Source organism: Athene noctua, chromosome 22 (assembly GCF_965140245.1).
Source record: "Athene noctua chromosome 22, bAthNoc1.hap1.1, whole genome shotgun sequence".
In the NCBI taxonomy this organism is placed as follows: domain Eukaryota; kingdom Metazoa; phylum Chordata; class Aves; order Strigiformes; family Strigidae; genus Athene; species Athene noctua.
Window position 1 is genome coordinate 3456802 of NC_134058.1, and position 72089 is coordinate 3528890.

Here is a 72089-nt window from a genome sequence, read left to right on the forward strand (position 1 = left end):
ATACCCACTGATATTTTACTGGCCAAATGGATTAATCTTATCAGGAGAAAGGCTTGAAGAAGGTTTGAAGACTCCCTACTCGGGTGAAAAGGAGAAGCTGGGAGCATGATACATTTTAGATGGGTCTATGGCTGGGAAAATCCCAGGCTTGAAAAGAGAGATTGCTGCAGTAAAGTTCTCTGAAAAATACCTTCTGTAGGTAGAAGAGGCATTTTTCATAATCCTCTGCCGTGGAGCAGGTGATAAGGATTGGTTCTGTCAGGCTTCCTGCAAGACATCAGCAGGGAACAGTTTGGGGATGGAAAAGTGTGCAGGGTTTGCCATGACACAGTTTATTCACCTATAGCAAGGAAAGTCACGGGGACTGGCCCTTGTGGGAAGATGATTTCACCAGGCAACCCATCCCCAAGGGAGCCCGAGCACTGGTGTTGCTCAGTTTCTCATTAGACTCCCAGAATGGTTGAGGCTGGAAGGTCCAGCCCTCCAGAGCTGGTTGCCCAAGGCCACATCCAGATGGTTTTTGACTATCCCCAAGGCTGGAGACCCCCCGACCTCTTTGAGCAACCTGTCCCTGTGCTCAGTCACCCACCCAGTAAAAAACTGGTTCCCTATATTCAGACAGAACCTCCTGTGTTTGAGAACTCTCATCTTTCTTTTTCAATTACATACCTGTAATTTCAAACTGTAACCTCCCCAGCATAGCGGATTTCTCCTTTGCCTGGATTCCAGTTAGGGGGAGTTTTCCCTTCAAAGCAGAAAAAAAAAAAAAAAAAAAGGATGCTTTTCCTGCAGCTGCTCACTTTTCTCCATGCTATTCAGACATTTTCATCACCCAGTGCTGCTCACTAGCTCCAGCTCCTTTTAATTCTTCGGTTATCTCACCATTTATTTCCCATATTTCCTCTGTTACCTTGTATGTGATTGCAGTTCTGTCCTTATCCACGGAGAGGAAAAGCAGATCTTCTGGAAACAGGATCAGCAGTCTTTCCTCAGAGTCCTGTGGAAAAGAGGCATCTCAGAGACAGCAGAAACATTCAGTAACTTCCACTCAGTGGATCCGTCTCAGTCAAAGGCAGAAAATGAAGTTCCATGACTATGACAATACACCAAAACTCAGAACTGGCTGCAGTGCCCAGTTGTTGCTGTGCCAGCCATGGATACTGTTCCTTGTATTTCTTATTCAGGGTGGTTATTCATTGTTTAGAAAGCTGATAGGATATCACAAAGGGGTTTTTTTTTAGAATGTCAGGCACACATCTGCAAGGAAATGTTTAGAAAACCTTGATCTTGCTGTGTGATTAGGAAGGGGTGGGCTATCCCTCCTGGCTCTACTCCCTTGGAAGTTGAGGGCAACAAGTGTTGGAAGTGTTTGGACACACTGCCAGAAGCAGCTGTCAGAAATACAACTGAATTTCCTTTTGTCTCTTTAATACAGTGGGACTTTGACACCATTAGCTTTTTTTTTCCTCTTTAAGCATCACTTCCATATGAACCTAAACTTTCACTGGTTGCATTCTTCTTAAAGCCCCCCAAAGGTCAGAGTGGTACACAGTGTACGTTACCCCCATGCAGCCACTAGCCACTTGCACCATGGTCAAATACTGTATCCTTCCCAGATGCTGAATAGGTTTTCCTTCCCACTTCAGGATGGCGTTACACATCAGATGTCTCGTCAGCTCCCTCTTCTTCCACTGTTCATCACACGGCACCTTTTTTTTTTTTTTTTTTTTTAAACAGAGCAAATTCAGGTAAAACTACAAGTATGATGTTCTTCAGGGTTGTAAAAGAAAGGTATTTAGGATTTGCTATAGGTTTGCTACCTACTGGAACAAACCCCTGTGTACTGTGATTTCACAAGCAGCGGCCAAGACAACCAAACAGCTTTTGCTATTTGAAGGGAAAAGTCTCATTTCCCTTCTCCCTCTCAGAAGAGGACACTGCTTTGATTTGAATTTGAATTTCATCTTAGTTCAAAACACTTTGGGCTTGGCAAAAAAGCAAAATATCCCCCCTTTATTGAGGGATATTTTCCTTTTCCCTCAAAGTAGTGCTGTCCAGCTAACAGGGGAGTGGGGTCTGATGGGGGCTCACGCTGTGCATGGCTACGCCGAGTCCTGGACGGGTTTCTGCAGTCTATACTGAATCCTTAGAGCAGGGCCACCTGGGCTAACTACTGTAAAATTAGCTTGTGTCCATTAGCTACCAACCGTTACATGAATTGTAGGGAGCAGCAGAAATCCACAGCTCTTAAGGGGGGGTGGTGTGGGTTGCCCTTTCTCCCCCCAGGCTGAGGACAAGCATGCTGTTAGACACAACCGAGCTATGGTTCTTGTCAAAGGGTCTGTGTCATGCTAGACATCAAAGACAGCAGGGTGGATGTATAAAAAAGGAGAAACCGTAGCAGAAATGTTAGTAAATAACACTAAGGAGGGGGAAAAGACAAGCTGACTTTCCAATTGACTCTTACCCTTCAGAAACCAGAGTGTAGGACGGTGTGGGCAGCGCTTTGGGAGACTCCTGGCATTGCTGTGTGTGGATTCCCCAGGGCAGAGCTGGGGGGGTGTTTTCAGTGGCAGTGTAATCCTGCCATCTTGTGACCCTTGGGGATGCTGCAGTGTGTCGCTTGTGCGACAGTCAGCATGTATCGAAGAGCAAGTCTTTATTTTGAGGATTTTATTTTTTTTTTTTTTTTTAACCAGTGTAGTAGTTACATCCCAGGAACAAAAACGATCAATAATTTTTCTAAAATCTCTTATGAGCGTAGAGTAGCAGTTGCAAATTTGTGTGTAGCAAGTTTACTTCCATAGCCTAGAACATCTTCCTCAAGTGACACTGTTCCTTTCCAGCCTGCATGCTAAAAATCCCTGAAAAACCCCCATCCACTTTCAAAGCTGCCACTGTTCCCTCTTTTCATCCCATTCTCTTTACAGCTCTTCTGCACTGACTTACCAGAAAAGAGATATTATTGTTGGGGCTGACTGGGCAGTGAGTGTTTGCCATCTTGATTTGGTGCTGGAGGTGTCGAACCCACATGTCGAAGTCGGCTGAATTCTGGCAGTGGATGAGCCTGGATTCTATCATGGAGCCTGTGCAAAGAAACAGAGAGCCCCTGGGTCTGAGGAAGGACGGCTGGGATCTGCTCTGAGCCTAGAGGGCGAGTCCTGTGTGCTGCTCCTCCACTCTGTCGTTCATTAGCTCTACAGCCACATTCCACTTGTGCCTTGATATCTCATGATGAAACTAGCTCGTGTCTGTCTTGCATTATTCTTGATGGCAGATACTGGGTTGGCACCTGGACAGTTAGGGAGCTTCCTTGTTCTACATACAGACGCCAGCATTTGCCTCCTGTTTAGTTTAAGATTAGAATAAAGGGGAACCTATCATTATATTGCCTTGTACGTGAGGAATTCTAGTTAAACTCTAAGGCATTCTAGGTTCAAGACTGTGCAGCAGTTGTGTCCACCTGTAAAAATTAAGATTCTGAATTCCTTCCATCTAGTGATGTCTCATCCCTCTACACAATTACAGCATATGCTGCATGTGAGAGTCCAGTCCGGAAAGGCACAGCGTGTTCTGCAGAGTGGCTGAATGTCGGAGGCATGTCCCTTCTTCAGGCCTCCTCCCCGTGGCTGCATTACCCTCTCATCTTCTGGCCATGCAGGCCAGTCCTTGAAGGCTAGAGCATGGGCATCACTGCTTTGTGACTACCACAGGTCCCTCAGGAACTGCGGAACAGGCTTACCCGAGATTTCAAATGTGTGGCCGATTGCACTCACAATCACTCTCAGACGCATCCCAGCAAGAGGAAGGAGACCCTGGTATGGCAGGGAATTATGTTAGAAAGTGGTTGGCAACAACTTCTCTGTCCCACTGCAAGTCCCTCTCTGATGTACAACGGAATGCTTTTTGCAAGCCAGGCTAAAGAATTTCCCATCCTTTGAACCTCTGACTTTAAGGAAGTCTGTGTGGTATGGCATTCAGCTCTTTGTCTGAAGACACAAGAAATCAGGGGCTTAGTCGTGTTTCCCTACCTGTAAAATTACTGTCCTCCTTCATAAAGTGCTCTGAGGCAGAGGGGTGAGCTCCCCCAATAGACCGAGGCTGGTATTTATTGAAAAGCGCTTTGTATGAACTAGATGGAATTTTATCTGCCTTGCAGCTTCCCCCTCCTTAGTTCCCGCCCCATGCCCCAAACCGTGCTACAAGACTACACTGACATTCAGGACAAAGAAGCCCTGGTTTGCATTTTAGATCCTGTATTTCATAAACTGATGAAGTTTCTTCTGTGTCCTCTTCCACCACCGATCTTAACTCATGCAGGGACTTAGATTTTTATCAACTCCGACGTTACATGGATCAAGGACCATCTCCCTGTAGTTACGACATTTCCTACTTTGGCTCCTTTTCCCCCTCGCATTTAGGATGCACATACCCCAAGGACCATCAGGAGACACTGCTGTGCTGACAGCAGCTCCTCTGAGTGTGTCTGCCCTTGGTACACCACGTCTGCCCCCAGTACACCTTTCTAACTCACTCTCCTGTAATCTCCTGTTCTCATGACCTTCTCCCGATACCTCCTGGTTGATGGCTTGGTCACTTAGCTCACTCGTACAGAGTTGCAGTCCCTCTCCCTGGGTAAATAAGTGGTGAGGCCAGCTAATGTTATCGATCCTAGAAGCAGGCATATAAATAGAAATTGGCACTTACTCTTCAATCCCTGGAGCAGACTCGCTTCCCTGTTCAAAGCAAGCTGAAAAATGGAGCTACTGTGCTAGAAAAACGTGCCAAAGCTCCACTGAACCCTGTCAAGTGTCTCAGCCTTGGCTGATGGGACCTGCTCCATCCTGAGCCTTCCCCTTGGCAGGGCACCCAGCGTGGGTACTCTTATTGCCGTGTACATGCTAGAGCTATGAGCAGAGGTGTTTAGGAAATCTTGAATATGAGCACGGATACATCAGACACAGAAAGATTCTTGTGCTTTACCTCATAAACAAATGCCTTCCTTGTACGATCCACTGAAAGAATCAGCAAGTGAAAGGAGGACAGCACAATGTAGCATTCACACATCTCCTGTGGAAATAAGATCAATTATATCTTTCCTCCAAATTGTTTCCACTTCTTTTTTTTTTTTTTTTTTTAATATTTTCTCGAAGCTCTTCACCTTCCCTTCCTCTGTGGTGATGCAGTACTTTGTGCATCTTTATGTGCAGACAGTGCTGATGATGCTTAGTGACTAGGAGCTGTGTCTGACTGCTGGACTGTCCTGCACTGGGTCAGTCTGACTGCAGCTTTATGTCAGTACTTCATAATTTTATATCATTTTTCTTTAAACGGTGTCTGTGCGCTCTCTGAGCACTGTTAAGCCAGACCATGGCATTCCTGTGAGACAGGGAGGTTTTGCTCCTGTGTATACAGCCAGATAAACAGTGATGTGCAGAGAGACGTGAATCCATGACCAAATTAGAATAGCTCTCAGTTCTTTCTTCTGACTTCATCAAAACCAGGGTAATGGCAACCACACTGCTTTAGTTTTATCAGTCATCTCCAGTACCTGTGGACTTTTACACATACAAATTCACAACCGTAATAACCAGTCCTTATCTCTCAGGGGAAAAGCATACAAGAGACTTCTGACAAAAAGGACATTTCGTTTCTCCAGGGAACGAATGCAAAGATTCACGCTGCTCAGATCCCTTCAGCTTTTACAGCACTGGTGAAAAGTTAAACATATTAGCATTAACTCTTGAAAACAAAGGTCAGGACAAATTGTAGCTTTAGGCAAGCACTGAGATTTGACAGTCATTCAGACAGGATGTATGAAATCCAAATGTACCCCCACCTTATCCCTTGCATATTACTCAGTGGTTGTAGTAAAAGGATGATTACCTCCATGCAATAACTTCTCAGAAAAACCAGGGAGGACCAAATAATTTCCCCAAGAGAGTGGATGTTCATCCCTTCCCAGCCACTGACAGGCTGTGTGATCAACAAGTTTGCTAGTTCCTCCCGTGTTCTTCCCCACAGTGCTTGTGTCTGAAACAAATAAACATTAGTATGCATTTCTTGTAATCTTAGCAGGAATATCTTGTAAGGTGAGACAATTAGAGGTGGAAAAATGGAAATGGGAGCCAAGCAATAGTGATTTGTAACACTAGCTAAAAAGAGAGAAGGGATAGTTTTGCAGCCCTGACAGTGGGAGGTTTGGATGTTGACCTTATTATGTGAATTTGCATAAATCACTTCCCCTCTCTCTGAGCATCTTCTCTCAACAATGGTGATAAAACATGGTCCCAGGAAAAAATCCAAAACTGACTTGTGATGACAAACTTTCTTGCATGTGAATTTGTAGAACAAAAGCTGAAATCCTATACCTGGGCCTCAAAACAGGGAGAACTGTTGGTTACTTGCTTTCAAAACAAAGGGTATGTCATAGCCTCTGGCACTTCACTGTAATGGGATACAGCATCAGGATAATGCCTTGGCGGGTGAGATAAATAGGCCTATGATTTCTTCCTTGATTCTGCATACAAATCTTTGCTTGCATGACCCTGCTCATACTCACATCTTCTGTTTCTGCCAGTATTGCAGGGTCCTCAGCATGGAGGGATGCCTCACTCTGGCCTTCTGGGTTGGACCATGTTCTGAAATGGAACAGAATATGGGAAGGCATAGAAAAGCACTTATATGTGTTGCATTCAAAAAAAAAAAAAAAAACACCAAACAACCACAAAACCAGGAGAGAGAGAGAGAGGTGAATGCTCAGCGAGCAGACAAATTTATGAATTCCTGGCATAAATTTGATGTGTTTTAGAATACTCTATTTTTGACAGGAATATTGAGTGGTAACAGCTCAGTGAAATCTAGGGAAAAAAATATGCAGCAGGTGCAGAATCAGAAAGCAGGCTTGTCAAGGAATAGCACACCTGAACTTTTGGGGAACATGCCGCTCAATGTGCCCTTACATTAAGCAGATTGTAAATTCAACAGAGCACTTAGACTCCTAATTTTCCAGACGTTACACAGAAAAGGGTGTAGGGAGGATGAAGGCACTCTCAGCATGTCTGCTGTAACAGACAAGGAAGGAGAAACACTGTTTCTTAGGGTATGATGAAATAATGGAAAGAAAGGTGAAATGTAGCTCAACGCTTGGCCTAAAGTAAAGAATACTGAGGTGGTGTGGTAACAGTTCACGTATGTGAACTAGAAGGAGGAGGGGAACAATTTTTCCTTTTTGTCTGCGGTGCATAAGATAGAGACAACAGCCTTACCTGCACTAAAGGTCAGCTATTAGGAAAAAAACAACAGCTTGCTTGCAAGACTGCAGAACCTTCATCACCTGGAGGTTTTCAAGGACAGGTTAGACAAGCGTCTGTCAAGCAAGATTTAAGAAGAGCTGAGGCTGCTCCAGAGGTGGAAGCATGACTAAAAGCACCTGAGCTTCTTTTCAGGCCTCTGATCTGCCTCTGACCCGTGACAGTCTGATTGAAAACATCCATTTCTGACAAAACATGGGCAGTGCTTGCCAGAGCCCCAGGAGCTGTGATTGCCCGTCCAAACCAGAGTTACATCCATGGCAGGACGGAGTGCTGCCACCTTCAGCTTCTCAGACACTGACCCTCTGTCTTAAAAGACTGAGACACCTGAGGGGACATCTTGAGGAGAAGTAAGCAGGCTGTAGGTAGAAGTTTAGATGATTCTGGTACAGAATGCTGTAATTAATTCTAAATTCTGGCTAGAAAAGGGGAGGAAGAGAAAGCTTTTCCTTTAAGAGAGTGATATTTGGAAAGCAAATACAGCCATTGGGTTTCAGTTTGAGTGGAGCTGATAAGCTTTCTTCACATGCCCCGAAATGGTTACCTACCCCATCCTGCCTGTCTTCAGCAGCTCCACCTCATCCTGGCCGGCTCCTGCAGGCCCAGCCTGCCTGGCACTCAGGCTGCAGCATCCCATGCTTGGCTGGCAGCTCCTCTCTCCACAGATTCTTGCTTCCAACCGATGCTGCAGCCACAGGATCACATGAACGTGCCTCAACTACAGTCCATCAGCGCAAGCACAGGAGGGGAAGGAAACACGCACGTACCCTTCAACTTTCTACTCATTTAAATCCCTCTTGGGTTAGAAGCAGCAGCGTCTTGAGATGTAAAAGCATTTCCTGTTGGTTTTAAACCTCTCTCCCTTCCTCCCCATCTCCTTCATCCCCCCAGCGTCATTGTTTCCTGCGAAGATGGGGGCCTGATGTGGTACGTGTGCGCTGCTGCTGGGCCCTCACCTCAGCCAAATCACAACTGAGAGTCTTAATATAATGAGTGTGCAAGGCACAGATGGTGTAATGAGGGAGGGAGCTGGATATACAGATCTCCTACAAACGACGGGACAAACTGGGGGGTTTCCACTGTTAAGCCGTAGGTTTAGTCTTGGCAGGTTCTTTGCCTGCCTTTTTGTACAAGGGGTTTGTATGTAGGAAGTTCAGCCTGTTTCTGGTTTGCACTGGTCAGATCAACATTGTTTTTAAAAGGGATGGGTGTTAATGTGGTAACTGGTTTTCTGTAGCTTTCCCATAATTTCTGGCTGGCGGGTTGAAGTGTTACTTTCTGCAGAAGAGCTCAGTACTTACAGAAACAGTCACTCGATTTCCAGCTGAGGTTGACACCTCTTTATATAAGGTGAAAATGAGCTGAACATGCACAGCACATACAAGTTTACCTTTTATTTTACGTCTTCTGAGCTTGTGAAAACCCTCTTGCTCTATAATGGTTCTGAGAGTTTTCCCATGATGGTCAAAGACCTGCACGTGTGGTATAGTTAGGACAGTTTGTTTAACAATTCTTTCTGAGCAAGGAAACCTTTTTTCTAGAGCGACCAGGCTTCTTGGGGGACTTCTCCAGCACTTTGGCAGGGCTTTGACTGAAGTGGCTGGTATTGCCTGTGTGTGGCTGCAGATACCAGCCTGTACACAGGCCACTCCTGAGCTTCGAGGGTTGTTTCTGGTCAAGGTCTGCAGCATCCTCATGATAGAGAAGCACAAAATAGTGGAGTGTCTCCAAAGGCAAAACACTCTGGCCTTTGAGGTGCTTGTTGAAAACCTCGAGAAGCAAATCGGGAAGAGAAAAGGCATTTATGAGATGGTCTAAATGCTCTGACGCTAAAATACACCCAAGCTGTCGTGTGTATGCACAGAGCAGCTGTGTGCATAGGAAGGATGCGGGGTCGGGAGGGGAAGTGGTTTTGAACCTGTGATCTGTGGACTATCACTATTAAAAGAATTTAAAAAAAAAAAAAAGAAATCCACCACACTTTTATTGCATTCACTTCAGCCAGCTTCAGCTCCACTGGAAACCTTGTAGGAAATTGTTAGGAAAAATATATAGAGCTGCTTACAGGGCGATACAGGATATGTATATACGCCCAAATAAACATCCATATGCACAGGAAGGTAACTATGAAAGTAAATGTAAGCAGGCTATTGCTAATACCCTTCATGCAGACAGACTCTCACTTTACTACTTCTCCTTACACACACAACGATATCACAGAAAATCGGGGCTGAAAGATTTTTTCAGGCAGGAGCAGTTCGAGTTAATATATATCAGACTGCAATAAGGATTTTTTTCAGTCTTTGCGTAGTTCACGTAACGGTTGCCAGCTATATTTGTGAAGGACGGTGGGGTACACTGGCATTTAAGCACTTCCAATGGGTTGTAAGGCACTTTCAGAACAACAGGTGTGAGAAAAATGTGCGGGTGCAGGGACATGTATTAAGATTTAGCCCTTTGTACATAAATATATAAGAATATTAAAAATAATTACAACTAAGAAAAAAAATGTAGACGCATTTCTTTCTAATGGGTGCATGACTAAAAAGACCATAGCTTTTCTAGGTCTGCATGGATTAGAATTTTCAGTGCCTTCTAAATTGCTTAGTAACTCAGCAGTGAGGTATCTTTATTCAAACTTTATTCCAAGTTTGGTTTGGACCTACAACTGATAGAAACAGGAGTCTCTCCTCTGACAAGCAGTGGAGGGATATGATGACCGTGACTTGTTTGCTCACCAAGACCCTCGCAGACTACAGCTGGGATGATGTCTCTCAGGGCTTTGCAGTTGGTGTGCAGTGCTGGGTTCGCATTCATCTCCAGAAGCCAGACCTGGGAAAGGTGAATGTCAGTCAGGAAACTGGGCTGGGTCTCCTTAGAGTCAGAGCAGTGTCCTGTTACTGCCTTAGTGAACACCTTGGGAGGTAGGACTACTACTAAACCCCAACAAAATCCCATAACACAGAATGCAGGCAGGGCAGAATTTTCATAAGGACTGGATGAATTAAACAAAATCCCTTTTTGCATACATTTACGTACTTGAGACTAGGTGTCTCTGGCTGACGTGCTTTAGATTAACTCCTGCTCTGTAGGTGTGCAAGGGCACTGTGTTTCTTCACATCCCAGTTTCCGTAAGAGTTTCTAGTTGAGTTGTTTGGACACCATGAAATAAAGTTTTAAGGAATCTAGGAATCATTTTGATTTGAGGTAAACGTGGGATCAAAACTAAGCACACATGGTACCGAGTTTTCACTGAACCCTTGGCCTTGATTTCCCAGGTAAGCTTTAGTTTCAGGTCGCAGCCATGTAAGATAATAATTTTACGTATCTGCACTAGTCTCACCTCCATTTCCCTTTGGAATGCCAAGGTCTGAAGCTACAAGCCACCAAACGTGATGGTCCAGTTAGAAATCTGTGTGAAACCAAACAATTAGCTTGTGTGTAATTCTGTTTACTATTTCTTTCCCCTATGGTGAGAGAAAATCATCTGTTCGCTCCCTGCCTCCACCATATGGTGCTGCATCCTGTATATAACACATGTAGGAAATACTCAGTGTTTTGTAAGGAAGGATATTTAATCTTGTAACAGCCCCAGGAGAATTTTACTCCCTTTTAATTGACTTTAAAAAATGATCTTAAAAATTTTTTTTTTTTTTTTTTTTTTTGGAAGCAGCAATGAGTTTGCTTGCAAAGCACCTGTGAAATGGAGTCTGTGCTTGGCAGATTTTGGTGACGTGATAGTCTTTGCTTTGGCACTTTATTTTGCTGAGAATAAAATACAATAATTTTCACTTCTTTGAAATACTTACTAAACAAGTGAAAAGACTGGTAAGTGAAGGTAGCGTAACGTCTTTTTTTTTTTTTTGTCTTCAGAGAACTGGAGCAGCTGCTCAAAAAAAACCTGCTTTGCAGGTGCCAACAGAGGGCACCTAAGTTACATACATTTTTTTCCTGGCAAACTCATCCTTCTTCTCATTAAATGTTCTTTTTCCTCTTGAAAGTTCATAAGATTTTGTGCTGACAGGCAAACTCAATGAACCTTCATAATTGTCTTCATTAGGTTTTGGTTTCCTCTCCTTCAAAACAAATAAAACTGACAAACAGGAGGAAGAAGGTTCTCTGGGATATCTATCATGCTGTTCATCTCCTACATTCCCCATGACTGTGCTGTCTGAATGTCTCACAGTTTTTAAATACTCAACCTCCCAACAACCAGGGCCAGTTAATAAATGCCCTTTGTTCTTTTTCAGGAAGAGCAGAGAGAAGGCGGCCAAGATTCGCCATATCTGCGTGAATATCCCCAACTTCCATGGGAATTTCATCCTACATGTGCTTCTCCCTGCATCTGCTTGAAATTTCCTAGCAAACACATGATAAAGAAAGGGAACCAAAACCCAGAATGTCTGGCCTCAACTTCCTAACCATGGGCCATCCTTTTTCTTTAGGTTTTTCAAGGGAGGAGAACAATAATGAGTGCCCCGAGGCTTTAGCCAGGGGTGCTGCTCTGGATGTTTCTGGGGGATGAGGAGGTTACTGCTCCCTGCAGCCTGCCACTACAACTCCCTGTTCTGTCACATCTTAAACTTCCTCTGTCAAGACACCACAGGTAGGCTTAAAAACTTTAAATAGTGGGACTTGGCTATAGGTTCTTGAACAACATGACAACTGCAGCCGGATCCTGGATTACACCAGGATCTGAGGTCTTGTTCTTTGTATAGTGCTAGATGCAGTGTTAGCATCTGCCAAATACATTTAATTTTCATCGACTTTGATTACTCTTGTGGTGTCATTGCTGCAGAACCACCCTTACAGCAGCACTTTAGTCTTTCAAAGGAGCATTGGAGGGTGAGACTAGGCTCTGTCACGTGTTGACGTGGCAGCTCAGACAGTGTAAGACCTGTCCCAAGGGTCCTTTCCCTGCTCACATGGGCAGAGATAAGACTACCTGGTGTGCGGGAAATGCGTGATTGAGCCAGTTTTGTTCTGTTTCTGATGAAAACACATTTAGTTCATTTAATCGTGTGGATTCTTGCTGGAGCTCACCAGGTGGAAACTAAACATCCTGGCTTGGCTCTCAGGGAGGGAGAGGGCATCAGTTCATGCTCCCAGAAGCTCCAAGTGACTTGACAGCCAAGACTGAATGGGACCGTACACATCTCTCGACATCAGAACTTGTTTTTAGAGAGGATGGCTGTAACATAGTTCAAAGCCCAAAGCTTTCCCCAGCAGGACTGTCTTGTTCTGCGTTTGTGTAGCAGCAGGTGCCCAGGGAGCCTGATTTCTGGCTGGAGCTTTAAGCAGCACTGAAACACCAGTCAGAAATAGGAATAAAATAACTTGTTGTGTATCCTGCGTGGACACAGCTGAAGCCACATGCAGAGTCACAAACCAGGCACTGGAAGGGCTACTCTGATGTTGTTGACCCAGAAAGGGATACATTTAGCAATAATGGAGACCACAGGCTAAGGCAGTAGGGTTCTGTTTTCCACAGCCTTAACAAGCTTTTGTCAGATTTTTTTTTTTTTATCATTGTGACCTGGGGAGGGCACAACCAAGCCTACAGTGTCCATGTGGTACCTCCTGCTCCTGGGGTGACTGAATTATGTCATTCAAATCAAAGGGACCGTCCCTGCTTTAACTAAGGATTTGAGTGTTATCTTCATTTGCCTACATCTATCACAAATTGGCAAACGGCTTATCTGCGTTCACTCTGTTCTCTGGTGGTAGATAGCTGAATTCTTTTATGGCTGATAAAAAATTTACACATCTGTCTTCCCAGCATACCTCTGGAGAGAAGCCCTTTTGCACGGCTGATGCAATGCTTTCTGAAAACAGGTTCCTTGAGCATTTAAATGACGCTGTCCCAAGCCGCGTGGTGACTTGGGCATTTACAAAGCAGCACAAGGAAGCTCCGGAAAAACAATCGGAAAAAAGCCGACAACAACAAAACCACATCCAACAACAAAAACAACAACAAATCCACGTCACTTTTGCTCCCTCTCCTCCTAAAGTACTTCATTCTTTTCTCAGCTTACCTATGAATAGGCAAACCTCCACAGAAAGCTGTGATGTCTCATAGTCCATGCTTCTAAGAACTCCGAGGCAGGAAAAACACCTTCCAAAGACTGAATCAGGATGCTGCAGGGCCTTCAAGAGTGATTAGGAGTGATGCTGGGAGCGTTTGTATCTCAGACAAATAAGGAAGAGGGAAAGGCATGATGAGCTATAGGACTGAACATGTAAGACCGTGTTAAATCAGCATAAAGCAGATCTTACACGTGTCATGAATTAGGATGACAGGAAGAATAAGACTGTTGTGTATTATAGGTGGCAGGACAGGAATTGTACTGTCAGCCCACAGAAAACGGGGATTTTGCTGCGCTTATCAGTGTTAATTTTGGGTCGAAGCTGTCGGACCTGCATCCAGCTGTGGTACCCTGCCTCTGCAGGGAGTCTGCAGGTGTCTCTTGGTGCAGCACTGCACCAGTAAAACCAGTAGCTTTGTTACCCCCCAGCAGGGGCAAGAAAACATGGACAAACCTATGCTAAATAAATGCCTACATTTCCACGCTGGTCTCTCTCAAGGGGGCGTTCCAGGTTCCAACTGACTCTGTCACCACTAAGTGTCCAGAAAGCCTCATCATTCTCATGGATAATACTTGTCAAGAAACGGATTCTGCTTATCTCTCCATATGTAAAATGCACGGGGAGGTAATGGTCGTTAAACACTGAAGTTTTTAACTAGCCAAGTAGGAATTGCCCCAATAGAGTGATACTGGATCTTCTATTCTACTTTAAGTTTACACAGCCAGGGCTTTGCATGCCAACCTTGCAAAAGACAATTCCCACTGAAATTTGAGAAGCCCCAGTTTCTATGTCTTTGCCATTTACTCTCCCTTGCCATTGACTTCCTGTACAAAGGAGTCTATTGTTCGGGTGCCTTACCCACTGCTGCATACATTAATTCCATTCTTTCATAGGGTTTGCTGTTCCCACTGCCCTTTGCTGGAATATGTTTGAGTTCCTTTCTCCTTTAGCAACAGCAAAATCTGCCAGATGGCTTTCTGTTACGTTTAGGCCAGGTGGTTTTGGAGGACTGTGCTGAATTCAAAGCACTTCAGTCACTGTATTTAACATTTCCCTTTCCCTTCTGGCTTTTCTTGTTCTGTGTTTCATTCACTCTTTACAAGTTTGAGCTGTAATTCTAGCAGGTTTCCTAGACTCGGTGGGCTGACCTATTGCTAAATGGCGAACCTACAGTGAACATGGGGGTGCTGATGCTGACATCTGGATCGATATCAGCACAGGGAGGGCGAGTTCTTCCTTGCCTTTGATGGCTACTCAGCTAAATCAGTGCAGTTCATGTGGTGTTAGAGGCATCACACACTGATTTATGCTGGCTGATCATCTGGCATGTTTGGTTTCTGGAGAAAGAAGGAACTGAGTGGGCATTGGAACGTCCATCCTTTTCACTGTGAACTCCACATCCCTGTGAAAACCCTGCACAGAAGAGTGTCACCTGCAGCAGGTACTTTTCTTCCCATCCTGAGCTGTTAATGCCAGAGTTTCTCTGTGCAGCGAATGTGCAGGCAGTGCAGGTGCCATGTCTTGATGCTGAACAAAGGAACTGGAGAAAAAAAAATGAACCCTGCACTTCATAGCTGACTGTCTGAAAGCTCTATTTCATTCCTACCACCAGAGCCTGTGTCAACCGTCCAGCCAATATCACACCAAGTGCTTGACGATATTGTATTCGTACCTTAAAGTTTTCATCAATTAAAAAATCACAGCCGATGAGATCAAAGTAGCCCGGTTTGTGATCCAGTTTGTGCCTGGCTGCCAGGAAGCACTGCAACATGGTCTGCTGCATCCTTTCCTGAAACAGAAGACAGGGAATGGTGGTAACTGATCGTTGTGAATGCTGAGGGCATAGCCGTCACTGTAAGTCAGAGGTGTCCTCTTGCTTTAGGGACATTTTTTCCTTCCCCTGACTCCAGCAGAGCTCCTCTCTAGACTTAGAAGGATGCTGCATTTTGCAGATTATGTGTCTGTCCACTTTGAGTTGAAACCTCCTCTTGAACTTGGTTCTCTTGACTGCTCCTGTGGTGTGTGAAGGAATCTTGGCCCTTGGCCCTTATTCAGAATGAGCTGCCTGCAGAATTTTTAGTGGTTTTCTTTCATTTACTCCTATGGAGGCACCTAGATGTGAGCTGAACACAGCCATTTCTGACAGTGATGATTCACAACCCCCTCACAGCTGCGCTGGACATAGTGTGTTAAAGAAGCCTGCTGAGTTACAGCAACTTACAGAAGGTGATGCTAAGTTTCCTTCTATTTGGAGTTGAAATGCACAGTGGGGAATTTCTGCATGAAGAGAGATACCATAATGTTGGCTGAAGTTTCTGATCCCCTGAGAAACCTGGCATATTCAACTATATTTGCTTTTGAGCTGTTTTTCTAAACAAAAATGTATTTTAACAAAGTTTTTTAGCTTTTTAATTTTCTTTGTATTTGGCTTTAAACTACAGCGTTTCCAAACTTAACCTGAGAAAGCTGTGTCCTCTGCTCTTTTCATTTTCACCCCAGCAAGTCCTGTAGAGAACTGATGCATCATTAGACTCAGGCTGATGAAATGATGTCTCCAGGACTCATTTCTTCACTTTGATTCCTCAGTGAGACAGGAAAGAAAATTTCTTCACTTTGTTTCCTCAGTGAGACAGGGAGATGGTCAGAAATCAAGCCAGTTAAGCCTTCTTATCTTTCCTCCTTGATAAGATCTAAGGCTCTGAGATGATTTTCATATGGCAGACTCAGATGGCAAACGGATGGTGAGACCGAGTCAGACAGCAAAGAGACCACGGAAAGTGTAGTCCCTTTTCCGACTCAGATCTGTCAAGCTGGAGAGCTTTCTAACGTGCACTTTATTTTTTAATGCAGGACCACAGCATCGGGCCAGGAACGTGAAGACAATAATTGCATTTTTATAGCTAGCACTTACATTCACTCTCTTTTTCTCAGCTGTTTGCCCATTTTATTAAAAATAAAACTCTTCGTGTCTTCACTTCTGTGTTTCGCATCTGTAGATAAATGGTTACCATGGGACCGTCAATACCTTCTCACTCAGTGTGTGTGTTTCCTTGGGGACTCCAGTGAACTGACGGGTTTTCTCCGTGTTCCTGTCACCCTAATTAGGCAGACCAGCACACCACACGCTTGCTTGCACTTACAGTAAACACAGTGAAAACCCAGTCTTTGGGGAGGCCGTTGGTTTTTCTCAACTTCTCATTAACGTAGCTGTTGAAGTCCTCCATCCGCCAAACTGTCTCCTCTTTCAACTGGCTGTACAGGGAGTTCTTCTTCTGCACGTGCTGAGGGAACAGAGCGAAGGGAGGATTAGATGTCTGGCAGTGAGAAATCACTGGGAACTGGCTTGCATGATAGACATCCAACTCGCCTGAGTTGTTCCAGACATCTGGAGTTGGGAAGAACCCCAGGATCAAGTTATAGAGGTGGAGGGAATAGAGCTCCTCGCTACCAGAGCAACTGTCCTGGCTCTCACTGTACCACACTGCCACAGGCAGAAATGTGCCTGACCCACATGGATGCTGTAGAGACAATTCCCCAAGGTCTCTGTCAAAGGAGTGTTTTCTCTGTGTGTGTGATGTGCCTGGACCAGCGGCTGGCGGACAGGGAGAGCAGCTTTCAAGTCATGGTCATGATATTCTTCAGACTAAATCCAGTTCCGGTGTCTATCTGCCTGGTACTGCCCTAGAGGAGAGTACATCTGGGAGAGACGTAGGGATGTATCCCCAGCGGAAACATTGAGGGTTTCTCTCTCCCTCTGTCTCATTAATCCCCATGTCCGCTGGAGTTTATCAAAGGCAAGTCCTCTTTCCCTGTGAAGCAGCCGGGCTTGGCTGCAAAGTCCATCTGTGAGATGGTTACTGTGAGGTTGCAAAGCTTCTGATGCTGTCCCTGCTGCCTCTTGTCTTTTGGAAATACAGTAAGAAAATGGCTGATTCCAGGTGGGATGAAAGGGTAGCAAGGGCATGAGGGCAGAATCAACTGTAATTTGAAGAAGCCTGGCCAGCTCCTATAAATTTCCTTTCCCTCCTCCCAGCAGGAACCCAGATAATTTACGTTCTGCTAATAAACACCTGTCCTTTGTTTAATATCACTTGCGCCATGGGATCCTGCCCGAGCACCTGAATTCCCATGTGGATAGCTCTCTAGCTGAGCAAACAAACTATTCCAGGAAAACAAGTAGCACACTGATAATAGCACATATTGCAGGGAGCAGCTATAATCTGCTGTCCTGAGCTGCACTTCTACAGGAACACTGAAACTCCAACCGAAGTGGGTTTGTCTGATACCTCCCTAATGCTGGTTCTCAGAACACAGAGAGTATTTTGCTGGTTCTCAGAACACAGAGTGACGCTGGGAGGAGAAAAGGGCTTTAAAATCAAACTGTTTTCTTCCTTCTGATTTTTTTTTTTTTAATTCTCTTTCATCAGGGCCACTTCTAACTACTGAAGGCCCTCATTTGAAGTAAAAAGCTCAGGTAGATCTGAGCAAGGAAGGCTTCTGTTTTGTATGACAAGAGATTTATGGGGGTACAAGCCAGAGCAGTCTCATTCTGTTATAGCTCTCATTTGAGAAGCAAGATGAGCAAAGATGGAGATTTAAGAATGACGGCTCTTAAAGAACCCATCTGCATCTTACATCATTATGGTTATTGTATTTAAGCACAACAGGATCAGCAAAATCCTTAGCCAAGATTAAGGCTCCTTTGTGCTAGGTAGCTGCAATCAAACGCCTCTTGCCCTAAGAAGCTTATGGTCTAGAGACACACGAGAGAATAATGGCAGGAAAAAGAGGTCCAGGGAGAGAAACTGTGAGGTTAAGCAGGGAACTGGTCCATGGCAGAGAAGGGAACCTGATCTCCTTCTGTTCAGCCTTTCTGCCATGCCTGACATAAGCCCACGCCCATTACCTGGGTGCAGGGATTTTGCATGCAGGAGGCATTTATTTTTAGCCTTTCAAAAGTCTTTTTTGTGCTTCCCACCTCTGTCAACCACACCCTCTCCTTCTTCCGAACTAAGTGACCTTAGTTTACCTGATTGGTCAGATGAACAGTCAGATCATCAGAAGCGGCATCCTAACTGACACAGGCCAACCTGACGAAACCCTGGGCAAAAAATACCACGTATGGTGCCGTGCAGGCGATGAAGAGGTGAGACCGGACATCAGATTTCTTCCCTTCCAGGAGCAGAGGGTGGTGAATATACCTGTGAGAGCAGTTGTTTCAACAGGCAGCCATAATATGTGGCAAAGCTCACACCAACCCCCACAGCCAGTTCCTTCCACAGCACAGAACTAATCATCTCTTTGTCTCTTTTTCAACACCAGTTTTAAGGCGAGTGGCAGCAGAGGGCGCTTGTGGGAGAGGATAGAAATGCAAGAACAGCTCCTCTCAAAAGGAAAAGAAGCCGTGCCGAGGCTCCGTAATTAAAGATTTACTAATATTTACTGGAGAATATACAAAGTTTATGTCTGCAGACAAAGAGCCCTTCATACAGCACCACTGCTTTTATTGCCAGAGTGATGTACTCTGGGAAGTGTTTCCCTTTATCATCAAAGGTCACTGGATGTCTACATAAATAACGAGGATATGCTGTTAAAACAATGATTGCCCACGACAGTTTTCAAAGGAACATGGAGCCTCGCTCTTCAGAGCATAAGCCATTCCTCACTAATAGAAATCAAGATGAGATCTAAGATATGGTCCAACCACTCCTTCCCCTGGCAATGCTGCTTGTCCACGTCAAAGACCACGTGTTGCTCTAACTAAGGCCCTTGGTCTGATCTTGTCAGGCAGAGTTTTGCTCCATATCCTGGCTGCTGCATAAACTCAGTCCAGCCTAATTTGGAAGGGCTGTAAGATCATCGTTCCAGGTTACCATTTCACAAATCTCTCTTTTCAATGAGGCCAACCATTCCTTTGTTATGAGAAGGCATGTTTGGATGAAGACAAGCAGAGAATATTGCTTGCTTTGGCGAGGGAAGCTCTGGGAAAGGTTGCTCTGTTCTCTTGCAAGATAAAGATGCCAAGCCACGATAGCAGAGTGTCAGGGAAGTGGCACAGCATGAGGAATTTGGTATCACCACTTTGCCAGGCCATGCAGTGGTCACCATATGGCAAAACGTGCTTTTGTCGTGGCAATACTACAGAGTTGTCACGAGTATGTTGTCATTGCTGGCATGTCATGACAATGCCAGGCAATGTCATGTGTGTAAGGGCACCAGGGATCTCGGGGTGCCCTGTAAGCCTGGCTCTGCACACTAAAGGCAGCATCAAAAGAATCTGGGAACTGCAGCTCCTGGGATAAAGAATGAAAACATCTTTTTTGCATTTCTCTTTGAAAGTTTTATTCACTCCTCTCAAAGGACTGAGGTGATTTAATTATAATGCATTCCTCAACTGAGGGAGGGACACTGAGGCAAAGGGAAGTTAAGGGAGTTGTGTAACAGTGCATTCAGTAGCTGAAACAGTTCTCATCACTTCTGCTGCCGTATTTTTCCCTTCCTTTTCCTGCTGTTCTGCTCCTCTACAAAATGTTCTAGCAATGGCTGAGAGGGTGTATGTTCTACAAAGAGCTGCCTGCGTGGTTCCTTTATTCGTACAAGGAATAAAAAAATAAAACAACCCCAACCTAAAATTTTAGTGACGGCTAGCCCCTGCCTATTGATTGAGGCCTAGACTTTTGCAGCACTGAGACAGAGTCAAGAAGATATTTGGGAGGCTTTATTAGATTGCACGGAACAAATATTGCAGCCATCCCGCTTGTAAAACACCAGCTTTGTATAAGAAGCTGGGATGATAAATATCTAATTTAAATTCCTTTGCACGAGGCCTTTTGTAGAGAACTCATGTACAGAACTGTAGCATCTGGCCTTTTGGATTCATTCTTAAATTTCCAGACAAAGGAAACTCAAACCTTTCTGATGACAGAGATCTACCTTGAAATGACTGAAGTGTGGATGCAAGACAAACCAGAGAAATCACCTTTCTCCCACAAAATGAAGTCTCACAGGTCGACAAGATGTGTTGTAATCATATTAAATACTTATGGAACAATCCAACTCTCTGAGGCCAGTGTGTTTAATCAAGCACACCACTCATGCATGAATTCCCAGGCTTCAATCTCTACCTTTGCACAATTCTTGCCTGGGGAGCCTTGCACGGTACCCTCCGAGTGAGTAGGTGTTCCTCAGTGCCGTGGAGCTTGGCTTGAAGGGTGTCGACAGCAGCTGGAGTTTTAAGCAGGAAAATTCCTCGACCTTGATTAGAGCAACTCGGTTTGCAGATCTAAATCTGTTCTTCTGCAGAGAGAATGAGTCTGTTATAGTAACGTGTGTGCTGTGAAACACCGACGTGCCCGTTAGTGGCCTCTGAAAACTGCTCACTTGAACGTGTGTGTATGTATATACACACACATGCATATAGATATTATTATTCCTGCGTGTATTTTATGAACATTTCAGAGGATCTCATAGCTATTTAAATCGATTGCCACCATGATTAAGACAATTCACCTTCGCAAAGCTCAAAAAAGGCATTTCTCTCATCTTTTAAGTCCAGGCAAAAAGATTCTGGGAAGAATTCTTTCATCTTCAGTAACCTACGGGCGAATCAAGTACAAGTTGAAAAACCTTATCCAACACATTCATTCCTCTGTTACTTTCAGAAAGGATGGTTGCAGGTAAACTTAAGAAATGGTGCTTTTTTTTCCTGCTTATGGACAATTGTGTGTTTGTTGTATGTTTTTCCTGAGCTACCTCATTCCATAAGCTTTCAAGAATATATATTAGCCTTAAGACATTCTTCATATGCTCAGTTTTTTTGAAAACTAGTTGAGATGGCTGCAGGTAACCATGGTACGGGATTGCCATTTGGTTTTTTGCTAGGTCAAAAATAAAGGAGCAGAAAGGGCCATAACCTCTTACATTTACAGTGTCTATGGCACAAGAAGTTGTGGCCATTCCAGTAGGACAACGTATCCAAAAAAGGGGAATTACTATGACTGTTGTCTTTTGGGGACCTGGCACTACTACAACTCTAGACACAGAGAAAGAAGAAATTCTGTCTCTGATGTATGTACTTCTGGAAAAAAAGTGTTTTTTCTAGAAGATAAGAAAGAAACAAAGCCCCATATATGTTGTATCCTGTACTGTTACACATCTAGAAGAAACTGGTGCATTGTTTATGTGCTGTCACTTTCTGTCGGCACATTTCTGGTCAAGGTTCAAAGAGGTGAGGGTTCTTTCTTGGAGTTAGAGCTCCTACCGATCTTTGTCATCATCTGCTCTTGCTCTCTCAGGCAGCATAAAAGCCCTGTCTTACTGGTGAGGACTCCGTTCTTGGGAATCTGGTAGAGGAGCTGTTCACCTGTATTAGGAAAAAAAAAAGCTTGTGCTCATCATCCCATGCAGCAGAATCTGGAGGATGAAGCTGACTTTGTCACCAACTTGCTTTAAGGCTGTAGTAACAACTCAGAGCAGTGAAAACACTTGCTGTAAATGTGTTTCTGTCCAACCTCATAGTGGAACAAACCGACCTGATGGGGCTTTGTGTAATAGTGTGTCCCTTGCTCCCTCCAGAGGTGCCGCTGCCGTCACACCACTCCAGCTGCAGGATTGCATCGCCACAGGGCCCATCCATCTGCACTGCTCTACAGCTGGCCAGCTGCTGGAGTGGTGCAGCCTGACAAACAGCCACCACATTGCCACCAGAGCTGGCAGGAGGGGAAAGCCAGTAGGGAAGGGATAACACACTCCCTCTGCCACAGGGAAGCCGGCAGCTCTGTGCCGTGATGCTCAGGCTTGCCAGGGCACAGGTCTTGACCAGCTCCCAGAAGGAAAAGAATTGTGCTTAGGGAGTTTTGTGTTTGTTATGCAAAGTACCGCTCTGGGGGTGCCAACCAGAGGCGCTGCTATGGGAGCCCTTGGTTTTATGCTTTTCTGGTGGGAAAGCTGGCAGAACCCTGTGAAGTCCGGACGCGCAGATGAGATGAAGGGTAGAGTACAATTCAAAAAGTTGGTGGCTAATACAGTGGAGTAGTTGGGCTTTTAGTGACTCTGCTCTCCCTAGAGATAGCTGGGATGTGTGGGGTGACCCGTCTGGAGCTTACTTCTCTCTGCAAGCGCACCCTTGCTTCCTTTTCTCCTGCCCCCACCTCCGCTGCGGGGAGCATCTCAGAACACAAGGCACCTTCTTTTTGCAGGGCCCAGACTAGTGCTTGCGAGGTACCAGAGCAGCTCCCCCTCCTCCTCTGCTGCAGGACTCTGCCAGCCTGTGCTCAAATCCAGAGGGAGGTCCCCATTTCAGAAGTGATTGTGATGGTTTGTGTTTAAATCTCTCTACTGCTCATTTCACTATACGTAGCTCACTTCAATGGTATCTTTTCTCCCAAAGCTGTTCTCTTGTCTAAAACCCTTTCTTTAATCACCATGGCAACCCAGCTCTGATGTCCCCTCTGAGGTCTGCCAAGAAGTTGAGGTTACCTGTTTCTCCTACCCCCAGGTGACCTCCCCTGCCCTGGGAGTCACAAGTCCAGCATTCTAAAATTTTTCCCACCACCCTCTCCCACTCAAGGCCCACAGGCACCTCTACCTTCTTTGAAATGGTAATAGGTCTCTCTGCACTTGATTTCACACCATTTCAGCGCATAATCCTCTCTTCTGTTGTCATAGATACGCTGCCAGCCTCTGCTCTGGCAATAGATGCTCACACTGCATAAGGAAAACAAAATTGAAAAGTGGCCTCCCTTCTATTAACAAATACTTAGCTCATATCCCCTGAACTCCTGGTAATTTTCTCTGGGAGACTGACCTAACATGCCCAGAAGCTCCTGGGTGGGGAATAAGGTGGAAATATTAATTAGAATGGCTGCATGGCTGCTAGTGAACCTCCTGGTCTGAACTTGCGAGGGTGGGGGGAGCACCTGAGGATGCTAAGAACATTATGATTCATCAGCTCTAATGAGAACTTTACCATTTCAGCAGGGTTTTGCCAGTTAGGATGCAACTGGTACCCATGGAATAGAAACATTCAGGGCCCAGTCTAAACATGGAGCCTCTCCACTGAGGAGTTTGGAGAGAACTGACAAGTAGCGATAGAAAAAGCTCTTTGTAGACAAACCTATGAAAAACAGAGCAAGGAAAATGCCGTTTGCAGCAGCGATTCTGTGGTTCTTCCTGGTGACAACATCTAGAGAAGAACGCCAACGTGCTGGAAAGAACTCAGAAAGGAACGAATGGAACTTCTGATCTGACAGTTTTCCTTGGGCGGAAATCTCTTCTTATTTTTTCGCTTGGTTTACATTTAGCACAACAGAATGTTGATCAACAACAGTGGTTGCTAGCTCTAGTGATGATGCTAGCGGATTTGCTACCTGGTGGAGCGAAGTGATTTCAGAACAGTCCCAACAGAGAAACTTTCATCAAACAAAGAGAAGCATTTAATTTCTTTGCAAAGATATATGGTTAGCTACTCTGCTGCTGGTGGGTACTTTCTGTTTGATTTATTTTTAAGCAGTTCGCCAGGTGTACCACTCCAAAAAAACAGCAAATCAAAGGAAAATTATTTGAGGCCAATGGATAGTGGATAGCATTGCATGACTTCATGTATAGTCACACTGCTGTTTATATGAGTCTGCTGAGAGGATCTACTTACAGCCCAGCTCCATCAGATCCACCGATATAAAAATATGGTCCTGGCCCCACCAGTACTTTTGGTATCTCTTCTTCTGGCTGTTTTTCTTGAGGGCATGCCTTACCCTGTTTTCTGTTCTCTTTAGACTTGGCTTTGTCAAGCTCCGCTTCAGAGTTGGTAGAAGTAGCTGCAAAATTGGAAGTGAAGAAACTTCAGATGATCTGGCACCTTCTCCATGAAATCCACATCTAGAAAGACAGCTACTGCAAAGTAACAGACTGCTTCAGTTGGTTTTATAGTCCTCTCTAAGGGCGTTGTCTTAAAACAATTCAGAAATTATTGCTAATGTGACTTGGTGGCAGGTATCATGGTATATTAAGTGGAAAAACAGAGGAAATACAATAAAATACATAGTAGAAGGGAGCATTCAAGTCAGCCCTGGTCTGTCAGTGCTAAATGGCATTCTCTTACTTGGCAGGCCTCTGCTTCACAGGACTTTCTCAGATATCTTGTGCAGGTGGGTCTCAGTTCTGCCCGAAGCCGAGCACAGATCATCCCCTGGAAAACAGAGGGAGAGTCTGACAGGCTGCAAGGTCTAGGGGGGTGCGGGGGTACAAAGGGAGAAGGGCAAGAAGAGCCTCCTGAGGTGTGTTAGCCATACACTGTACATTGAAGCAGGTGTTCTTTCAGCTGTTAAAGCCTACAGGAATTTGGACAAGCCCAGGGTGTGACAGCTCTGAGGTCCCCCCAAGAGGCAGCCACACAGTGGACTGGCACACGTGAACTGGTGACGATGGCTGAAGGGGTGGGAATGGGAAACACCCGGCTTCAAATTGGTAACTAATCATGTCAGGCTTGCAGTGCTTCTGTTACTTATTCTCAGACCCCAGGGCTCAAAAGCTGGCGAATTTGTAGGGAATAATATTTTTTTTTCAGTACAAAGTTAATGAGATCTGCTTAACCGGTAAGTGCTGGTGGGTTATTTGTGGAGGAGAATGTCGGTGCTTGTACCTAGCTTTAGCAGTTGTGAAGAACTTGGCCTTCTAGGAATAATAAACTCAACTGAAAACTTCCAGATCTTCCTCTGTCAAGAGGTTTCCCTGTATAATACCTAGCAGAAGCTACACCCATGCTTTGTCCATATTTCAGGTCTCTGATATTCTCCTTACAGCACAGACAATTCTCTGGTGCAGTCTACAATGATATTCTAAAGCATAAAGATGCTTTAAAGCAGCTGAAGCAACTCAAGTATCATCTCACCCTGAGAGAGATACAGGCCCAGAGGTCCAGCACTGTGCTTTATAATGGATTTTTTTTTAACTAAAGTAGCAAAACTTGTTCAGGGTCTTGCCTCATACGCTGTGGTACTGTTAGAAGAAAATATGGTATGTGAACAATTTCTATCATCTGATCAATCTTCACATTGTTCAGATGTTTTCAAAACAGATCAGGGACATTATAATGAGATGAAGGACATGGCCGGTTTGCAACTTGAATTACATTTGGATATGAATGGAAGAATGGCCAATATTGGGAAATTTTGTTTTGAATATGATTGCTGGTAGAGGACTTCAGAAGGGCAAACCGTCTGGTTTCAGAAGTGGTATCTGATGTAATAATGTCATCAGCCTCAAAACTGTTGGTGGATTTATCATCCATTATCTTGGCCGTAGCAAGAAATTTCTGTTTGTGGTCTGATTTCTCAGCTCGTAACTCACAGGAATGGTGAGTCTGGCACTTGCTTCCACAACAGCTCATGACTCCTTCTGTAACTAACATCTGGGATATTGATACCCAAATCACTGGCTCCAAACCTACAGAAAATAAAGGCTTACTGCTTCCAGGGGCCCAGAAACTGTGCCTCTGGTTTCTCTTCAACCTGGCTGTGCACAAAACTTTTGGGAACAATATTGCCTGTGAATAGGAAAAAAAAAAAAATAAAAATCCACTCTGTCCTAATTCTGTTCCCATTGGAACTAGGTGGTGGCAGGGAAGGAGGGAGCAGGAAACAAGCAGATGACAAGACTGGAGTCGTCTATTCTTTGGACTCTTCTTTTATCATTATTTGTTATAGCACATGCTGCGATCCCATGAGTGAAAATTCTATCTCAATGCCAAAACTCCTTTGACTTAAGTGGAGCAAAGGTATTGGGCATTGTTATCTCTGATATTTTACAAGCACTTGTTTTATGTCTCCATCGTGCTCCACCTATGAGCACAGGTGCAGTCTGCGGTGAACTCTGTGCCCACAGTTACTGGATTTCCCAGCAGGCTCCCACACCTGGTTCAGTTTGCTTTGGAATAAAGAAAGTTTCCTGCAAACCCTTTGAGGCAGGACTTGCTTTAAATTTCTGCTTCATGCAGTACTTGGCACCGAAGGGTTCTAAGAGTAAAAAACCCTCAGCGTTGTTACAAACTGCAGCACTATCAGTGCGAATCCCTGGATTCCTGCCTTAAATTTCCTCCTTAAATTAAACCCAAAACAAACCAAAAGAACATACTAAACAACCAGTTCAAACAAGCCAGGGCACAACAGCCATGATGGAAAATACTGCCTCGGCAGTGTCTTGTAACCAACGGAAAGGAGCTTTTTCCTGAGTGAATTTTGAGCTGCCTGTTACTGGTTCTGTGGAGCTGAGACCTGGCTTGCTCGCTGCGATGGTGGGACAGTGCCCAGGGCAGAGAGCAGTGCCCAGCTCTTTGGTCACAATCTCATTTTGCCATCCCAGCACCAGACCAGGTGATAACATCACATATTCTGTCTTCCTCTAGAAGAGGCCGTCATTAGCAACTCAGTCAAATTTTTTGAACAAACTGTTTGAAAGCAGCTCAAAGGCAGGGTTAATTCAAAGGCACGCAGAAAAGTAGTACAGTGCAACTAGTTTCCTACACCAAATGCATTTTGGTTGTACCACAAAGTGGTACCACCCCTCCAGGTACTGGTATCTTCCACGAGGGAGGCTGATCTCCCTCCTCTGCCTTAACACGGTGTGTTATTGTGCTGTTCTTGTTACTCTTTGATATGGGAATGTAAATATTTATTTATCTATTTTTAACATTTAATTGCTCATTCGTACCTCCTGCAAGAGCTTGTGGCTCTTTTATCATCTCCCTCCTTTCCTGGAGTGATAAGAAATTAGTCAATTTTAAACAGCCCCATTTATCCCGAGACACGGACACGTGAAATAACCTGCAATGATTGAAGTGCTGGTGAGGTATTCTTCCATCAGTCTGAACACGTACATGTCTCTCCCTCTCTGATCTTTATACAGAGACCCAAGGGGTGGGAGCCTTTTATCCTCTTTTCTGTCTAATTATGGAATCTCCCACTATTCAGGATGAACCTTCATTTTGTCAAATCTTTTGACGTGTATCAGTTAAGCATGAGTCCCCTTAGTCTTCATTTGTTTGTGCGTTTTGCATCCTTAGATGGTTAATTATTAAAGAGATAAGGAGAAGGAGGGATGCAGGGGGTTATTCCTGTTGCCTGATGGCATAAATTTCAGGCAAGGGCCTTTTCACTTGTTTATCAGAGGTGGGATTAGACGCTTGTTGGGACTTGAGCTCTTAAAAAAGAACAGACAGAGTGGCTTGGCTTGCACACCTAATCAGCAGAGAGGAGTGGATATTTCAGAGGCATCTGAGCTCAGCTCTATATTGTCCTGTGAAAGAGCCTCTCTCTCTCTCTGTCCAAAAGGTATTTGTGGTGGGGAGGAGGGAGAGCCCTTGGGGAAAGAGTCTTCTAATTTGTCACATAAACTAGCAGCATGAAATTAAACAGTATGATTCCCTTCCAGAGAGCCCGCACAGAGATTGTCTTCACACCGGGTGCAGCCAGTAAATTACATTGCTTGAGACAATTTTGAATTCGGGTCATTAACTTCTTTGGGAATTGTGTGTTGGCGGTGTCTGTATAAGCAGCTCCTATCTCATCTCAGCTCTGCTTTCAGTGCACACGGGGATAAACACACTGGCAGGGAGATGCAGTCTGCTTTGTGTCATTTGCTACCAAAAGAAAAAAAAAAAGCAGAGCTTAGAAGACAGAACTTCCTTTTTTTTCCTTTTCTGTGTGAAGAGAGGTTTAATGGAATAGTAGCTGACTGATTTCTCCAGAATCCAGAGTTTAAATCTAGATGAAATCTTCATTTAAGAAAGCTAAATGATCTAAACATTGTTCTAAAGACAAGCACAGCCCGATTACTTTTGTAATTTAAAAAATTTTCATTTGAAACAAATAAATATCTTTTTTACTGCCAATGCAGAGAGCCACACAATAACTAAACCAAGGATACAAGATTCACCTTTGTCAGCTGATAAGGATCCAGCCTGTTGTTGGCTACTTCCTTGCGCCGTGGATTTGGTGTTCTTTTTCCTCATGGTTGGCACCAAGGCCATCTCAGCCTAGCCTGCAAAAGGAAAAATCACCATCAGCCACCCTGCCAGAGTCATGCGTGGTCTGGGAAAGTCTGTAAGGTGTACTTTTCTCTTTGTCATCATTTGGTCTGTTGATCGTAGATGCCATTTTCCACCATCTTCTGCAATTTTTCGTTTCTTCAGAATTTATTTGACTTAGTTGTTTAGCTGGGAATGCATTAGCTCCACTTTCCATCTACAGCTTCTTATGGGTGGTCTCTAGTGATAAGCTTGTTGGTGACTGTGCTGGGGATCTGAGTGCTTTTGTATCTAATCATTGGGCTCTTTCTACTTCCTTCCCCTTGATAGCGCTCAATGTAGGTCTTGGGTTGCCTTCGAAATTTGCTGTGAGTAACTGGGTGCTTTTCCTAAGTCTGCTGCTCACGGTGGAGCAGTGTCCAAGAGTTGTTTTCAGATATACCTGGTATTCTTTGTCTATGGCATCTTCAGGCTCCAGTTATTCGGCCTTGGGATAAAAGACAGGCTTCTTTTCAGGAAGCTTGAAAGCTGAGACTCATTTTTTGTCTTCGCAATGAAAACAACAAATGAGATAATTCTATCTGGAGACAGAAACCATAATCCCAGATAGTTGTTGGACATAGGGTAGGCAGAATATTTCATGCTTGGAACAGTCAGTTGTAAAAAAAGGACTTGTTCTGAGTCAAGGCTGCAACTATTTTGTAGGAAGGATGCTTACCTTAGAAAGTGTAGGGCAGCTGAAACATCAGCTAGAATGAGAGAGGGAAATACATATTTGCAACTTTTACTTACAAGTGAAAATAGCAAATAGTCTAAGAGCACCAGATAATTGGAGCAGACATACTGTGCAGTTCAAAGTCTGCAAGAAGGGCAAATGCCAAAGTTCTAGTTACTGTAAGTATTCTTATGTAGGAGGAAGATATAAGACAACAACCTAAATTATAATATTGAGTGACTGAGTCTACACGTAGATATATTTAAAGCGTATTTGCTGTTACAGACTGTCCTTCCCCAAAGGGATTTGAGGGAGTGGGCAGGCAGGGAAGGTGGACAAGCATGTCAGTGTCCCTGGTTCATTGTGTTTGTGGCCACGTCGCAAAGCATTACAGTGCCAGTTCCCTATCTGCAGGTTTGAGTAATAATTGCATAATTGTGCCTGGGTGGGACTGGAATTCTCATTTTATAGTACAGTCAAAGACTGGCTGTTCAACTCCATTTGTTTAAACAGAGTTTTATTTCCAGTCGGAGGCCCAAGACCCTTGCAGTTTCCCATGACATGACGTTTTAAAGAAAAAGAAGCTGCCTTAAAAAGATCTGAGGTTTAGAGAAAGGCAGGTGTTGTGGAACCTCGGGGCACCTGCCTTTTTCTAAATCTCAGTCTGGCAAAGCTACAAGGGAAATTAGAGGAAAAAGGGTCCTTTCAGACTCTGGTGGAAGGTAAGGGGTGGGGGTTGGCATAATACACAGCAGCTGCCACCCAAAAGAATCTGGCAGAGGGCTTTTGCCAGACGGTAAGATGCAGCTCTGAGATCCCCTGAAGAGTGACAGGGAATAAGAAGCTGTTCCTCCAACAACACTCGCCCTCAGACTGGGAGGCATCCTGACAGGGAAAGAACTGACACGAGTTTTTAAAGTGGGGATTTGTCAGACTTGGGTTAGGGTCACGGCTCCAGCACAGTGCAGGGAGCAAAGGCTGCTCTGGGTTGAGCTTTAGGGGAAGAGGGAGCACGTGGAGTGGGGAACAGGAATTGTAAGTGGGGGTTTATGTTCTGGTGGGTTTGCATTTGCCAGTCCAGTTGCAGGAAGGAATCTTGGCGGTGCTTTCTCCTGAACAAAAAATGCACAGGTCAGGAAAGGAATAAGGCTCAGGCATGTAATTGAAAAACACGTGTGAAGAAATCCTCATCATGCTGAGGAGATACTTAATGTTCCTGCTGTGGTGTTGAACATCAAAAGCAGAAATCTTCCTCTCAGGCAAAAGCAGCTTTTCCATTCTGCTGGTGTTTGACTGTTTGCTTGCTTCTTATCCCCCCCTCTTCTTATAGCTTCATTTTAGGATAAACGCTTCTCAGAAGTTTCTTTTCTTGTGTTGTTGAGCACTTACACGTCACTTCCCTGTGAGGCTGAAGGACTCAAACGGAGCAGATAACTGCTTGTGAGGAATTGATGCACCCGGTGGCCTCACAGCTTGTGTGTGCCTTTGCATCCAGATACCAAGTTACATGGAAGTTGTTTTACTCACTGCCCTGGCAAAGTGAAAGGATTTTAAAGCAGTAGAAGGAGAAGTCTGCAGTAAGTGCAAAGCCTCCTCCTTGTGTCTGTTTAATGAGAAGTGTCCGCAGCGCCTTCTTACTACCTAAGGCAGTGATCGCTGGTGATAATTAATAAAGAAGTGGTGCTGCCATATCCAGAATTTATGTAAAGCCTTTTATATGAAAGAGCAACATTCTACACATCATCTTGTTTGTCTGGAGAGGTAGTTGTTCTGCAATAACTCCACAAAAACATCTCAGTGATTTTTACCAAAGTGTATCTGTTGACAGCAGGTTGCCCAGTTTTGGGGATCTGATGAGATCTCAGAGAGGAGGCTTTGAGGATTTGCCAAGTCATGTTTGGAGTAAGGGCCTTGGATGTTCACTCCAAATGTCATAATATAGATGCAAACAGCCGTTTAGCTTCTGAGTCGGCGCTGCTGTCATTAGATGACACAAAACGGCTTCAGCATCTCAGTGATAAATCACTCTGTGCCGTATCTTCACGGAGATTAGAGAGGCATTCTGTACAACCACATTCTTGCCTTTTAGCTCCTTCTTTCGGAGGCTAAAACCATACCTTAAGCTAACAAAAAGTAATGGAAATTCTAACCTTTGCTCGGCAGTTTCTAAATACTTCAGCAGAGGTTTAACTGCTCCCTGCCCTGCCTTCACTTCGGAGAACTTGCACTTGACTTCTAGTCAGGCCATAAAACAGCTTCTAAGGAAACAAACTGTCTTGTGACGGGTTTGAGCTCTGGAAGAGTACAGACTGCCTTACTTCATGGGCTGAAGAACGGTGAGTTCACAACAGCGAGTTTGCTTCTGCTTTGTGTAGCTCGAGATGCTGTTGTGCCAGTCTGGGAGGGTCCGGCAGCCTTCAGCGCTCTGCACGCAGGCTGATCCCCTAGCAACTGCTGCCTGGCCATGGCTGGGGATCACACAAGGGCTTCTGATGTTAAAAATGCAAAGGGTTTCCACAAACGTGTGTGCTTTTAGATAAAGCTATCCAATGGCAGTGCTAGAGGAGGGCTGCTGAGCAAATCAGCAGGGGTGTACCAGACTGGAATTGTGTAACCGAAAAATAGGAAAACCAGTTCAGTTCTCTGAGTGTTTGCTGGCTGGGCACATTTTTACTCACTCTTCTGTGGCTTTTCTCAAGTATTTTAAAGGTCAGGCTTTACCTCTGCTTGAGACACCCTTGCCACTTGCCCTGCTCCAAATAGCAAACCAGAAAGTTGAATTTAATTCTCTCCAGTGCGCACTGGACACCAATAGGACAACAAAAATATATACTTTGTCTATAATGTAGTTTTCCTTTCTGGGGCAGAGTTTGCATAGCTCAGTACTTTGCTGAACTTTGTTAATGCTTGGACATTGCATGCGCTGTTAAATTTGCTAAGACTAAAATAAAATCATGAAAACTGCCAACAGGGCAAAATTAGCATCGTAAGTCCTTCTGTTTAGTGAACAGAGGCAAATCCTTCTGCAAAGTTCTGAAGGGCGACTCAGAGGCCAAAGGCACCTGCTGTGCCCACCCTCGAGAGCCGCCCAGAGCTGCTCTGTGCAGAGGTGAGGTTCAGCAGCAGAGCAAGAGCAGTGGGGCTGCAGAGCGAGGGAGCACACCTTTTCCATAACACGTGCCCTGTGCACACCAGAGGTTCAGTGCCCTCCGCCCCTGGGGGGTCAGGGTGAGTTGCCCGCCCTGGTTCAGCTCCCTCCAAACAGAATCCAGGCTGTGAGCTCACAGAACACCCAAGGCTTTAGCCAGAGCATGCCGAGGAGGAATTTCTGTGAAAAATCACGTGCCAGGTGTGACGAAAAGCGCACCTGCAAACTCACCAGTATGCAGTGGGGACACTGTCAAAACACGGCTCACACTGGTACAAAATGATGCCGATTTATATAAAAGGCGTAAATCCAAGCGTATTTTTAAAAGGGGGGAATAAGCTAATGATAGTGTGAGATAACTGCCAAATATGGAGATTTCTCTTACAAGACTCCCTGTAATTGCTTATTGAATCACTTGAATAGTTTTACTGTCACTAAGCTGCAGCTACCGGTGAGCTGAGCCTACAGTAACCCAGGGATTAACTGGGTGTAAAGGAAAAGAAAAGAAAGGAAAGAAGAGAAGAGAGAGTCCTGCATTCCCCTCTTCATCCCAAACCTCATCAGGTCCTACATGTGTTTCCAGGAGCCTGAGAATCCTGGGACAAGTGTGGAAAAGAACCGACTTGATGGGTTTGGGTGCTTCTCCAAAACGAAGTTCTAACCAAACGGAGTGTATCCATTGCCAGTTTTAGGACTAAATGAACCATTTTATGACTGTGACAAATTGCTATTTCTATAGGAGCCTGTCCTCCCTCACATTTTTGTTTTTATTAAACCATTAATTATCTGAGTGCAGTGAAAAGTGGATAAAACAATGGGACCTTGACTTTTTCAGGCAGCTGCTGTGTGCTACCAAACCATCTATAAAAAGTATTTTGACATTTATGGAGCCTCGTCAAAAATACAAAGATAGAAAAGCCTATTTACGTAGTCTTAAATTCCTCTCTATATAGATTTTTCTTCCTTGAAGATGCAGGAGAAAAAAAAAAACTTTTTTTTTTTTTTTTTTTTTTTTTTTGGTGACCTCAGCTGGATATGCACGCAGAGTGGGTCATCTCCAGGGTTAACATCAGAAGATAAAGCTTGGAAAGGTCTGTGTTTTCTGCCAGGCTTTCACGCTTCCAACTGCAGACGCAACAGTTCGGCTATTGGCCCACCCAGAAAATGTCTGCCACGTCTGCCAGCTGCACCTGAGATGCTGAAATCTGCTCTGTGAGGAGAGATCCCCTTCCAGAGGACACAGACAGCTCCTCGCCATTACAACTACAAGGGAGGAAGAATGAAAACCCAGCAGGAAACCCGTGTTTTCTCCTGTGGTAACTTCCCCACCCAACCAAGAGGGGTGAGAAAAGTTGATGGAAGGTGGAATTTGGCTTAGATTCAGTCTCTCTCCGGGTTGGCCCTGCATCCTCCAGCGTGGCTGTGCCAAGCCGATGTGAACGCTCTGGCACTCCTCCCTGGGGGCACAGTGACCTTCAAGAACATTCTCTATATTTTCCTCTTGGTGCACAATGCCTCCGACTTAGCTCCAGAGCTCCTGCAGAGCCAGTCGGGATCCTGTCCTTGCCTTACCTTAAACCTTCCTGGATTACCTCTCACGGCCAACCCACCCAACCTCACCTCTCTGGTCACGGATTGAGCAGCGCGGAGTGGGAGGACGGAGGTGTTGCAACCTGTGGCACTGCAAATACTTTCAGCAAACGTTACACCCTCTAGGAAATATTGCCTAACAGTTGGAGAAGGGGAGAGGCTGACAGTTAGAGAGTTTAAGGAGGCATTTCATTCACCTAAGATGTGCTGCTTCACTTTTCCTCTGCTTACAGTGAAACGAGACATTCCTTAGGGAATTACCAAAGACAACTGAACTGCGTATTGACCCTCTGTTTTGAGATCCTAACACAGGCTATTTCAAACGCACTTCGGCCTATTTTCCTGCCCGTTTCTGTTTGAATCTCTAGTGCTAAGCACGTAGTTCAAAGAACACCACCACTAGTTTTCCTTTGGATGGGAGGAGGCTGGGAGGGGGAAGTAACATTCATCACCTCTCCCTCTTCTGCCCAGCTGCCTGTTTACATAAAACCTGCATGAATGTAGGAGACGTCTAAAAGCTGAGTTTTGTAGAACTTGACCAATAGGTTTAACAGTCATTAGAGTAAGGAATAACAAAGACAAAGTGACTGTGGAATCCTTATTATCTTGGAAAAGCAGGCTCAAAAAATAAAATGCAATAGAAAAGAACGTGTACTGCTAACACAGGTAGTTAAGAGACAGTGCTCAGGGTTTAATTCAAGGTAGTTCTGTCAAAGAGTTTCTCTCAAAGCAACATTTGAGTAATCTGTTTCGGGACTGAGACAGTGGGACACCTCGCTACTGCATCTGGTTTGTTGTTTAAGTGTATAAAGTTGGAATGTTTTAACGTGAAAGGCCCATTTGTGTTCTGTATTTCTGAAGATCTTGTGGGAATCCATACGAAATACGAGTATAACAAACTAGTCCCTTGACTATAAAACATATCAAGATTTATTTAAGATTTTTATTTCCATTACAGAAGATGCAATAAGGTTATAATCCTTTTTCAAGGTGCTCATGAAATCCAAGCTACAAAAGCAAGGAGTGCTGTATCAAACAAACAAAAAAAAAAACCCTAGTAAAAAGTCAAATATTAAGCCACAGAAAATTCCTTTAAAAAAATAATTATTATTCTACATCATTACTTATACAGAACCCTGAAGCAAGGAACTGAGCCTTGCTATTCAGCAGCCAGGAAAAAAAAACAGAATAGAGAGCTCACATCACACATCGACACACGCTGCAGGTAGAAGAGACAGCAGGTCTCAGAGGGTCTGAATTTTTCTCAGTTTTTGTAACCACCTAACAGATTGATTTCACAAAGCGTACCGTGGAAGGAAGCGAGCTATGTAAACACGTGGTAATATTTTCTTGCTGAAGAAAATAATCTGAGCTTTACTGCAGGAATATTATGCTTTTTGATGCTTCTCTCTATAAATAGATGCAGTCTGAGGACAGAAAACTACTGTTTCAGTGGTTTATGAGAGATGCCTTAGCAATTCCTGATGCTGGTCATCCCGGTGTTCAAGTGAACAGCAATATTCCATCCACTGAGCCAAAACCAGTGCTCAGGGCTGGGATCAGCAAAGCCAGGGCTGGGTGTCGTGAGGCGACAGCCCGGAGGTTTCACCGTGTGCTGTCGGTGGGAGCGCAGCACTATCTAGACAATCTCATTCAAAGATTTTTTAGGAGTGAGTCATGTGCTGGCGGTGCGTATGCTCCCGGTGCCCTTTTTCATAGCGAACTAGAGGGTCAGAACAGCACGTCTCTCAGAAAACAATGTTTTAATCGTGTTTGGAGGCTGCTTCCCCCCACCACTCCCCCCTGCACACACAAATAGAGTCACTCCCCGAGTACCTCTGGACCTGAGATGAGGTCAGTTCCAAGGCAGGCTTTTTTTCCCTAGCTCTGCGTTGTGATTTTCCAAGAGTCGCAGTGGTTTTCTCACAGAGTGTTTTTTACAGGGGGTTACAGCATCACCTGGGAGGGAGAAACCCGCCTCGTGGAGGCAGCTAGGAAGGACTATGCATGGCCATGGACAGGTATTTTCTTGAGTGTGCAGCAGGGCTGTCAGGGTCAGAAAAGTGTGATTTCCCCTTGGTTCTGCAAGAAAGCCACAGTGAGAGACAGGGCAACTCTCAAGACTTCAGTTTTCTTACCTGTATGATGGAAAAACCCCAATATTTACATGTTGTGGACTTGAACAAGAATGGATAATTATAGTTTTCTTTCATAAACAACACATACTTGGGCCTCCCAGCAGTGAGCTGTGTGGTCCCCACCCAGAATCAAGCTGCAGTCCTGGCTTGTGTAGGCTGGATGTCAGTCAGAGGGGCAGTCCTAGGCAGCAGTGCAGCATCTTTCAGCCTCCCCGTCAGTCGCTAGCCCTGGCTCTCACTGCGCAGCGGGCGTGCAGGCCCCAGACACAAGGAAATTAATGATTAAGCCCAAATTCTGAAACAAAGCTGTGGAGTCAGGAGAAGACAAACCCTCCGATTCAAAGATGAAATCCAAGTTTTTTGGCTGGCTGCTGTCATGGAGGGGCTGAGGCCACTCGAAACCACCCTACAACTGTGGAAGGTTCAGCACAAGTGCCCGTTTCACGTAACCTGTCACAGAGTCCCTGTGTAAGGAAGGAGGCTGATCCATCCCTTTCCCACAAGCGTTTCTTGCAGCACAATGGGAAAACGGAGCAGCTGAGGTGATCAGCTAAATCCCAGTTTACACCTACATACCTGCATCAACAGGTGAATTCTCTGTGCAGTGATTTCACCAAAGCAATTTCTCCTAACGGAACCCGTTTGCAGTGTTGCTGAGCACCTACAATCCTGCTTGAAATCAGCAGAAAGACGGGAGCTCATCACTTCATGAGAGTAAGAGCTGTGAGAGGAAAGACTGTCAATCATGGGAAAAGGAATTTGGCCTCAAGTCCAGTGAAGTCTGTGGAAAACTTCCAAGGGTTTCATCTGGCTTTGTACCAGTATTTTGAGGAAACCGGGAATATTTCCTAGAAAATCCACTCCCTTTCTCTCCCTTTCCACCTGCTTCTGTTGCTTTGTTGTTTCTGCTTTGTTTTAGCACTGAGCTCTTTCTGATGTTTTGTTCTTCTGCTTTGTTCCGATTTGGAGCTGCAACTTAAGAAGCAGCAAATCACTGGAGTAACGTTACGTGCAGCCAGCCAGCCCAGCTTAAGTAAAATCCAACCCACAGCCTAAGGTGTGGCAGTGGGAAAAAGAAAGGTGAGAAAGCACTAAAGCAAACAGCCATTGTACGTGGTCCTTCCCACTGCTCGGGTTTCCCACTGCTCGGTTCCAAACCTGGCAGGGCTGTTTGTGTGGGAACCAGCTGCCCCACCTGGGTGTCTCCTGGTAGATCCGCGGAGGCTCCTGTTGCTGTGGGTGTATCCTCCTCGCCACTCCTGTGGCTTCACTCCGGGACTCATGGCTGAACACAGGGAGTCCTCTGTCCAAACTGTGGCTTCTGGGAGGCTTCCACACCATAAGAGTGGACTTTGTGACCAGTCCTCCCTTAATCCCACCAGCAAGTGACCAAACTGCTCTTCTCTTCCACAACCAGACCAAGGGCTCCACCTGAGCATGTGTCAGCCCTTTACCTCCTGACACCTCACGAACCTCCTGTCTTCCACCAGCAGGCACACAGAACCTCCCCATAAAGGTTTCTGTGTTGAGTTATAGGAATAACTCTGCAGTGAAGATTCTGGACCCTGCTTAGCTGGTTTAGGTTTATGATGTCTTCCTCAAAGCTACTGAGTCAGGAAAGGACCTGAGGCTGGTCCATCCTTGTCCCTTGCCCCTGTGTCAGTGGATGGAGTTCTGGAGGCTGCAGGACACGGAGTCGGAAGAGGCAGCATGGAAAGGTTACCATGAGGAGCCAGAGGGGTCCCCAAAGGGGTGGTGAAGCTGGGGCGGAGCTGAACTCCGTGCCGTGCCTTGCTCCACGTTTTTCTGGTGGAGCCGGACCCCCTCTGCAGCCAGGACCTTTGCTCTCTGGAGAAAAAGAAGAGAGCATGTGGGAAATGTGGGAAAAGTGTCATACTCCCTGCATGCTTTTGCCTTTGTTTTTCTGAGCTGTTTCCAAAAGTGCTCTCTCTGTGCGCCTGTTGCTACAGCAGAGGGTGACTGTAGTATTCAAAGTGTGTGTCCCCCGTTTGCCTTTGCTTGCTCTGCTCACTCGATCTGTATGGTCAAACTCCAGGGGAAGGGCGAGGGTGAAATTCCATTTTATTATAGAATGAAGCCATAATAAAATAGTCACCTGGACTGATACACTGCCAGGGCGATGCAGGTTCTCAAATCATTTGGGGCATTTTCAAAGGTCGTGGGGTGTTGAGCACCCGAAGCCCACTGAATTCCGGGTTGATTTGGGCTTTTTCAAAACTGCCAGAGGTAAATGCCCCAGAACAGCCACAGGGACCTTACTGCCCGTCCTGAGCCCCCCAGTGCTGTCAGCACGACCAGTCTGTGAGGGATGAGAGTATCACAGACCCAAAGCCATCCTGTTTATGCTCAGCTGTATACCTTTGCCTCCCTAGATGGAGTTTCAGGGTTCTTTTGTTTCTTTGTCTTTTCTTCAGGCGTTTTATTTCATATATCACTTTGGGAGGGAGACTCAAACACTTTCTAAGTACAAGCCATCACTTGGCAGGACTTTTCCTGAGACTAAACAAATTTCTCATTGCTGTACCAGTCGGGCTAATGAGGCATGTGTCCTCTTTCAAAAATGCCTTTGTTTCATTTCAGAATCCAGAGTGGCTCAAGTCTGGACCTGTCTCTTGGTTGCCTCCAGGACTCTGAAGTGATGCCAGTGAACCCTGAAGTCAGGAGGCTCCACCCCTAGTCCAGCATTCTGCCCTCCTTGGGATGCTCTCAGAAATGAATTGCTGGTGAAAGCTAATATTCCAGCAGTCTTAAGGGCAAACTGTGGCAACCGTTGCAGTAGTTTTATGGCAATCAGGCTGTTACGGGATATGTGTCGTTCCAGTTATTTCTTTCTCTACCTTGTGAGCTGTTCAAACCCTGACAGGGCCCCATCTGTTGCTGTGAGTTACTGGCAAAGTGTGTTGCAGTCCAAAAAAGCAGTTGCTTCACAGTATCAGATGGGGCCAAATTTTCATGCGTGTTGTCAATCATGTTTTGCATAAACCTCAAAGACCATCCCACAAAGCCAGGCTGCTAGCTATTTTTATTTTTTTTTGCTATGGAGAGCAACACAGCGAACTTAACCATTTATGGGGCAGAGCCAGTCTTTGTGAAGTGTTTCCACTGCCCCGCTCTCGTTTCAGATGAGGAAAGATTCCCTTGTGCTGCTCTAGATTTGGCTTCTATTTTGAAACAGTCAGTTAGCATCTACCAGTTCAACTCTTGGCACATAAATGGACACAGTAGGGTAGGCTGAAGAGACCCTCCTTTCACCCCAGGCACTAAATACCAATAAAAGGTCATTGTGATTTTGGCAGCATCCACCTGGGATAGATGTGGACTGCTCACTTAAGAAATGGCTCTATGTTTTTGAGCCACATGCAGATATAGCCTGTAAATTCTGCTTTTAAAAAAAATATTCTGTATTCTGGTGGCTTTTTTACAGATGGAGCTTCTATTTCTATCAGCTGCCGGCACCAAATACTTGTCCCTTACTGGAAAGGTACAATCTGCTGTGAATAACCACTCTGATCGATGATGGATGAACTTGTCTTTGATTTATCAAGTTTAAGAAAATGCCCTGAAGGGCTGGTTAGGTATCACTAAACATCTGACGGTTACAGCTCTGGCCTTGAATGGCCTCACCAAGCTCAACTCTTACAGTGCTGAAAGAATGATTAACTCTGTGTTTCATTTCCCCAGAAATAGGATCTCACGGCTGCCTCTGCAGTATGTCTGCAGGGAAGTGCACCTCGCCATGTCAACAGAGATGGGTAAAACTATTCACACACAGTTAGAATCACAGTTGACCTCTGAAGTTGAACCTGTAGCATTTACTGGCAAAAAAGTAAATTTTTCCAGCGTCACCAGTGGTTTGACCATAGTACCTGTGTCTAGAAGTAGATGAATTTAGTAACAGTATATGAGAGAGAGTCACTGGAGGTATAAACAGGAAAAAGATTGGGATATTGTCAGAAAAAGCAGGAATGGGGGACACGGGAGGCTCACACCCACATCTCTCTGAAACTCCCTGAATGTACCACATACAGTATGTACATGCTGAGCCTTTGCAGATGGGGAACTTTCATCCAAGATTTAGTTCTGACTGAAACCATGAAAAAGTTCCAAGATGTTCAAAAAACAGATTCCTGCTTGCTGGACTTTTGAGAGCTTAAGAAAAGCTGGTTTAATTTTTGTAACCACAAGCAAATGTAAAACCTCTACGTTACAGACAGTACCAGCACCTGGGGCCAGCTCTAGGACAGAAATCATCGTAAGCTGGAGGAGTCCTGGGCACGGGCAAGTTTACAGAGACTTGGGAAATGAGGAAGAAGTTGGGTATGAACTGAAGAGCAGCATCTGTGAGGAGCCCAGGACCCTGCAGAGCACAGCTGAAGGGAATTGCTTCTCCAGTGATCTGTGGTGGGATCACCTGGGCAGGCATGAGGGCTCCTCTTAGAACTGGACCAGCAGCTACCCTGGCTTGGCGTTGAGGAGCTTCCAGGTAAGAAATTACAGAATGTGTCTGTATTTTAACCAGTTGGATCTGTTGGTCTAGGGGCTGAGGCATGGGTTTGCTGTGGAAGCACAGTGAGGAGCTGGTCCCTGTGACTCTGCCGGGTTCCTCAGCCCGTGGTGCTGGTTCCCTCTTGCTCCCTCCCCGTGCCCAGCCTCATCCTCTAACACAGGGTGATGGTTCCTTCTCCTGCCCAGGGAAACACCCAGCAGGTGCTTTTCCCAATCTGCTTTATTTTCCTGCTTCGCTCTAAGAGCACAGACTCGCCAGCGCTGGCGTTGATGTGAATGAGGAGGCAGCAAAGTGCCGTGTCTGAGGGGACACAAGGCTGGGGAGAGGAGCAGGGGGTAAGCCTCTTGCCATTTATTTAGCTGCTAAGTTAGTGTCATACTGAAAACAAAACAGAAAGAAAGAAAGGTTGAACCGGATCATCCTTGAGGTCCCTTCCAGCCTTTCTATGATCCAAAACCACCCTGCTCCCCCCATACCCTTCTCCAAAGGGCAGGGAAATGGGATATAGCAGGGAATAGGAGGCCTCTCAGACCCACCATAGTCATGCCTAAAACTCTTTAAGTTGCAGCTATGGGAAAAATCCAATTAAAAAAATTTTTAAAAAGAGTTAGGTGCAGGCTGTGTCTAATTCACTTTGTTCACCACACAGCCACAGTTAGCTACGACTCTTCCTAGTCTTCTGCTTGTTAATTTTTAAAGTATATTTATAGGCAGTTCCTTTGTTCCTAAATGGTTCTTAAATGGCCATGATTTTAGGACCTGTTCAAAGGGAGATAAAGGCCAAAGACAAGTAAACAATCTGGAAGAGTTGCATGTTATTAACTCATCCTAGTTAGTGTTCAGGTTTCCCTTTATTCAGTGGTACTCAAGGTGTTTTTTTCTCCCTGTGTGTTTATTAAAAGGCCCCGGCTCACAGTCATCAAATAGCAGATAGTGAATAATGAGTTAGGCTGGCACACAGAAATCCAAATGGGTTTGTTTAAAGTGGTGTTTGGTATGCAAATAAAATTAGCAATCCAAATGAGGCTGTTTCTGCTCAGTGTTTGCTTAGCCTCTCCCCGGCTTTGCCTCCCAATTGGAGGGACTGAGGTAATGGTTTAATATAGTCTATGAAGTGATCTGTGCTCAGACACCAAAGTTAAAATGGATTCTTTATCAAATATCAGATCCTTTTGGTTCTTCCAACCCCTGCCCTTAAGACCTGTGGCTGTGACACTGTTTGGAAGGGAACGGGCAGTCTCAGAAGGTGACAGTGAAGTGGGGCAGTAACTGCCCCAGGGACTCAGCCCTGCTCCTGGGCACTCCCTGGGGACACCCCTGGGCTGGCTGAATGTCTGCACCACAAGCACTGGCACTCTGACCTCAACTTGGGAGTAGTTTTGATCCCATGTACTTCTAAAGCAAGTTCACGACACCTGGAAAAAAAAATTAAAAATGCTGTCGCCTTGAGAAAAGGTTTGATAGACGTGTATGTTATTCATTAAGTGGCTTCTTTAGTACTTAAAGCCACTTTTGCTGAATAAAACGATCAAATTATGTGTTCCTAGTTTCTGTAGTCTAAATGTCTTGAACTTTGTTCTTGAAGCAGTTTGGATTGTAACAGTTGTGCCAGGAGGTGCTTGTTAAATTTACTGCCTTGGGAGCTGACTCCGCCTTCCCTTGCCTAAAATAAACTGACAAAGGAATATGAAAAGAGCTTCTTCAAGCAGGAGTTTCTTAAGGGGGTCAGGAGTTATATTTTTCTTCCCTACCACCTAAGTATCTAAATAGTCTACGTTTAGGGCTGATGTTCTGAAGATGTAAATAAATATCTCTACCACACTGAGAACAATCCTTTCTGCTGACCGTGCTTTCATACTTAAAGGGGATATGAAGTGTTTTTAATACACTGAAGATTTTATTGCTTCATGATGACTAATAAAGTATTTAGAAGGGTCCAAGCTGGTTTTCCCTCTCAACGCTTTGGCTCGTGCAAAATATTCTGACAACTAAATGCTGCTTCTTTGTCTTTGCTCAGCTCCCTGTTAGAAATCCCTGCTTTGGTTTTGCTTGGTTTTAAAAATGTTAATTGTAGGACAGGAAAGAAGGTGCTGAACTTTTTTTTTTTTTTTTTTTTTTATAAACCCATACATTGATTTGCCAGTATGTTGAACTTTAATGTTGGTAAGTTAAAGTCGAATAAGAAGTCTGAATATTTGGAGGGGTCTACAAAGCCTCTTGGTTATTTTCTTCTGCACCTGTCTGGACAAGGGATTTTTCTGTGTGTTGCCTGAGCTTTCCCCATTTTAACGTGCAGGTAATACATAGCAATTTGATTGCAGTGCTCTCTTCAGCTGATGGTTGCAAAGCGTGTGTGCGAGAAGGGGACCTTGTGAGATGAAGGGTAGAGCATTAACAGGCTGGTGACGTTGCTGTACAGCGTTATAATAGCAAAGAGCCAGTTCTGAAACCCTTCCTCGTGCTCAAGAGCAGCAGTAGGAGGCATCAGTAACACTGATGTACTTACAGGAGGCAACGAATGGGAGGTATTTGAGGGCTGTGTCTGGTAAAATGTAGTTCCCCCCTCTGATGCTGTGCTTGGTCATGCAAAGGCACAATGGGCTGCTGCCTGCTGATACAGAGTGTACCTGTGTATTTTACCTACCGGTATGTAAAGTGCGATGCAACGGAACGCTCAGAACTTTTTTGTGTGTGCCACAGCACAAGCAGTAGGCCGGTAAAAGGATATTTAATTTCAGGAGAACCTGTGATCACCTGTTAAGCATGTTGAAATAAGGGGTTTAGGGGTTTGGAGGAACAAAAGGCTGAAAAAAATATTTCCTTTTCATCATTTTAAACCCAATATTTGTCGCTGATCTTCCAAATTTTCAGAACCAAAACATTATAATATTTAATATAAGGGAAGCAGACCAAAAGGAAAGTTTGTCCAGTTTCTTTCAGCCCCATTATAAGAATTGGCTTACAAAGTTTTGCCATCCCCCCCCCCCCAAAAAAAAAAAAAAAAAAAATTAAAATTTAAATCTACTAGGTACCAAGACTGAAAGCAGGGATTAAGAAGTTGTGCCTGCACCTAGAATCCAGGGATGCTACTGGGTAATCTCTTTGGAGTTTCTGTAGCCTTTTGAGTACTCCTGAAGATACTACAAGTAGCTCAAAGGTTCCTACTTGCCTTGCTCTTGTGATAAGTCCTCGATCAGCAAAGCGCGGTGCAGTTACTCTAGGCAGAAACAGATTGCTTTGGTTTTCACCTTGGCTGAGCCCAGGCTATTCTGATAGCAGTACATCTGTCTGCTCTCCGCTGCTCGATGCAGATAACCTGCCCAAGGTCTTCCCTTGTCAATCAAAGACAGCGAAATAGTGGTTTTGCTGAAATAGATGTTGGTTATTTCCTTCCCACCGCTTTCTTCGGGCGGGAGTCACTTTAGGATCTCCCCCCCCTTTGTGAAGGTGGTTCTGCCTCGCTCGCTCAAGGGCTGTAAGAGGGTGTTCAGGTCAAAGGCCTCCTTGGCCACCAATCAGGAGGACAAATAACATTAAATATATCTCTGTTGAGGAGCTCTAAGGGGACTTTGATGCTTGTATTCTGAGAGACACAAGCTCCTGGCTTGTACAAGGACCATTTTTTTCTGGATAAAGGGTTGTTTTAAGGTGGGAGCGTATGGATAAATTCCCCCCCCCCCCAATACACGCAATGGCAGGTCCTTTGTTTCAAAATCAAAGCTATTTCAAAGTGGAGCTTGCTGAAGTGTTACCAAGTTGGTTTTGATCTCATGTGGCTGGCTAGAACTTTGAGTGGGGCGAGGGTAAGGCAATATTTCACCAGCGTTGTCTAGAGCCCCAGTTCAGCCTCGCAGAGGTGCAACCCCTTGCAATAGTTGGTCGTAAATTGTGTCAGGCCAGCGCAGCCCGTCTGGAGCAAATGTGTGAGTAGCAAAGCTCTGGAGTGCTCTCGGCGTGGAGCTGTATCAGCACCACGTCGTATCCAGGCGAGCAGAGAATCCTCTGAGGAGCTGGCAGTGTCTCCAGACAGAGCTGTGCAGAGAAGCAGTTATTGCTCTTGGACAGGAATTATTGACTGAATTCAAGCATCGGGGAATACCGTTTACTTGGCTTAAACACACAGAGATCTGTATTGCTTCAAAATAAATTCAACTCGGAGCTGGGTTGCGATTCAACTCTTTTATTAAATATACGACTAAAATGCCTCAAATTAATAGCATAAGCTCTAAGGCAGCGAAACAGCACATCAAGTAGCATGAAAGATGTAAAAACATATCTACACAATAGCAGCGAGTGAAACTGGTCTGCCTGCTTCGAAAACAATCTTTATGTATGTGTTTACCCACACATGTGGACTCTAGCGATAAAAACAGCGACAGTAGAATATTCATCAGAATAATTACGTTACAGTAAGCTACTGGCAACAGAATATGTGAATGCAGCATTAGGGACTAGAGTCCTATCTTCGTCTTTTTGCCTTCTCTGAAAATGTTTTATGCATACCTACCCTTCAAAATTGACTGCATGGGACGTCTCCTGGGAGGTTGTGTTTTTGTTTGTTTTTTTTTTTATTACCAATTTACGCAAGAACACATTTTAATAAAAGGCATGTAGCTCTTGTTTTCACTTCTTTTAAAGATAATTAGGAAAGGGTAGCGTTGCTGAAAGGTCAAATTTGTTTCATTTCAGGAAACGCCATAACTCAAAAAAAAAAAAAACCTTGAACATCATGTTGAGCATCTCCTGCAGACAGAAATAGAAACAGTGAAGTTTCCAGTAAGAGAGTATGGCTTCTGTGAAATCCTAAGGGTAAGTGTTGGACAAGGAGAGGCATATAGAGGAAAGGGAAACAAGGAATCTATCTAACAGTTGAAGTTCAGCGATAGCACAGGTAAAAGTATAAAATGTGGTGGAATAATACATTGGTGAGACACTGCAATAAAAGAAGTAGCAAGTTTCCATAAAATAATTGTACTATGACAAGGAATACTCTTTGTACCCTGGAAAATGAGACTTGCCAGCATGAGTCATTTTTAGATACCATCTTCACCATCTGAGCAGTTTTGGGCAAGGCGATTTCTTAACCGGGAAATTCCTGACAATTCAGTGAGACTTGATGCAGAGGACTCTGCTATCTTCGTTCTCACGCCTCGGGGCACAGGATGCTCATCAGCTGAGGTCAGGAATACATTCTGTCATGCTACTCCCTCTCACCACTGTGCTATTGCACAACCAGGGGGGGCTGTGTTAAGAAATCCAACAACTGGCATCAGTTATTGCTGCTTCTCGGTATGGGGAGGATAAAGGCTGGTGGCCATGTGAGGGGAATGGGAACGTTCCCCAGGGAGGCCACCTTTCTTCTTGTATAATGTGACTAACTACATCTCAGATAGAAGATTTGCTGAACTCAGGGCTTTGCAAACCCTTCTTTTCTACAAGATCCCTTTAAAAGTACTTTTCCGTCAGTGTAAAAATAAAGCAGACCTTATTCAAAGTTGCAATGTGGTAACAGGGTGCACTGATTTATTGCTGAATTTTTCTCATTTAACAAATAATTTCCAAACAGAAGCAGCTACTTGAACCGACCGCAACCTCGGGGGACTAAATGGCCCAAGTTTACCCAGAGAAATTCTCTTCATTTTAATCAACAGCAAACAAGCCTCAGTGTTTTCTGTGTTGAGTTATAGGAATAACTCTACAGTGAAGGTTCTGGACCCTGCTCAGCTGGTTTGGGTTTGTGATGTCTTTCTCAAAGCTACTGAGTTGTTATGTCAGGAAAGTCTGACAATAGGTCCAAAAGTTACTAATGTACAGCTGGCTACTGAGAAGAGGAGCCCAGTTTCTTAGGGAAGCAAGTTCAGAAAACACATCTTGACCTACCTACGTTGTGGACACGCAAGCGTAACACTCCCTGGGCTTTTCTCATCTCTCTTTATACTTCAGCAGGCTTTACAGTACCCGTTTGGGTGCTAACAAGACAGATATGGAACCAGTGCACTTGAATAAGCTTTCAGCATAAGCCCAGACTCCAGTGAGAAGGCCCAGACATCAGACTTCATTGATTCTTCTGATAAAGGCAAGCTTTTTTTCCTCCATATTTCTGTCAAGACGAAGATTTTTGCCAATGCGATTGACGGCATTACCAGACAGTATTAGACAAAAATAGCTAGATCTAACTTTGCCTGGTAAGACAGCAATCAGCAGGCACTCGGGCTAAAGGAAATCACCAACATTAAAGGATTTTTTTCCACATCCAAGACTTAAAAAGATAGGGCAGGGAAAGGCTAAGGGCCTCTCCCCTAGACAAAGCAATAACCAGTAAATATTTAACTTGTAATACTTGCTGATTATGAGGCAGTACAATTATGAAAACACAACTGTTCCCAGTTCACTGGTATGTGAGTTTAAAAAAAAAAAAAAAAAAAATTGTAAAGAACTTACCAACAGCTCTCTCCACTGCATCCATCTTGCTGTGGATTTGCTCACCATGCCTGTGTCTGGTGCAGCTCCGTCAGCGGTAGCACAGCAAGACTGGGGATGCACGTGTTTCACCTGCACTCTACAGACTGTGCCCTCATCCATATTAAAACTCCCCTCAGTGGGACAACTTTTTTTAGAATTAAGTCTGATGCAGACCAGGCCTCGGACAGCTCTTAAACCATCCTAGGAATCAGTGCTGCCTGCGGAATTGCTCTCCTGAGAAACTGATTTAAGCGAGATGAGACTCAGTTGGAGAAGGGGAGGGAGAGAATAATATTGAGGCAGAAGGGGATTTTTCTGGGTTGCCCCTGGCTCTTGTGACTGTCTCTCCGAGACAAGATTGAATGGACACTTCCTAAGCATACATCATCATGGGGGAGGGTAGCGGGGATTTCCCAGGTCTCCATTTCTTTCTTTTTTTTTTTTTTTTTTTAAGGTGACATTCCTGTGCCTGCCATGGATGCCCAATTAGGATGATCTCTTCTTTTTTATTATTATTATTTACTCAACCCCATCCAAGGTTAGGACCCATACTTTGTTTTAAGAAGAGATGGATGGGAGGTGGGTGCGCGTTCCAATTCATCTTATTTAAATGCTTGTTAAAAGCCAATTTGCAGAGTCACTCAAATTTCACACCATTTCCTCAATCCCTTGTGAACCAGTTACTTATTAACACAGAGGCTAATTGCCAAAGAACGCTTCTCTGCTTCTTCCTTCTCTCTCTGGTTTTCCTGAGAATTACAACCTGCAAGGGCAAACACAAAACTGAGCTTGTTCCGGTGAGTCAAGCAGTGGAGTTAAAGCAGGCACGCAGCTCCTTTCAAGCTGTTCATGTTGTAATGGAAACAAGTTTTAAGTTATATACCAATTGGTTCACTTCTCCTGCTATTCCTAGTAGTTTTGGCAAAGGAATCATACACCCAGCTTACTACAAAGTGTTGAAAAAACAGTTCGAGGTTTCCAGTGACAAAGGCAAAAAAAAAAAAAAAAAAAAAAGAAGGAGAATTTGCTTGTGTACCACTGTGTTGCTACACCAGTTCTATTTTGGAGTGAGGGAGGGGATTCACACTAAACTGAGGATAAGGAAAAATGTTTTGGTGCTGTGATTCAAACACACAGCAGTACTTGGAATCCATTTAAAGATCTGGGGCGAGGAGCGTGTGGTTAGAGTGCGTGTGTGACACTGCCTTCTGTTTCTCACAGCAAGGAGCTGAACGCCAGCAGGTACAGCACTGAGGAATCAGTACACGGTCTGTGCACCATCCCACCTCGACTTAGATCCCTGAGAGTGCTAAAATTTTTATTTTCAGAAGTGCAGGCAGTATGAACGCTCCTTGTGTAAGGATGAATCTCAGCTTGTATAGTCGTCTGCTAATGGGTTCTGACATGAATTCTTCTCCTCTACAGATAGACCTGCTTGGCTGCAAAACACTGTCTTGGATTGATCTGTCAAGGACTAGGAAGGACCTGCAGGGTAAGCAAAGACCAGCCCTGGGTACGTGCATGCAGTTTAGGCAGGAGGCATTAAATAACACTAGAGGAGGGCAAGACTTGTACCTAATTTAGTCCCCAAATTTGACCTGCAAATACATGCTTTGTTTTGGCGATGTGAGCGATCCCAGAACCTGCTTGCGGAATCAGATCCTTAACACAGCAAGCACTATTACCACCAGCAGTGCTGAAACATGTGCCTTTTTACTAAAGAGGATGGAGCTGGACTATCTGGATCAAATATGATGCTATAGGTGACTAAGATAACGCTCTCATAGTAAGAAGAGGTCTCCTCAAACGGTTGCTCTTCTGTTTTAAACAGGAAACTTGTTTAAATCTGACCTCTGTGTCATTTGAGAGAAGTACTGATGAAGGAATCTCAGCTTCTAACCAAGGCCACCGTACTTCTACATGAGTTGCCACACAGTTAGAATGGGTTCCTGTGAGGCAGTAGCTCTTCACCTTCCTCTTGGTGAGGTAGAGCAGGGTAAGCATTCAGTAGTTGGTCCCTGCCTGGGTTAAATGCCTTTGTTTCTTAATGGAATGATTAGAGTGGTTAACTCACCTGTTCTATAAGCTGAAAGCACTGCCTAGAACAGGGCAGGGTGTAAGGTTGAAAGTTCAAAGGCCGTTCAACCATGGAGGTATAATTGAACTGTAATTGGGAAGAATGACCTTTACAACCAGTATCCTGCCCTAACCACCCCTCACAGCCAAGCACGGCAACATTACAAGCAAATCTTTCAGCCTCCAGGACAAGGGCTGTGCCATGCAAATACATCACAGCTCCAGCCCCCGGTGGAGGAGGAGGAAGCTTTACTGTGCCTCGGAGACGACACGCTGGCACGTCCTGCCTCGCCTCCTTCACAGCAACTCGAGGTTCAGTAGCACCTAACGGAGTGGTTTCCAGAACCTTCTCTGTTGGAAATATTTACTACCACAGCCATTTCCTATATCTAATAATACTTGTTAACGTGATAGCCATCATCCTTACCCTCTCGTCCAAATGTTCCACTTTGGCCTAAATTGTGGTACAGTGTCTTTCTGTGAGAGCTCCTCCTGATGCATGCTGTTGTTTGGTTCACCCTTTAAACATCGTTACCAGACAGTGTTAGAGTAGATCCAAAAAATCCAGCACTGTCTAGTAAGATGCCCACAGAGGACCATAGTCTGTCCCGCAGTTGGAGAAAGGAAGCATCTATTAATGATTCCACATTCTTCAGGATGTCAGTGTTCCATAAAAACTAACAGAAACGCCTTACGTCACTGGGCATGTAAATAATTTACCAAATATGTAGGGCAGAAGGAAGACATTTGATATTAAAGGATAGTTTGAAAATCATGGCAGATTTCAGGAGACGAAGATAGTAGGAAAAGTTGATTTAATGAAGATCTAAAATAGAAACATAAGGTTAAGTTCTGTTTCAACATGATGTAAATTTTTTTGTTTCTTGGTTTCCTCCCCCCTCCCTTTTGATTCACAAAAATGCTGATTCAAGTCTTTCCAATCAGTTAGAAAGACATACTGAGAACTGATATGTAAAGCAAACAGTGCTAAGAAGGGCACCGATGACAAAGATGGCCTAGCATTTAACACAGTTAGTTGCTTTTACAACAAATACTTTATTGTTATTGGCTTTAGTTTAAGGGATGCAGACAATTTGAATAAAAGTGACGGTGATGGGAGACTTTGGTGTACAGTTGTTAGGCAGTAATGTAATTAAACATGGTGAATACTAATGACCAGGATATAAGGTCTGCTTTGTTTTCTTTTTTTCTTTTTTCTTTTTTTTTTTTCAGAAGGGGAAGTTTGCTGTAGCACATCATGCAAGGGAGGAGGTAAAAATCTGGCAGAGGCGTCTCAGCCTTGAGCCTTTCGCTGTGTAAGAGCTCTGTGCTGTTCTAAGTGGGCCTGTTACTTGAAGGACTCCAGATCTCTGGCTCTGCCACCGACCCACCGCATCACCCAGGAGGAAGGCAGCATGATTTGTTTCATCTTCCTTTCTTCACCCCTTACTGTGAGTCTTATCTCTCGGGGTAGTAACGGCCTCTCACTCTGTGACAGCGTAAGAGGGCTCTGATCTGAGCTGTACTGCGTAGGTAATGTTATACTGCATGTAATATTTATTATAGCCATAAGATACTCGTAAGTCTTTGTGGAGCCAGCACACTATTTCACGTGGTATATATACAACCTTTCTATCAACCTAAACTGTACAGGAATACATTTCATCCAAGCTACACTTCAGTGAATCATTCAGTTGACACTTCAGAAGAGGGTTCAGGGGAACAACCAACCTTCTCAGTGCAAGTAATTAAAACCCACGGCACATCATATATCAATAAGAGATCCCGGGGGGAGGGTGGGATGAGGAGGGCAGGGGCAGGCTGCTGCTATTGTTGCATTTTGGTGCTTAACACCTGCCAGGTACAGTGAAACACCTGCCCATAAAGCCACGCGTCAAATAAAACCATCTAACGGCAATAATAACCTTTCTCAGTGATAGCCTTTATAAATCATTATTTACAGTACCTTTAATACCTGGTAACTGGGAATTATAACATTCTGTACTGGTTTAATTCTCAGTAAAGAACAAAAAGCCTCCACGCACCATTTAAGACAACATTCTCACCTCCACTAAGTCCCTTTAGACTGAGCTTGTTCTTTGAAGGTGACTTTAGTATAACTGATCTAGGGAAAGAATCCTCATAGAATAAGAATCAAGCACATCCTATTTTAAAATGTGTTACAAGATTAGGCCACTGAAGTAATGAAAACAATCAAAGGGAACGGGAGTTAAGTCTCATTCTCTCTCTCTCTCTGTCCTCCACCCAAGAAGTGACAGATGGATGTAAAAGTATATCTGTATAAAAATAAAAACGTATACATTACATGAAAGTTCAAAGTTTTAAAATAAATGACTTTGCTATTAGAACGTTACACTGGAGAAGAGAAGTCTGGAGGAATTTCTGTGAAAAGGAAAGAGTAAGTTACAGTAGCAAAGCTGAATTAGTTAACTCCCCTTTTGATTTTGGCAGTCTGGTTCTAAGTTATCTTTAGATGAAAAGGACATTGTCATTTTGAAAGAAAATTATGAACAAGAAAAGTCAAGTGTTACATTTCAACACAATGTTTACTTTCATTCTCTGGAAAGCTACCATTGTTTAAAAGTAAATAAAAAGAACATACTTGGAGTAGGTTACCTACATTCATCCTACTGCTACGAAACTTAACATTTTTAGTTGAATGTGTTCTGTTCCACATTCTGCACGGTTTTCTATTTACAGCCTCACTCTAACATTATTTTGCCATTTTAGAAGAAGGACAAGATTTTTCTTTTACCGTTTGTTCTAGATCCCAAAGCATTTAATTTTAAATTTACTTATGCTTGGGGACATTTGACAGTCCAGCATGGATTTCTCTACTAGCAACTAACTCTGTTTCCAAATTCGCTGTTGAACTTTTCCACGTTGTACACGAAACACCATCATCATCATTACCAGGCAGTATTAGAAAAACAGAAAACATCCAATGCTGCCCAGTAAGATGGTAATGGCATCTCAAGATCATGGTCTACAAACAGCAGATATACCAACAATCTAGAAAGCCTGACTATTTGGAGTAGAAAAAAAAGAAAAAAAAGAAGGGTGTGGGGTAGAATACTACCTGTAGCTGTCCCTCCTCTGTGATTTCAGCAATTATCAAGTGCTATTCATCTGGGAGCGGCGGAAGCAACAACGTTCTGAAAAGTTATCCCAGAAATATTTGTACAGGTCATATAGTCCTGCCTCTTCCCAGCATCCCCCGCCTCCCCACACACGCCTTCAGGATTGTCACTTACCAATAAATGGTCTTATTTATATTTACACCTAATGAAACACACTTATGAACTGGAAAATGTAACAGGTTTGTATTGGGGGTGTGGGCTAGTACAGTCAACCTCCTGCCCTATCTCCTACTGCCAATTAAAAATGTGGGGAAATGCAAAATGCAGGAAGCAACAGAGGTTTACAGACCTCGGTATATAACTCTTACCTTTCTTCCAGTACCTCCAACCATTTAAGCTTTATCTATGTTTTTTATTAGGCAACTCGTATTTGCCGATTCCTTCCGTTCATCTTTTACCCAGATTTATATTTGGGGAGTCCAAAGATCTTGCAGAGCATAGATATTACGAAGAAACCATAAATATTTAAAAAATAAGAATGCTTGGAGCCTCTTACTCTTCATCTCTTAACGTTCACAAGATTTTTGTGTGGGTTTTTTTACAATATTGACTCATACACGTTAAAAATTACGCCTGGTCCTCTAAACAACTTTGGAGCAACCAAATGAATTACTACAGTTTGCTGACCGCAGAGAAACTCCTCATTGACATTTAATACCCTTGAAAAGAAAAGACTTGTAACCTGACAAACATACCTTCTGCAACCCATTGGCAATCCCTGTTTGATTGATAGGTGTGCTAGTGGCTACGGTGTGGGGTTTGTCATTCTCTCCCTCCACTCACTTCCTCCTTCACCTGCACAGTTGCTAAGTTTCTTAAACAAACCACACCATTTTGATTAGTGACAGCCTACAACAATAAAATGACCTCCGACTCGGCAAACATTGAGGGATGCAAAAGGTGCAGCTAAAAGTAGGGAAAGAGAAATTTTTCATTTGGTTTCAGATAACTCCAGGTCAGAAAGGGTAAATTCCTGAATAAAGGGGGCTAGTGTTTTGATCTCCAAAAGCACCAAGAACAAAAATATCCTTTACTGCTTGCACTGATGACATCAAAACTGCAGTAAGGTGAAGGCCATTCCCAAATGCTCGGCAACACAGTAACCAGCTGAACAGCAGGACTGGATTCAATATAAAGATGGTGAAAATAAAGTGAAAAATTGCTAGAACAAAATGTAGTGAAATGGCAAGTCAAGTCATTGTTGTAACTGGAATCCCATCCCAGTTTAAGATATCTACATCTGGCGTGTCATTATGTACGTTACCTGATGGATCGGATGGGTCACCACGCTACATATCATTTAATGCCTCCTCAAGATTCACTTAAAAGAAATGCCAGTCAAATTCTGACGGAAAGTAGTTATATTACAAGGGCTCTTCCATGAGGCTACGCCAGACAACTTTATAAATCTTGCCATGTATGCCATGCCCTTACAATGGCATTGGAATACCAATACAAGTCCCCCACTCCATTTCGGGTTGACTTTCTGCAAATACCTAAGTAGACCACTGCAAAAAACACCTGAAGGTGGGTTGCTTTTTGCATGTTGTGGGTTTGGGGTTTTTACCAAGGTGACACTGAAGCTCATCAGCTAAAGCAGCTAAGAAGCCTCCACTTAACCGTTACAACAAGAAGTGTCTTTCCTACATCAATAACATGGAATGAAGAAAGTTAACAAGAAGGAGAATCAGACAATAGCGCTGTCTACCGTACCCTATGTGTTAGATGTGATAGCTGTAGCTGAAATGAAAGTTGGTAGAATGGAGGCTTTCTAAACAATAAAACCCCAGGCTGTGCTAAACTCAGTTTTGATACCTAGCAACCAGCTCTGTGATCCGGTTAATATGGATAATAATAATTTGCTTAGAATGACCACAGTTTACAAAAATCTCGTGATGCTTAATTATAATTAGAATAAAAATATTCAATTGCATATGACTTAGGAAACGTTAGCCAACTGCGACATGAGCAATTTAGAGAATAAGCTAAGATTCTGGCTAATTTTACCCTTTTTGCCTGAAGTCTAGTGTGTCTTGCTAAGAGTGAGGCTTGTGAGCCTTTCTCTTTGCTGCCATATTGATAGAACAATGAGGCTGAAGTAGCCAAAAGTTTGACGTTCTCATTCTCTTGCTTCAACTTCTATTTTTTCTCCCCCCATTTTCCTTCCTGGCTGTGATGTCTCTTTGCAGTCTGGGGATTTTCTTTTTCAAATGACCAAAAAAAAAAAAAAAACCCAACCAATCTTACAGATGTTTTTCAAGTAAGGTAGGTGCATTAAAAGTAAATGTCTGCACTGTTGTACTAGAACCGTACCACGCAAAGTCCCAGTGAGCACACAACTAACGGATATAACAAGACATTCTCTGCTCGTGCCCCATTGGTACTAACGTCTTTTTTTTTTTTTTAATAGTGCAAACTATGTCTTTCATTCCTTGAGAAATTACTCCTTCCCACCTGGCATCGATACTGGAGGCTAAACAGCTGAATTTTCATTGAATCCTTCGAGAATGAAGGGGATAAACACATGTAGGGCGGCCTGGATTGTCCGACCTAAACCTCCTAACAAATAAAACCGGACCGTTGCCAGCAAAATCCATTCAGCAGCTCAGAACCACGGGCCAGAAAGACAGTGAGGGGTTCTAACTGTGGATTCCAGTCTCCTGGTTGTTGGGGGAGTTGTATGGCTCCGTAAAGTAGATATTCGTGTGTGTGTGTGTGTGTTCAGAACAGATATCAGTTTTATTGTTGCCACACTTGAACCTTTTTTCTATCAAATAAAAAAAAGATGCTTTTTTAAGCTCCTTGGTTTGGACGTTGATCCAAGAGCTGCCAAAGCAGTTGTTAACTACAGATTTACAGCAAAGTATGCTATGCCACATCAGTCACTTCTTCAAAAATCTGCTCATAGATGTGTCTCAAGTCATGAAACTCAGTCCCTTGAGCATGCACTATAATACCATCCCTTTAGAGTGAGCGTGGGATCCTATATGTGAATTTACCAATCTTAGTTCGACCCTCAAATACAACATGAAATTCCCTTTGCAAATGGAAGCTGCTGTGTGGACCCTACAATTGAGGTGGACAAGGGAATGTTTCTCCCTTGAACCTGGAGTAGAAAATACCTGAGATGTCAGCACTTATAGAGAACACAAAGGTGGTTTGTTTTTTTTTTTTACGATGTCCTCTTCAGCTGATAAAAGGGCCCTTGCTTGATCTTAGCATTTTATACAACAGTAACTTGGAAAGCCACCAGGAAACGACTTTCTCATTTAAAAAGAGTGACTGCAAAAGGAAGGAAAAAATGCATAAATGTTGTACATCAACGTTCAAACACACTGTCATGCTGCACCTTCTCACGCCATGGAGCAGGGTGATGTTCCGTGTGTCGCAGACCATCACACCTACTGCGAGATGGGAGGTGGTGAAACCTGCAGCCGTGCTGATTTTCTGAACTCAGCTGGAAAAGGCCCTGAGCTGCCAGACCCAGCTTTAGATCAGACTAGATGACCTTTATCATCCCAAACTAAACTTTCTGTGTTCTTGTATTTCTGATGACATCTCAAAGATGCCATAAGGGCAGTTCAAGGCAATCACCATTTCATTTCTGATGTCCTGGGAATCAGCCCAACAGGGACAGGCGTCGGCATTGACCCTGAGATTTTCCAGTGGTGCAGGAATATTTCAGCCTGATGCAACTGTGGCTCAGCTAGAAGGTGACATCTCCTGCTTTTCTGAGCATAAGAAAAACACTGTCCTAGAAATATACTCTAACAAATCACTGCCCTAAGGCATTCAGCAGCGATTTTGCCCCTCCTGGGTCTCAGGGGATCTTTCCCTAAGCCAGTTTCTTACTATTGGAACCTTTCAACAATTTCAGAGCTGTTGCACTGACCCAGATGCACATTGAAGCCAAAAAACTTGTACATAAATGCCACAAACTAACGCTTAAAAGGTATAGAACCCAAATCTTGACAAGAGGTTCGACAGGACACCTCTTTCCCTGTCCAGAATTGTACTAAACAGTGTTAGTGCACTGGTACCTGGCAAGCAGTATTATACCATCTCTCATATCCCTCCTGCTCACCAGAGCACTTAAAATACACCTAAAATAGATATTTCAGTAGGAAAGGAAAGACTTCGTTCTTTCTGCAATAAGTGAAGGTAAAAGGGAAAGTCAAAAGGGATAGGAAATGAGGAATTTTTTTAGGGCCTTCTCCTTTAAGAACTCTCTCACCCTCCTGACTTTGACACATTTTGCAATAGAGAAAAACCCTTGGGGTGAAATTAGCTCTAAGCTTAATTCTAGCTCTCACTAGAAATGCCCTTCCTTCTGCTAATGCTGCTTGGAAGGTCAAAGTTTCTTCTGTAAAGCAAGGTGAGCACATTAGATGGGTTCATTGCAAAAACCCACAAGGTACGTGAGGGCACAATGGCCATTTTTCATCAGTACTACACAACAGTCGGGCAGAGTCTGCCAGTAACCCTCAGCCCAAGGTGTTCAGGCAGTTCTCCAACGGCCAGCAGAGAAACATTGTTGTCCATCTTAATCTAAAGCTCCTTCACTTCTTCCCTTGCCTTTTGCAATTGCCAACAAAAGGCTAAGTAATCTGTGAGGGGGGTGTGCTGCTACAAATACACCTGTTCTGAAAGAAATTAAATTGGATCAATCAATTCCCTTCACACGTGCCGAGAGAAAGACATAGTCTGGATTCAATTCACTGTGGAAATACGAAACGCTTCAGTCCGTTATTTGATTTCCTACATCTCCTTAGAGGAATAGAAAAAAAAGGTGTTTTTTTAATTGAAATCCTTTTCTTAATATACCCTCCACTGACAGTTTTTACAATTCATTCATTCTGCTCTGTCCAGACTCCGCAGTCTGCGTGCTTGACGGCCATTTACAATCCACCAGAAATCAGAATCCTTAATGTGGTACAGCTGGGTGAAGAGGTTTGGGCCAATTACATTCTGCCTCCACTCCCCGCAGCCAGTGACAATACAAAATGCAAGTCATTGCCACGTCAGGTGTATCTGCCAAGAGCAGGATTTGACTCACAGTACGTTGCTACGCAAAGACCATACTGTAATATATTGTGCAATCAGAAGGCAGAGCAGACCTGCTAAGTCATCCAGTCCTTCCTCCACATCCAGCCCTTGAAGGAGCTGATCTCAGGAGATTCCAGTGCTCTAAGCCTGCCCTAGACTGGGCTCCTGAAAGCCCCAAGTTAACCGTGTTCTCTGCACTGTCCTCCACGTCTGTTTCCAGTGACAATACGGACTCTTTACTGGTGTGCAGCGTCTCAGGAGAGCACGGTCAGCACACCAGAGGTCAAGCTGCTGCTTCTAAAGGAGTTCAACCCACCACCTCCACCAACAAACCAGAACTGTGTCCCAACTCTACCCTGGCTGCTTAAGGCCTTGTCCTGTACCAAGAGAGCTAAATATCTGAAGATTAAGCCAACCAGTAGAACCAGCGTCCGGAATTTAAAAAAAAAAAAAAAAATCCGAAAAACAACAACAAAAAGCCTCCACCACGAAACAAAATCAAAAACCCCCACCTCTGCATAGGTTTCGTATCTCAGCTGAGAAATGGTAGCATGCCACAATAATTACAGAAACACATATTTCTTAGTTGCATAATACAGTTCTAATAAACAATCCTTATGCCTTGCTGTTGTGTTAATCATTATCGAACTTGACAATGGCTGGTGAATTTTCTGTTCAAAACTACCACTCGTGGCCTATCCTTCTTCACCGTACGAGGCAAATCATGTCTTTTGGGGAAAAAAAAAATAATCAAATATTAAAATCTAACATTATAACAGATGAAAAGCTGTGAAATAGTTTCCAAGAAGACCTAAGTGCTTCATAGGGCTCTTTCTGGAAATCTTTTAGAGTTAATCCAATAAAATAATAATCTCCTTGGCTTGCCCAACTGCTGTCAATAGTAGATCACAGCGCAAGAGAAAGAGCCTTTGTGTCATCTTCTGCACAGGACTGCAACTGTTTAACTTCTTTTCCCATTAGTACCATAGGAGATCGTTTTTATACAAAACAAGAAGTTTCAGAAGTGAATTATAGGTAACAAATTCAAGGAAAACTTACACTACATAAAAAAATCTGGCAATTTGGGGCTTATATTAGCAGATAAAAGACCAACACCAACCCTTGGTCTCTGCTAAGGTGTTATACACCTACAGTACTAAATAACATTATGGAGTTTATCTAGCTTTTATCATCATAAAACTGAGACCAGAAAACTAACTTTTTTAAAAAAAAAATCATGGGTTTAGTACATGGAGTAGCTGCTACTTTAACAGCAACTAGTATGAGTTAGGAAAAGGATTTTATAAATAATTAGCTTAAATGGTTAAGTGCAATTTTCTGTCATATTTTTGAGAAATGCCTTTTGTTCTTCGCTTTAGCACGTGCAACTCTGTACACAGGATGGAAATAACTTTTTCTTTACTACAGGAGCTGCCAAGACTTTCATAAACGAAGCGCTATTTTGCTGAGTGATCCCCAAGAGACGCAGCCGATACTATATAATCAGCATACCATAGCCACCTGCTAGCCAAGGCTAGCCAGGCTTTGCAATGACAAACTCTAAGGCAGAGAACCCCCCAAAAGGCACAGCACACTCTCCAAATGAATTACGGATTCTATTAACCAGCCCAACCTGCATGAAGACGAGTCAAATGGAAGCATTCGCTTTTAATGCCCACATTTCCCAGATGAATCCTCATTTCACACCCAATAGTAATGCCAGATCTTTTGCTTTTTAATTGCTAAATCCCATGTTTGTTTCTATCTAGTTCAGCAAATAAAAATAGTTTGTTAGAAATGCTCATTTCCCATTGGGCTCGTAGACGATTTCAGCTCATTTATTAAGTCTGTTTTGAGTGAGACATTTAATATCTAGAAAGCACATGAATTATTAGTATTTACTAAAAAGAAAGGAAAAAAATTTGCAAACTATTCAACCAGCTTGCTGCTTACGTTAGTACTGCCAGTGAAATATGCAATTCATGCCCACCAGAGGCCTGAGAATTAGGAGGATTTCTGGTTCTGTAGAAGATGGCACTTGCTTTTAGTACATTCAATACAAGTGTGGCGATAGAACACAATTAAAAGAAATTAAACGCTTTGTCAGGAGAGAATAACACTAAGTTATTATGGCAGAAGCAAGACAAGTTCAAGATAACAACATACAAAAATCAAATAAAATCTCCAAGCCAATTAATCGAGCATATACCTAATATATTGAGAAATAAATCATTCCTTTCACATCCTTTCTTCTCCCCAAGATAGTATTTTACAGGTAGGCCAGCAAACAGGGGGAAACGATACTTTAGTCATATGCAGAATCTTTCAAAAGTGGCAAGTCAAGAACAGAAGGAATGAAAAGACAGGAGAAGAAGGGAAACACGGAAGAAGGTGGTTATAACCTTACCGTCGGGAAACATCAAGGCATAAAATGCAAAGTAAAAAAACATGATGCAAAAAAAAAATAAAAAACCCAAAAAACCAAAAACCCCAAAAAACCCACACGCCCCATCTCATTTTTCCGAGCCCTCAATTGTGTGCTTTCTCTGGCTATTCGGTACCCATGAAATATAAAACCACCTTAATGGTCGCCCAGGTTACCGACTTCATTTAGTTAATCATCACCATTATTACCAATGTTCAGGCCTTGAGAAAAAAGGAAAGAATGACTGAAGAGGAGTGGAAAACAAGGAACTTAAATGAACCCCACCCCCACTTTTCTTTTCTTTTTTTTTTTTTTTTTAACCAGCGCTAGTAATTAGCTTTGTACCTATATTACCTTTCTTTCTCCTCCCCTCTTCTACTTCCTTACCTGCCTCCCCCACTCACTTCTCAAGTACAAGGACAAAGTTCCAGCAGCCTTAAAACAATCGGGTATCAATTATCCTGCAAGTGGGAATACTGAGATGCTCGTTTTTACCCAGGTAGCTGCAGGTCTGAAAAAGAATGCAGCTCCAGTGGGGGGAAAAAATAACTTGTTAGTTAACCTGTAGGGCTGAGCCTTAATCAATAGTCAGCGACGATGAAAAGAACAAAGCATGTGAAACTTAAGCCTTTATATCTTCGAGCTCCATCAGATAAAAGCTCTACCTGGAGTTTGAAAGGACAGGCAGGCTTATTTGAAAGCTTAAGAGCATGAGCGCAAACTAAGTCCTGTTTTAGAGCTCAGACTGTTTATTGATTCATGATTACTTCTGCCACAACCTAAGATTAAATAAAAGACCTTAAAACTGACTTATCTGACTCTAACGACAGAGTCATTAAAAAAAAAAAACTAATTAAAGTGAAATGTGCATCCCAATTGTTAAAATGTAATTTCCTCAGGCCACTTTCCCCTGCCCCAAACATGGCAAGAACATTCTAATTAACTTGTTTTGCAAACAAAATGCCTAAGAAATGAACGTCTGATTGCACGTACATTTTACGTCCAGTTTGCATTTTTGCAATTCTAAATCTCATTATGTACCTTTTTTTAGTAGAAATGCAGAAAATTATCACTCCAGCCTTCCTCCGTGTTTTTTAGACTGAGGACATTTAGAAAACCCTATTTCCTACATAAGTAAACCATCACTAAAAAGGGGTAGCCTAGGAGAATTTTTAAAGTTTTATGAAACAACTTTGAAACACTGTCATGAACTGGTGTATATTTTAACGCGTCTTTTCACTGTTTGAGAGTCTGATTCAATGAAAAACATTGTTTCAGGGAGGATTTTTCTTTTTTTTTTTCTGAAATACAGAATTACTACTCAAATTTTATACAGTAATTTCTCTCACTGACCTGGTGACACAGTTTTACTTTCAGGACTCACACTCCTTTGAACTCATTCCCTGCACGGACCAACGTTTGAGTTTGTGTTAAGCACGACCAGGCTCCAGACCAGTATCTGCCCAGTATAATCATCAGCAGAATGTAGCCCCTGCTCCGTTTGAAAAACTGTTCAGCATCACTCTATCTGGCATTTAGAGTTCCATGCTGGTCACCTCCAGATCTCGGTGACTTCTGCGAGAAGATTTTTAAGTTCAGATTGTTAGCTTTCCTGAAATGTATTAAAATAGCCGAGGCTGTGCTCGTGATTACCGCTGCAAGTTAATTCGTGTGAGAAATACCTGTGCCTTCCCTGGGATCATCTCCTGCTGCACAGAACGGGGAGAGGAGACAGAACTCAGTGTTTAGCTAATAGTTTCCAAAATTCTGGCATTCACTAGATTTTCTACAATTCTGTAACATTTCGGTTGCCTGCGTTTAGTTGCGCATATAGCAAAGAGTGTCTTTTAACAGCTCAAATTCCCATTCGGTAATAAGTTATAATAATAATAATTCAATAGTTAAATTAGTGAATTTTGAGAGCAATTTAGACACCCACAAAGCAAAGGCGCTTTGTAAAGTCTTGTCATTTAACACCTCCAGCTCTGTGCAGGCACTTAACTTCAGACACCCATGTTTGCAAGCTGCAGCGTAAAGTTCAAATTAAAAAAGGTCTCAAAACCAATTAAAAAAACTGAGACCATTCCTTCATTTGCAAATTCAAAATTAAATGTTTCGTCCTGCCAATAAAATCTTGTAGCTGGCTTGAGTATTTTGGTATTTGTGTACAGATAGAACAGCACACAGTTTTTCCATATTAATGCTGTTCTGTTAAACTGAAGCAAGTAGAAACTAATCTTCTGTTATAGAGGAGTCCAGAATAAAGCGAAATAATATTTAAATGATAGGGTTTTTTCAAATTAAAGGTGTCAGCTGAATTTAAATACTTGCAGTTACAAGAAGAAAATATCAGCAGAAAAAATTACCAAGAATTAACCTCACTGAAAATGAGGGAGTAAATAAACTAACAATATTTCATGCATTCCTGACAAAAAAGCTATTAAAGACCTTGAAACTAAATAAATCAACAGCATTTAGAACGGGACAAGCTTTGCCTCCTTATTTCTGAGAAGTGAGGTGCTCTGAAATCATTTCGGCTGAAAGCTGACATTATTTCGAGCTTTGTGCCCCACAGAACTTTCTAGAAGGCTGTTTTACTAAAGGGGTGGAGGGAACGAGTGAGCAAACATTTTCTGCTGACTCCCTCAGTGTCTACAAAGCCGAATGCCTCTTCCTGAACCTGGGCAGATGAATTATACAAGCAGCTTGCTTGCTTACAAAACACCTCTTACTCCTCATCCAGAATCATCACATCAACAGCAGCCAACCAAATGATAAAAGACGAGAAGGGGCTTTTTTAATACTGCGATCTTCCAGTCTGAGAAAGCAGCACAGGTGTTGCATCCAACCCACAACTAGACTTCACACTTCAAAAATGAAGCAAACCACTTTGTTTTGTCTCCTGTCTCTTTGGTGTCCAACTAGCCAGTGCAAGTAAAGGCTAGTTCACCGCTGGCACTGGGAGCTCCATAACGAGAGTGAACTAGCACGAGAGTGAAGACTTAATTACGCTCATTTTGTCATGCACAAAAAAAAAAAAAAAAAAAAAAAAAAGAAGCCTCAGGTAAGAAAAGAATAAACAAAACGAACCCAAAATGGCTCCTCTATGCCATGAGCGGAAACCGATGACTAAAGCAGAACAAGATCTTTCCTCAACTTCCACTTCGTTTAAACAAAAGTGTTGTTTGAAATATTTCAAATCTGTTTCCTTCACTTCCAGCACCCTAGGGAATCAATTCTGGCTCCAAAGTAGCAGAAAAACTAAAACTAGAGGATTGGGCGTTCTGCGATTGCTATAAAACGCATTAAAATGCCAGTTAATTTAAAAACTAATTGAAAAATGCCAATCATTACACAATTGAAGAGGAGCTGATAGCATACTTGCATTTAGAATCATTACAGTTGTTAGTAGGGAAGCTGTGTCCTCTTTGAAATGCAAGGATTCTCTTTTGAGAGAGCCCTCTTAAATTTTATGCTCGTTTTATTTTAGTCACAGTAAACCTTTTCCAAAGACGCCTTTTTTTTTTTTTCTGAGCTCACCATGACATCTCGGTGAAACCAGCTCTCCCCCACTGGCTCCCTCCTATTCAATTTCTTGGTTCTGCTTTTACCTGCCCTGACTGGTTTGGCTAGTTGTAAAATGAACGTTTGAATTCATGTGCTGTTCTCCCCTCCCCCATAACTCTGAGCAGACAAAACCTGATATGTATAACAAAACCCTCTTTAATCTACCTGGGGAAAGGAGGAGGAAGAGAAAAGAGGACAGAGTCCTATAGAAAGTTAAGTTGAGAGGAGAATATTGATGAACAAGGCACGAAAGGCATTAAAGAAGTCATTCTTTGTGCTAGTTAGATCACTTTTTACCACAGTACCTGGACACTATGGCTTACCAGGACCATGAACAACACACACACGCAAGCAACTTCAGTGCTGGAAGCACAACCACCTTCTCCCAAACCAAGATCACCAGCCTTCAAGCGGGTAACAAAAAAGGACGAAATGATCATCAGGAGAGCGCGCACAAGAGTTTTCATCTTCCGATCTTTTCGCGTCCTGGAAAAGACGAACTCGGAGCGAGAGGCTTTCGCAGTGAAAATCACATGAAACAAATGAAGGCAAAAAAATATAACTGTACCTGAAAAAAAAAACAAAAAACAAAAAACAACACGCTTCTAAACTGTGTTAGACTACTGAAATAAAACCAAATTAAAAGTTAAAAAAAAAAAAGCAAAGGATTAAAACGTGCATGGCTCTCTTCGCAGCCCAGAGCGACGTTGCTTGTTTAAGCTGGAATTGAGAAGAGAAGGCGAGCGTCTAAGGCTCGTCTTACATGTAGTCCTTGAGCCCTCCCTGCGCAGGTGCATTCCTCCCGCCCAGCCAATCTCCTGCTGCTGCCTCCCCACAGGTGTGTCCTCGGCCCCGGGGAGCCGCTGGCCCGACACCCGCCGCCGGGCCGCAGCCATGCTGGGCGGGAGAGCGGCCTCTCGACGGGCTCGCTGCCTTGGCCTGGCTTGGAACAAAGAATTAATTCTTTCCCGAGTGCAGATTCCGATTTGATACTGCTGTTCCACAGTAGAGCTCCTGCTCCTGCTAAAAAATCCCTTAAAGATTTGCTGCAGAGCAGAGGTCTACCGGCAGCCGAGTTCAGGATGAAGGGGCGTCCTTCTCTCACTTTAAAATCAACCTCCAGACACTCTTCTCTTGCAAACCAATTTTCGTGCACCCACCGCCATGACTACCATACTGCTGAGATGATATTTTAAAAGCTAACTCATTGTTCAGCCAGCCAGTATCAGAGATTAGATTATTTAACTCTCCTAGGGCATCTAACCTGCAGCAGAAAAGCAGGGACATCGACGGGTTGATGATCGCTTTTCCAGACAAAAGATGGAACATACACAGAGACAACCAAAGGCACAGACAGACGGAGGCAAGGACTTGCTGAAGGACATCCAGACAATTTTGCTGGTAAATTCACAAGAGCTGATTTTTTTTTTTTTTTTCCCAAAACTTAGCAGAAGGTTGAATCCCATCACCATCCAGTATTGACACTCAAAATGGTTTAAAAAAAAAAAAAAAAGTCTGACCAGAACTCAGGTCTCCAAATATTCAAGCTAATAAGAGCAGAGGCCTACAACTGGATTCCCATGTCCATTCACAGGCATCATGATTCAGATTATAATGATTACTGGACACTTCAGCCCAGATCTTTGCGGTATTGACTCCTAGATCAGTCAGGTAAAAAATCCATTTGTGATGTGGAAAAATAATTTTTTTAAAAGTCCCTATTTTGGCTAAGTCATGTGCCATCATAAGCCATATTTCTCTTTCCCAATACAAAATGCTTCTTGGATGTTAACAGGTGGAATCTCTTCAATGACATAGCCTGGTTTTGAAAGTACTGAAGGATGTGGAAAAGGGGTTCAGGCAGAACTGATGCTCAGTAACAGGGCATTTAAAATAAAAGAAAGCAAAATTAAAACTGTGGCTTTCTAAATACATTTTGATCCCCTTTCAAGGAAGCTTTTAGAAAATTGTCACCGGCATCATGAAAAAAGGAAAACAAGTAAAATGTTTTCTCCTTGTTGTGAAGGAAACGCACTCATATTTCCCATGAAAGATGTAGTTAAAGAAACAACAAATTATCACGTTAATTAGCCCAACTGGCAGAAGAATTCCCCTAAGACACAACTTATCCTCATAACTAACTCAAGGGGAACCTTGGAAACCTTTAGTTGTCAAAGACTGATTTCTCCTGCAAGGGTATCACACAGTTTGCCGTTCGATTCTACTGTCAGCTGTGCTTCTGAGCAAGCTGGCTTGTTCCTTTTCGTCTCTGACTTGCTGGAGCTGTAGCTTCATGATACAATTTTTTTCCTGGGACAGTTCTATCCCACAGTATTTTAGAGAAGATACTTATGCCTGAAATAACTGAATCTGCATTTAAATTCTCAAAAGAATTTAAAAGTCAAAGATAATAAATAGCTTTGCAAATATAGGATTTCTGTGTCCAATGCCTTGGCAGGCATAGTTAGTATAAATAACATCTATAAACTATAGAAAACTACCAACCTCCTAAAAATACACCCCACTGGGACACATGCACTACCACTGGGAGATGTGACAGAAGTCACTCGAGGCATGTCTAAACTGCTGTTTGTAGGTGTGATGCCAGAGTGACATCGGCTACAACACAGGTGGTAAAATCCTGGTGCCAGCGTCCTACATGTCTTAAAAGAGTAGGTCCCGTTGATCTTTTCAGCTGTGTCTCGACAGAGATTCAACACCCAAAATGAATAAACCAAGCACGAGTCTGTCAGCATATGCTGCAACACCATCCTGTATTGCAATACAGATACAGCCCGCATCCGTATTAGGCCAGGCCCCATATTAGGATATTTATTTGAGATTTTATCCTGTTTGGACATCAGTGGCCTTGATCTATTAGCAACCACCCTCCTGTTCTCTCTCTGAGGCACCCATCACTAAAAATTTTGCTACAGTTCATTAATAGTCAACCAATCCAACTAATCAACAATACTTAGTTGACGCACAAGCAGACCTATTTTTTTCTTGCATCAGTAAATGGCCAGGACATGGCTTAGCTACATAAATTATATTCTGATTCAGCCTCTCTCTGAGGCCTACATCTGTTCCTGACCTCTCTGCCTGTCTGAACAAAACCTGGATCTCTGATCTCCCTGAGGCTGGCCAAAACAAATTCACACTTTCCCCCTTTCAGTGCTGCATAAGTCATCACCTCCTTTCATAAGCCACCCATAGGTCACCATCTCCATCCTGCCTGTTGTACACGTACCTGCCTGGAGCCACCTGCATTCTGACATTTTTTTCTGTGTCATATTCAAGCCATCCCTAAGTGTGAGCAACAATAATTATAATCCACACAGTAGCAGTCTAAGGACCCTTCTTCCAACCAAACCCCATTTCCCCACAACTGCACTTCTCTACTCTCCGTTCATTTATAATGTTCTAGCTGGCCTTGAGAGACAACACTCCAGCCACTGAATTATTGTGACAGAATAAGGCAATCATATCTTTTCTCAGAGAGCGAGCCATGAAGTGACTGCCAATGAGCCTTTCTGTTGTCAGCAACAAAACCATAACTAATTATCAGCACTAAACTGCAGCCTGTCCTGGGTTAATGCACAGGAGCCATTTGATAGTAAAGACAGCATATTCACAGATGACATACTCGTTGATGATATTCTGAAACAATTCTCTACCCTATCGATCCCATCTCTAGGTGGCCATTATACCTTGTTTCAAGCCAAGAACAGTAGCCAGGTGCAGGTCAGGAACACCCACCTGGTGTCTGTACTGAGAGAGTTGCAGTAATTTTGTCTCCAAAGTTCTTTGATGTCTCTAAAGCTTCCACTTGAAAATTCCATGTATGGTAACGTGACTGACCACCGACCAGTCTTTATGAAGAGTCTCAACTGAGCATCTGGATATTTTTCAGCCCAGTGTCTCTGTATCTTATAAAAGTCATGATGTTAGCTTGAAAACATTTATAAAGAATGAGCATATTCTTTTATATTGTTCCAGCCCAGACCTTTGATTTCCGATATCCTCCTACTTTTTTTTTTTCGGTCAGTACTTCTATTGACACCCAGTGGATTATACTGCCATACAGGATTGTGAAATTAAAAAAAAACCCAAACCATTTCATTTCTATTCTTCCAGAATTGCTGAACTTCAAACCACCTATTTAGATTAGAAATAGTAATGTACTAGCTGGAGTCAGAAGTAGCCAAGATTTCAATAAATGATTTACAGAGCAAAAACATTAAGTAGCAGCAGCAGTATTTCATGGGATACCTGTAAAGCAGCAGAGGACTAAGGCATACAGCACCTGCTGGTGCCTTAGAATGGTCTGGTCAGCTGAGTTTCTCTTATAATACAGCAACAGTAAACAAATCTTTTTCTGGTGTTTGCAGAGGCGACTTCTCAAGGGCTTTGAACATCAAGCTTGAGATTTCATTCAGGGAACACTGCAATGATATACTTATGCTGAAGGTGTTGGCTCTACACTTTATAAAGCTCCATGAAATACAGCAGGGGAGACCTTATTATGTATTTTCATCTTTGTAAGATTAATGTGTGACTTATTACACTTAATACTGAAACATTCATTTTTGCGGTTATCAGAACAATTCATCTATATCTGGGCTATCAATACTCAACAGCAAACCAAACCCCCACATTAATAACCCTTCCTCGGGTAAATGCAGATATGCTAAAGTGAACAGGAATATTTCACAAGAGGCAGTTGGGTGAAAACTGCAGGATTTAACCAAAGAAACACAAATACACTCCAGATCGGGTTAGAAGAATTAGTATTGTTAAATACTGTGTCCAGGGGTATGTAGTGACTGGTACCCAGCAGCGTAGCTAATTCTGCTTTCACAATACAAAAATCCGGGGACAGGCTAGCAGAGGATGGCTAAGTATTAAAAACTGGGATGATAAACTGTGAAGGGGGGGGGGAAAAAAAAAGACGACTAAAACCAGCCCCAGTTAACATGCAACTACACGACAGGATGTCACTGACAAACCAAAAGTTTGGTAGGAAACAAATGATCAAAAGAAAACACTGACTATGGCTAGAGGAGAATGCCCATGGCTTTAGACTGGATAGAGAAAGAAAGGATGCAAACACTCCTTGCCACAGTACAAACATAGTATTTCTGATGTCAAAAATAAACATCTCCTATCAACAAATGGTTTCTCATGCATTCTTCATAGCAGTTCATTCATCTTTTTTTTTTTTCAATAAGCTCCTATTGAGCCGTTCTTCAAAGCAGGCTACGAAGCACATTGGACTTGTGAGCCAAGATTGCAATTCTTTGTTCCCAGTGCAGCTCTGCCGTGAGGGGTCACACCAGTGCAGACCCATAAAGGTGTTTCTTTCCTTCATCCGAGGGCTATGACCATTAGTATCACTTCCTGCATCACCCCAATCTCTTTCATCTTCTTACCTGTCCTCACCAAGTCATTGCACAATCTATAGGGTTTTAGGCGTGAGATTAAACGTGTGGAATTTGTTTGTGCAGCCAGCCCCTGCACTCAACAGCGCTCCTTAACGCAGCACCCGAGACAATCACAGCAGCACACGTTGCCGGAATTACTGAATTCTGTGCGGATGGGCGAGTCCGCTAAAGGGGAGGCTGATACGTGAAACCCAACTGTGTTTGTGAGAGCAAAGTTCAGTTCAAGGCACCACCTGTCAGGTCAGGAATAGGAGTCATCGCAGGAGTAACCTTCCATGTCTTAACAAGTTAAGCAAGCAAAGGAGGAGGGGAGAAGTATATTGCTCTCTGCAGCGTTCGGAGAGGTACAATAACCTGGAGGGACAGCTTGCATGCAATCAAACTCTCCACAGCTAAAACGTGTTTTGCCAGTGGTAGTGTGTAAGGTCACAGGGACGTTTCACTGTTTCTTTACTGCTCTGAAGATGACACAAAGCGGTGGGCAGGCAAGTCATGTTAATCTGTGTTTATTTGAACACAGCAAGTTTTATGATCTTACAAGCCTTACCTTCTCTTTGCCCCCCTCTTTAAGGTCAGCCATTCAATCTGCCAGACTTGTTATGTTTCCATAGGGGACAAGCTGGTGAATAAGTGAAAGGTAAGATATCACACACAGACACACACACAGAGACACCCTGCAGCAACGTGGCACTGAAGAGAGCCCCAGGAGAGGCCATCAGCTGTCCCATTAATCAGCACACAACACCCTGGAAAGGGGCCTGGTTTGCAGGGTTGTGTATCTCTCTCAGCAGCTACAAGAACTGTTCCGGTTCCAATCAAAGCAAACCGAGGAAAAAAAGAGCCTAGTAACAGTGTTCTTAAAATGGTGCTAAGTCCAATTTCTGAATGACACCTGGCTCAGAGTCAGGCAATGAAACTGAGCCTCAGACGATGACTGTCTAAGCCTTTTTGCTCACCTTTTAACTGGTCTTGGACTCAGCACACAATTTTTGAGAATCCAACTTTAAAAAAGAACGCTTGCTTGTAGAGGTGCTGAGCAACAGCCCCCACTGAAGTCAATGAAAGCACCCCACTCCCTTCTTTCCTATCACCAGAATTTCAATCCTGTAGGTGAGTTGAAGCCTCTGCTGTGGTCATCAGTGAGTCCTGGCCACCCCCATCTTTCTCCTGCAGGTCACTGAGCTCCTACTCAATAATCTGAAAGTTTCTACCTTTTCCTTCTGGCTGTCTGCCACTCCTTACTGCCGGCTATAAATTGCAGCAGCCTGGCATCTGGGTTTGCCTGGGCTCCCATCTGCCTACTCCCCATTTGGACACAGTTGAGTGAAAAGAAAAAAAGAGAAAAAAAAAAAAAAAAAAAAAGGGGGTGTGCGGAGGGAATATGTATGGAACAAAGTCTTTCATCTTCATAGCAGCAAGATTTTAGATCTAAAGACTTGGGACTCTCAGCTGCTTTAAATTGAGGGTTATGGCTGCCAACTGCCAATCTGAAGCTACATATTAGTTTTCATCCAATCCTGTGTTGTTCGGGCCATCGCTTTTCTCGCCCTTTGTTTCCTCTCAGATCAGTTAAGTGGAAGCAGGTGTTTTCCTACTCCGCTAATCTCTAGTACATTCAGACAGGCCCAGCAACTGCTCCTGTGTCCCGGACAGGTAAATGGAGCCAGGCACTTAGTTGCCGATGTTAATGGCTCCACACATCAGCCCCGTTAAATGTTTTTCCTTTTGTGTGCAGTTTTGTGTTGTTTCCCGCTTCACAGTTCCTCCTTATGCAGCCCTTTGTTCTTACAACGAGGATTTTTAAAATGAAGTGAGGTTTTGAGCTACTTTGGGAAGCTGTGATAGTTAGTTAATTGATTAATGGAACACGGCAGGGTCCTGAATGCAAGGCCACGGCAATAATATTATCTTCTTGCATTATTTCATAGCCCTAGAGATGATCAGTCCAGGAGCGCGCACGCAACACGTTATTTCACAAAATGTGATTGTGCTTATTTTAAGCGGCGCAAATTTGCAAATGCCAACAGCCCCCAGATTTTAAGTTTTACAGACAGACCGCACACAAAGATCTAATCACAACTGCAAACGCAAAGCCCTCGCTTGCAGTTGAACCGAGGCGCTGTCTTTCAAAGTCGTGCAGCCGTAGTTAGTGTGCAGCACTGATTCATGCTGGGTTTTAGATTTTAAGATGTTTTGGTGGCTGACGTGAAGCATTTCCTTGCGCTCAGAGCTGCTGGAACGTGAGTTTAGTGTAGCCGCTAGGTAAGTGTAGTTAGGACGGTACCAGACCACAGGCTGGCCAAGTCATCTGGTCAAGTTATGCTCTGAACTAGTGCTGCAACAAGGCTGTTAGGTTAGCAGGGTCAAGACTCTCCTGAACCTGCAAAGGGCTCTGTGGACATACCCACAGTACCATAGTCTAGATAAAGGCAATAGCTGAGAATACCACAGTATTTAGTGGAACGGTTGACTGACTTTTCCAAACACTATAGCACACATTGTAGGTAAAGAAAGGGAGACGCAGAGAAAAAACAGTTACCTAAGGTCATGAAAGAAAGAAAAATGGCTTAGATGCTGTTTGCCTACCATGCCTTTCAAGAATTAGCAGCAGCTGCCCTCTTCCAGCTGTCACAGGCCAGCAAAAAATCTCTGAACCTTAATCCAGTTTTCTTCTCCCTGCCCACATTCTAGTATCTTTTCATTAGGACAAACACTATTCCCTTTGCCTTCAGACCTGCTTAATATGTAATCAGGAACCGATTGGGCAATGAAGCAGCACTGACATCCCTGCCCACACAGGGATGGTTTCATTTCTAATAGACACCGGGGAGTTGGGGCAGCAGCCACCAGCGGAGCAGATCTTCCCTACCCGTGTCGCGTGACAGCGCAAACAGAGCCCTGACTTCACCACCATCTCGTGCCAGGTTGTGAGCACGAGCAGGAGAGTCAGCACTCTTGTTCTGCGAGCCTCTTGCCTCCAAACTGGAGCTTTGCTGCGCAGGGCTAATGGTAACACGGGTCTCTGAATCACCAGCACGCAGCACACCTCAGAAAGGGAGTTTCTTTCTTCCCCCACCCCTCCCGTCACACTTCCATTGCATGTTGTAACAACTTGGTGTGTACCTGCTGCTTCAAATCCTGCACGTAAGAAGCTGACGAATCCGTGGAGGGAAAATGAGCTAGCAGCAAAATCACCAGAACCACAGCGTGAGTCAATGTTTAGCGCTGACTCTTCACTTAGATTCCCTATGAAACTGCAAAAGATACGAGGAAGGAAATGGTTAAGGACACAGTTCACTGCAGCCCAATTTTAACATTTCTATATTAAGTAAAGAAAGCTGACATAAAATTCAGGTCAGGAACTATTTGT

At 43.7% G+C, this 72089-nt stretch overlaps 1 protein-coding gene across 1 annotated transcript; it reads right to left on the reverse strand.

Moving 5' to 3' along the window:
- Positions 1-811: 811 nt before the first annotated feature.
- TTLL10 (tubulin tyrosine ligase like 10) lies at positions 812-28422 on the reverse strand. Its single transcript, XM_074925127.1, is given in 13 exon segments — positions 812-997; positions 2950-3086; positions 8861-9099; positions 10054-10145; positions 15073-15189; positions 16541-16681; positions 18430-18601; positions 20525-20696; positions 20910-20995; positions 21642-21762; positions 22987-23105; positions 24049-24214; positions 28320-28422. Coding segments are annotated over 13 exon segments (1851 nt in total).
- Between the last annotated feature and the right edge of the window lie 43667 nt (positions 28423-72089).